Source organism: Myxocyprinus asiaticus, chromosome 24 (assembly GCF_019703515.2).
Source record: "Myxocyprinus asiaticus isolate MX2 ecotype Aquarium Trade chromosome 24, UBuf_Myxa_2, whole genome shotgun sequence".
NCBI lineage: Eukaryota > Metazoa > Chordata > Actinopteri > Cypriniformes > Catostomidae > Myxocyprinus > Myxocyprinus asiaticus.
In genome coordinates, this window is record NC_059367.1 from 37,551,125 (window position 1) to 37,623,213 (window position 72,089).

At 37.1% G+C, this 72,089-nt stretch overlaps 3 protein-coding genes across 7 annotated transcripts; 1 reads left to right on the plus strand and 2 right to left on the minus strand.

The window, feature by feature from the left end:
• The first annotated feature begins 3,179 nt into the window (after positions 1-3,179).
• On the plus strand, positions 3,180-26,171 carry LOC127415481 (mitoferrin-1). 5 transcript variants are annotated; one of them, XR_007892940.1, is made up of 5 exons: positions 3,180-3,483; positions 19,402-19,630; positions 20,473-20,529; positions 21,870-22,495; positions 24,536-26,171. XR_007892940.1 is itself a non-coding variant. In XM_051654259.1 (5 exons), exons 3-5 carry the CDS (start codon positions 19,408-19,410, stop codon positions 22,415-22,417), a joined length of 828 nt encoding a protein of 275 aa, XP_051510219.1. In that variant the 5' UTR covers positions 3,363-3,483; positions 19,181-19,296; positions 19,402-19,407; the 3' UTR covers positions 22,418-22,885. The 5 variants fall into 5 exon arrangements, 4 of the variants coding, with proteins under 4 accessions (XP_051510217.1, XP_051510219.1, XP_051510218.1 ...); XM_051654259.1 differs by lacking the exon at positions 24,536-26,171 and adding an exon at positions 19,181-19,296 and having other exon boundaries at positions 3,363-3,483; positions 21,870-22,885; XM_051654257.1 differs by lacking the exon at positions 24,536-26,171 and having other exon boundaries at positions 21,870-22,885.
• A 24,528-nt stretch (positions 26,172-50,699) lies between these two features.
• nkx3-1 (NK3 homeobox 1) lies at positions 50,700-51,783 on the minus strand. Its single transcript, XM_051654276.1, has 2 exons — positions 51,578-51,783; positions 50,700-51,263 (listed from the first exon to the last, which is right to left on the minus strand). Exons 1-2 carry the CDS (start codon positions 51,720-51,722, stop codon positions 50,830-50,832), a joined length of 579 nt encoding a protein of 192 aa, XP_051510236.1. The 5' UTR covers positions 51,723-51,783; the 3' UTR covers positions 50,700-50,829.
• Positions 51,784-64,595: 12,812 nt separating this feature from the next.
• Positions 64,596-66,979, minus strand: LOC127415496 (homeobox protein Nkx-2.5-like). Its single transcript, XM_051654288.1, has 2 exons — positions 66,576-66,979; positions 64,596-65,552 (listed from the first exon to the last, which is right to left on the minus strand). Exons 1-2 carry the CDS (start codon positions 66,883-66,885, stop codon positions 65,032-65,034), a joined length of 831 nt encoding a protein of 276 aa, XP_051510248.1. The 5' UTR covers positions 66,886-66,979; the 3' UTR covers positions 64,596-65,031.
• Positions 66,980-72,089: the final 5,110 nt, after the last annotated feature.

The following is a 72,089-nucleotide window of genomic DNA, read 5'->3' on the forward strand; positions in this document are numbered from 1 at the left end:
TCAAAATCACAAAAAAAAAAAAAACAACCTAGTCTTATATAATGAACGTTACTATAACTAAAATTTTGCAAACTGAGTTTTACGTGCCAATTTCTAAGTTTTGCTGCAGTTTCCTGGTAAAATGACCATTAGAGGCGCTTCAACAACTGTGCGTTTTATTCACTTTCACACAAATCACGAGTTCAATGGCTGATTAGGACTTTATAAACACTTATTTTCACTCTATTACTCACACACTGCTATGTTATGATATTGAAACACTTTTACCCTACACATCATTTGAAAAACTATATATTTAATGCTTGTATTACAGACCCACCTACATTTACACACTTATTCCAACATGATTAACTTCTGCGGTAGCTCACCTGATAGAGTGTTGGACTTTGGACTCAAAGACCCGGCCTCTAGCCTAGGACGCTCGGAGAGAAAGTGAAGCGAAAGTGGCATAGAAGCAACACGATTTGACATGATTGCCTCAGTAAATGTGCTTTTCATGTCGAATTTGCTTTTCAAACACTATCAGTTAGGTTTAGGCGTTGGGTAAGGGTAATTATGTTTTGTTCATCTCTCATTTATCTTTTAGGATGCTATTGGTTAGGTTTGGGCTAACATTTTAGGTTAGGGAGGTACATTTTACTCATTAAAACATCCATCTAATATTCACCTTAAAAACCTTGTCTGATTACAACATCTTTTCACTCAATTTTGACACCCCTGCTGGACATTTCACTGGGAAACTGCAGCCAAACATGCAATGAAGCATGTAATTTTGGTTTGCAAAAATGTTGCCATTGTCATGTAAATTTCAGTCTCAAATGTTATCACAAAACCAAAAGTGCATTCATTTACATTTTTGAAGCAGAGTACAAAATCAATTTGCAAAACTAACTTACCGTGCTAATGCATCGGTTCTGCATTTCTGTGTGGACTACATTGTGAATCCCAAATGACATGTATTTGGGCATTTTGATGAGTTTGATGGACAAAACCTTTCCAAAGACATAGTGACACATAATAATTAAAATGTGTCCATCAGGAGTTGGTTAGACATGCAATGTAAAGTTGAGAAAACACGCAAGCAAACCTACAAATGCTTATTTAGATTTGACACATAATTATTTGCTGTGAATAGGATATTAAGTTTTTGAAGGCAGAGTTTACATTGCACAGTGATGTTTTTGTTCTGTGTCTCTGTAAAACTTATTTTTTTAAATCCAGTGTTCAAACGCTGAGTGAGATCGCTCCATCTTCAGATTAATTGTAGCAACCTGGCAAGTGGCAAGTATCAGGTCTGTGTATGCAATTCCACAACCCTCCCTTCTCTTCTGAAAACACATTAGAAGATTTACTTATCATATCAGTGATAGGCTGATTTCTATTGAAAAAATTAAAACATTAAAAAAAGATTAAAAAAAGAAACATTAGATGGGGATCAATAAATTATGAACAATTTACTGCCATTTCCTGATTAATATGTAATCATGTAATCCATAAAAATTAACTGTAATCCAACACAGATTAGAGTATTTAAAAATGTAACTTAATCTAATTACAAGTAGCCTACTTGATCCAGATTACATGCAATCCAGATTATATTACCCAGCACTGGTGCTAAACTATGTGTTAAATTGACTAGTTTCACCTCTGGACTCATTCCCAAGTACTACAGAGCACAAAAGGGACTGCAGTTTTAGCATGTTTTGTGTTTGTGTGAGAGTGCATGCATGCAGGGTGGGGTTAAGGGGACATCTGGTGAAAACCATTCTCTGTGACACAGATGTTTACATAGTCAACAGATGTACCATGATAACAAGTGAACACTTTGGAGCTGGTCTTAAGATCCATTCTGAGAAAGACTACGCCTAAACTATCACACTCTCACATATAGTTAAGACTAGATATCATGAGGGATGACAATAGGCATCACAAGTCAACATCTGCCTTTGACAAATTCAAATGTACTGGTGCATAATAGAAAAACTTTTGCATTTTAAAGTTTGATATGTTTGTTTACAGAGACATTGAATAGTTAAAATGCAGAGTGGAGTAGAGTGAATCGTTCTTATGAGTCGAATCTTTTAAACGATTCGATTTTGGTCCAACTGTTTTTCAAAGCGCTTTAAATCAAGACTGTAAGTGAGACATTTGTTTATATTATCTTCGAACAGGCCTTAAAATGCTATTTATTGGAACAAACACAATCAGAAAATAAACTGGAAAATGTAGGCCTACATTTACATAAAATGCAACAAAAACACAACAATTTGAATAAATCAATCGAAAACTTTGTGATAAACAGCATTACTGAAAGGTGATGTAGCTTTTTCAGTTAAAATACTCTCTTCTATCCCAGCTTAATATGCAGAGACAACTACAATTAAGTAATTTATAGTTACATTTTCTCGAAAACTGGAAACACTGTGTCTCTGTGGCGCTATACAAATTCCTGTGTCTGTTCTGAGCGACCTGCTTAGACCCGCCCAAACAACATTACTCAACCAGTGGTGTGAGTTGGGGGCGGGAATATAAGACTGTTTGAACAGCAGACCAACGTGGGGCGCATTCAGAACGTTTTGAAAACATTGTTTATTTTTGCAATTCTGTTCGGTAGCGCTAGTGTCGCAGAAATATAATTCTTAAGCTCTAACTTTATATTTGACACATAACATGTTAAATGTAGCTTTCCGTAAACACATATGGGTAAAGACTAGAATGGATCAATGAATCGTTTTTCTTCAACCAGTTCTCTGAAACGAACCGTTAAAATGAATATAATCTCTCAAACGAATCGGACTTCCCAAAGATGAAGAGTCAGTGACTGATGAGAGTTGCAAATATTTTAGTTAATACTAGAGGAATAATAAATAAATAAATCAGAATAACTAATTGGTATGTACTTATTAATAAACTTAATGCAGGCCAATAACAAAAAGGAAGTATTTGAAAGTGTGGTGATGGACTGTACTCCTGAAAGTGCTAGTGAGACTGTAAATATCAGTGGTTGATGAAAATGTAGTTACATAAAAAGTTGACAAGCTTTCCATGGTTAGTATACTTTTTTTTATAAGGCACATGATTTTATTTTATTTTATTTTTTATTTTTATTCAGAGGGCACATCATTTTTGAGCCCCGCCTGGCGCGAAATCGCTGCGTCACGGTGATGTCACGACGTCGCTGAGATGACGACGGTGCTGATAGTAATGTGCGCGCTCGTGTTGCTGTTTCACATCAACGCCGCAAATCATCCGTGCGTTTAAATCTTGCTTTCCCAGTGCCGCCTTTCACGCATGGAGTTGCGCACCGACACGGTCCTGGCGAGTCTGGAGATGTCGGAGTTGAAAGGCGACGGCGGATCGTCGGAGGGCGACGTGGATTACGAGAGTTTGCCCGCACACGCGTCCCTGTACACGCACATGACAGCGGGCGCAGTGGCCGGAGTTCTGGAGCACACCGTCATGTACCCCGTGGATTCCGTCAAGGTAACTCAAAAGACAGTAGGGCACGAAAACATTCACTAATGTGTCTAATGTGCTGTTAGCTGCCTGGTCCAGCCTTTTTGCTACGTAGCCTTCCTGCTAACTTATAAAACTTAAACTTAGATTAACTAGCAAATCACTTGGTGAATCAAATCTTTTTTAATAACTTAAAAACAACACCCAAGTTACACAATTGAGCGTGCTTTTTGCTGTTAACACGTGGATTGTCACCCTGCCATGCAACATTCAGATTGAACTTCCTTTCCTGAGTCAGTACTTGTGTAGAAGCATGCTTGTTGAGTTGTTGAAAAAACATTACAATGTGACAGCTGACCTAAAGGAACTTCACTCTTAAATATTCCTTCTAGACTCAACCCATACAGAAATCTGATATATAGCAATAATTGCAAAGCATATGAAATATATGTTCATATATGGGTTATAAAAAAAGCTGCAAACTTGCACTTATATGCAACATATATTTCAAAATATATTTCCCCAAATACTAGTTGAATTTGAATGGACATATAAGGTAAAATATATACTATAATTTTTTACATTTTCAAATATAGCCATTTTTTTTTTTTTTTTCATTTGTTGAGGGCCATTATTATTATTATTATTATTATTATTCAATGGTTGACATAGCCTACATGATGTAATACAATTTAATGGGACCAAAATGAGAAGTAGCCTACATAAAATTGCTGAAACATTTTAAGCAATTTACTCATTGCACTTACAGTATTTTATAATAGTATGTGCATTATCAATTGCCAAGATTGTTATTTCCATCTGCAGAATGGCCAGATACCAGTTGATATACACTGCCCAAAAAAAAAAAAAAAAAGTTGCATACTCTAATATTTCGTTGGACCACCTTTAGGTTTGATTACGGCACGCATTCGTTGTGGTATTTTTTCGACAACCTTATGCAACGTCACAACATTTATTTCCATCCAGAGTTGCATTCATTTTTGGCCGAGATCTTGTATTGATGACGGGAGAGTCAAACCACTCCGTAAAGTCTTCTCCAGCACATCCCAAATACTTTCAATGGGGTTAAGGTCAGGACTCTGTGGTGGCCAATTCATGTGTGAAAATGATTCCTCATGCTCCCTGAACCACTCTTTCACAATTTAAGCCCGAGGAATCATTGTCATTGTTAACATTGTCATCCTGGAATATGCCCGTGAAAAAAATCCATTGATGGGATAACCTGGTCATTCAGTACATTCAGGTAGTCAGCTGACTTCATTTTATTGCTGCATAACGTTGCTGAGCCTAGACCTGACCAATTGAAGCAACCCCAGATCATAACACTGCCTCTAGAGGCTTGTACAGTGGGCACTGTGCATGACGGGTGCATTGCTTCATGTGCTTCTCTTCTTACCCTGATGCACCCATCGCTTTGGAATAGGGTAAATCTGAACTCATCAGACCACATGACCTTTTTCCATTGCTCCACAGTCCAATCTTTATGCTCCCTAGCAAATTGAAGTTGTTTTTTCCGATTAGCCTCACTAACAATTGGCTTTCTTGTGGTCACACAGCTGATTAGTCCCAATCCTGTAAGTTCTCGTCACATTGTGCATGTGGAAATGCTCTTACTGTCACTATTATACAGCCGTGAGTTCTACTGTCTATTTTTTACGATGTGACTTCAGCAAGCTTTTTAGTGATCTCTGATCACGATCATTCAAGATTTTTTTCTGACCACATTTCTTCCGTGAAGCTGCCGGTTCATCACTATCCTTCCAGGTTTTAATCATGTGTTGGACAGTTCTTAACCCAATTCCAGTGATTTCAGAAATCTCCTTAGTTGTTTTCTTTGCTTGATGCAGGCCAATAATTTGCCCCTTCTGAAACGTAGTCACATTTTTTCCACGACTACAGGATACGTCTTCCGACATGGTTGTTTGAGAAATGAGAAGCTACGCACTGCATCAGTTAGGGTTAAAAGAATTGTTGCCAGCTGAAACATATTAATCACTGCAATAATAATCCAATCACTGGCTCTTAAGTATCTGCTTATTTAAATCCAAACAGCAACTTTTTTTTTTTTTTGGCTAGGCAGTGTATCAGTCTACCACTAATTCTGCTGTCCACATTCTTGGTTGTTCAGTGACCTACCTTGTGAAATTGAATGTTAGCATGCTAAATACATGTTGGTTTGAAGCACTAAAGAGTGAAGTTTAGTAACTATGATATGGTTAGCACAGCATTTACTCAACAAAGCAAGCAATCAATTTCATGTGTGACATCTACCTGTCCTCATCATTAGCTGGAGCTCCACTCTTCACCATGATGGTCCCCCAAAACTCCAACATAACAGAAACTCTTAACAAAACATTAAACACTAACAAGTATTCCTCTTTATATTAATCCAGCAAAAAAACACATAAAATAACACTTAATTTTAACATATACTCTCCCTATCTTATCCCATGGGGCATGCTGGGAAATAGAAATCCATTGCCCAGTTTCATCAGTGCTACATTAACACCAGTATTCATGTAGTCCCAATTCAAATGGATTAAGTAAACCTCCATTTTACACATTTAAATGGATAAAACACAATAAAATCAAGTTGTGACAATGTTCTAGAATTGTGTTGCTTTAGTTCATTTTAACTAAGTACACTGAACAAGCAGCAAAGATCTTTTTTTTTCAGGTACACTTGAAACTCAGCATGACATTGCAAATAAATTAATATGCTTACAAATTCTGTTCTTATAAAGGAACAAGGGGTTATTTCTATTTTCTCCCCTGGTATGTTTGGTTTTTCCAAGGTGTAATGGCAGTCTCATGATGTTGAGTGCAAATGCCAGAGTGTTTTCGTGTTATGGCAGCACTAGTCTTTGGGCTAGCTTCAGTCTGGGCTTTAAAACAACAGTTCATTCAAACACAAGCTTGCCGGTTAGTTCACTGAACAGAACAGTCCTTTTGATCCAGTGCCTTATTGTTGAAATTCTAGGTCTGTCTCTGTCAGCCAGTACTCATAGTTTGTGATGGTGAGGCAAAAAAAGTTAAGGTTAGTGTCAGTGCTGAAAATTTGCTTGCTCAGTATCCTAACTTGGTCGTTTTGGGAAACCTGTGGCTGAAAGTGATCTGTCACTGTGCCAGATTGGTCTCTGCATGTATTCTGTGGGACTTGCGTAGTCTATTGTCACCATTTCCTTAGTGGCTGCCAGATTTAACTCATTCACTGGTCACCATAGCGCTACGTGTTTCAGATGCACATACTACGTCTCTGGAGAACACATAGCCACAAAGACTGCAATGACCGGCCAGAGTGCCCTGCTCTTCACCTGGAAGAAACTGGGTTATAATTAGTTTGTGATACTTGTTCTGAGATCAGAGAAGAGATCGGCTTTAATAGGAAAAGTGGCAGATTTGTTTTGTAATTATGTATTTAAAGAACACTGAGTTAAACTAAAATCACTGATTCTTGAGATAAGGGGCAAAACATGTTTTTATTTTTTAATACTAAATAAATCTGAAATGGATATATTTGTAGACAATGGTCTCACCTAACAAACGATGTAAGGGAACAGGTTTTTATAAAAACGCGTTTGTTTTTCGTTTTTTTCTGAAAATTGACATTTATTCACTTCATAACTTTCAGACACATAAAAAAGCATGCTATTTTAATTTGATTCATCCAACAAGTGTAAAGTCTTTAACTAATAATATTGTTCAGTAAAGGAGTTAAGTGATTAAGTACATTCAATATATATATATTTGAATTGATTTTTTTTTTTTCTGTTTTCATACTATTCTGACAAAATTTAATATTTTTCCATCTTAACCATGTGTTGTACACTGGAGCCATTTTTTTTCCCCCTCAGTTGAAGATGCCTCTATAAACTAAACTAAAATACAAAAATTGATCTCACAATTTTAACAGAAATTATAATGAGAATGACGGAGTTGACAAGTTGAAGCTGTGACTGCAGAGACTTTAAAAATATGAAAAATGTACAGAAACGTACCGTTGGTATCAAATGCACCAGACCACGTGTCCTACTGTTGCATCCACCATGAGCAGGAAGTGGGAAAGGGGTACTCGGAGTTAAAGCTGCTCAGGACATTTTCTGATTTATTCAGGATTTTAAAAAAATCTGACGGAATTGACGCAAAGTGAGGACACAACTTTGATTGGTGGTTTTTTATGGAAAATATAATTTAAAGTTTTCTTAATGTATTGTTTGATATCTTACAGATCCCTACCTTTCATTTGATATTTATATTTATGAATTTGTTGCATTTTTAAACACTTTGTTTAGCATTTTAACATTGTGACCTCTTGCTGAGGACAGGTTAAGTTACATGTGCTTCCAAGTATAGAGCATGCATTTTAAAAAATTCTAATGAAATTATTTAAAAATATAAGTAAAAAATGCCCTGAGTATACACATTTCCTTTAGATTTAACTTTTCTAGTATTTTTATTGTTATACATTTCTTGATTTTTAAAATAAAGATGACTTTTTTTTATGTAAGACATGTTTTGTCCCTTATCTCAAGAATCAGTGAAATAATAAATGACCCCATTTACCTACTTGATACAGATTTTACAATTCACAAGCTTTCCATTTCGATTCAATATCGATCCATATGAGTATATTTCAGTTATAATGCCACGTTTGTTTACATATGAAATAAATACTTTAGCAGAATTAAGTTGAGGTCATCACTTCCTTCTATAACACTCTAACAAAAGATACAGTTTAAGGCTTGGAATGATTCATCTGTCAGGCCTGTAAATCATTTGTCAGAAAACTAGAAAAAGATAAAATCTTTAAAAGTTTCTTCAAGAACAAGAGATACGTTTAAGGTTTATGTAGTAATGATGAATATGTTGATCAGTGACTGCTTAGATTCTATTAATTATTTTAAAGCACATCAGAATGTTTTGAGCTCTGTGTTGTTGTATTGTAATTGCAAATCTTTTGTAATGTTAAAAATGCTACTCAAACATGATGTTGCAGTTCAGTTGCTGGAAAACTTGTGCTATTGTAATAGCACAGACTGGAATTTCCAGTGTGTGGGAAACTGTGGAGGACTTGCCAACTGTGTGAGATTTATGTCACTTCCTGGAGTACCTTTATGGATTATTTCAGGAACCTTGGCCGATGCAGTCATGCTATTCCATATTTGACCTTATGTGAAGCATCACAATCACATTGCATCATCTGACTGTGAACATTTTTTAGTCCAATTTGTGAAAGGGGTCAGTTCACTTCATAATTTTTTTGAAACCCAGTCAACCTGAATATTATATTATTGCAATATTAATAATGTTAAGAAATTATTATAGAAATATATTATTATATAATAATAATTTATCATTATAACTATTCTAATTTATTATTATTTAATAGTAATTTATTTCTTTAATTCCTTAACTTACTATGCAGTCCCGGTAAACCCTCAAGCCTTTATTTCGGTGGAAGCTTTTATTTTGAAAACTGAAGGGACGGAAGTTTATGTTGTTTGAAGTTGAGTTTACAACAGCCTTTTAATGCAGTGAAATGCTCTCATCTGCCTTGCTGTCAACAAAAACTCGCTCTCGTGGGGTTATTTTAAATGTGTTTAGTAAATTGCAGCTGCCAAACACAGAGGCATGTGAAATTACACACATACAATTAAAGTAAACCTGGGGCGCTTTAAATAATGCGCTCAGTGCACGTTAGCACACCTAACTGAACTCTGAGCACATCTCGTCACTTAGGGCACCAGACAGGTAGAGTTTGTGTGTATGGAGCACAGAACCACTCTGAAACCACGTGTAATACAATGATCCTGTTTACATGCATTTAAGAAAGCACTACACATTACAGACAGAACAGCCGTGCACATAGATGCAGAACAGCAGGCAGCGTGTTGATATTTAATTTAATCACAGCTCTCACAGTTTGAGAATTGCACTGGGTCATATCGCGATTTCAGTTGTTCAGCCCTATACGAGAGGTATGAAAAACAGTCTAAATATATTTAAAAACTATAAAAACAATATATATACAATATTTTTCATGTCCATGGTACATTTTTTTAAGTTTGGTGATGTGTGGATTGAAAACTTCTAATATACATGTATGAGACTCTGTTTTCTCCTGTTTTACTTGTCAATGCTTTTTAGAATGTTTTTTTTTTCTCTAGTTCACAGAGGCATTTTGGTTTTCATATAGTTTTCGCAAAAGAGAATTCATCTGTAATGGATATCATGAACATGGGCTTGGGATAACTTTAGTAAACCTTTATTAGTCAACACCACTCGCTGCTGCATCCACAGATGCAAGTTAAGACTTTACTATGGAAAGCAGAAGCCATACATCAACACTGTCCAGAAGCACTGCCGACTTTTCTGGGCTCGGTCTCATCTTAGATGGAAAGTAGAACAGTGGAACCGTGTATTTTGGTCTGATGAGTCCACATTTCAAATGAAAAACACAGCCTCCGTTTTCTCCGGGCTGATTAGGAAAAGGACCATCCAAGCTGTTATCAAAAGCCAGTGTCTCTATGGGCCCACATGGCATGGGTAACTTGCACATCTGTGAGAACACCATTAATGCAGATAGATATGTAAAAACTTTTGAGCAGCATATACTGCCATCCAGCACCGTCTTTTCCAGGGACGTCCCGGAATTTCAAACCACTTCTGGCCGAATAAGCAGAGAGTGCGGGTGCTGGATTGGCCTGTCTGCAGTCCTGACCTGTCTCCAATTGAGAATGTGTGGTGCATTATGAAGCACACCATACAGCAACGAAGACCCTGTACATTTGTGCAGCTGAAGACCTATATAATGGATGAATGAGGGAAAATTTCACTTTCTAAACTTAACAAACTTGTGTTTTCAGTGCCCAAATGTTTAAAAAGTGTTATTAGAAGAAATGGTGATGTTTCACAGTAGTAAACACTCGACTGTCTCAACTTTTTTGGAGTGTGTTGCAATCATCTGATTTGAAATTACTGTACATAAAAAATAAATAAATAAATAAAAAACCACAATGATATTAACAAGGTAAAACATCATATAATGTTTAGTTGTTGTGCTTCCAATATAGCAAAGGGTGAAAATAATTTACATATCACTCCTTTTTGTTTTTATTAGCATTTTTCATACTTTCCCAACATTTCAAAATTGGGGTTGTACATTATATTAACATTATATCATGAAATTTTATATAAAATAATGATATGAGCTATCTCTGTTTGAAATAATGTGTACAATTTACAAGTAATAACACTGAGTTTACATTCATTTGTATAAAAAAAACACTAAAAAGGTAACTCACTATATGGCCCTGTTTCCACCTGGTATTAAGATGCATTTCGGGTCATCCGATCTAGGGCTGTCAAATTAAAATTAAAAGTTCTAATATTCATCAGTTTAAGAAAAAAAAATGCACATTCGAATGCTAAAACTGTGAATTTGAATTTTGGATTTGTTCCAAGCACTGGCGATGACTTCAGATCGATTGCATTCTTGCGCTAAAAAAGGCTAGACACAGCGCAACAGATACGTACAGTTGAACAGAAAGCAGGTGTCTCAATATGCTTTTTAAATGTCTTTTTAATTAGACACAGCATCTAAAAAACAGCGCTCCTGCACGAGACGGTGAATAAACAAAAACAAAGGGAAACAAAGACGTTCGTCTAGCACGCGTTTACATAGAAAAACAAATGGATGGTTGCAAAAGTGTTTGGTGTGAACAGCCCCTTACAGTAGGTGGAGGTCTTTGGCCATTGCGTCTTGCTGCCTTAAGCCTTTCTCAGATTAAGAAATGAGTTGTTTAAATGCTTTGCCAGGGAAGATGTTCAACTTGGAAATGTGTGTCTCGAGATTCTCATGTTTGGTTCCATTCTGTTGTGTTCTGTCTGTTTGAACAGCCCCTGGCCTGGGCTCATAGTCTGAGTTCAACCGAATACCACTGCTAACTGGGAATATTGCTACCCTACATACACTGTAATGAATAAAAAACAATGTGGTATTTCACTGTTATTATGAAGTTTGAGTCGGGGGTACTATACTGTGGCATCAGTAAGTCTAACACCATGTGAACTATCTGTTGAAGCGTCCCCCCCCATTTTTCTTTTGACTTAATATTTGAAAATATTAAAAAGATTTGAATATTATTTGAATTTTGAAAATATTTCAGGTAAAAATTCGAACTTAATTCTGCCCAGGTGACAGCCCTATTCCGATCACATGTGGTCAGGTGAGACACATGGCTGTTTACACCTGGTCGTTTAAATGCATCTCCTGTGACCACTTGTGATTGGATTTGGAGGGGAGGGTCCCTGTTTCTTGACACCATAAATGAATCACCATGTCACTGTGTTGCTGCATAATAATATGCGCAACAAAGTCATAGAAGAGAAAGAAACCGTGGAAAAAAACTGCACTTTGTTTCTCCCTGATGCGGTCAAGCACAAATGCAACATGTCAAGCAGAATTAGCTGTTATTTTAGTGTTTCCTTTATTTAAGGAGCTTCAAGTGTTCATGCTTGTCACCTGTGTTGATATCAGACACACTAAAGAAGATTCATGAAGCTCTCGTGATTGTGTATGTATCCACTTTTTTATTTTCTGATCAGATGGTTATTTTCTTTTAAAGGAATAGTTCAATCTTCATTTGTGTTCTGCTGAAGAAAGACAGTCATACACATCTGGAATAAGTGAGAGAATTAAAATTTTTGGGTGAACTATTCCTTTAAATCTGCTTGTAATCTGCAAAATGTATTTTTTCGAATTTCTTTTGCGCAGCGGTTGATTGACAGGTGAGGGGTCGTGCTTCTCTGCTGCCGAAACGCATACAGGACAAATTAGTGTTTACACCGCATGCGATCTGGTCACATGCGTTTTTGACCACATTCATATGTGGTTTTTGCGATCCGATCACAAAACGTTTTAGACCCCGTTTAGACCTGTATTTAGGGCTGACCACATGTGATCGGATCACCCAAAACACATCTTAATGCCAGGTGGAAACTGGACCTAAGAGTTCAATGAGTGGCTCACAGTGTTCCGGTTCAAGGAACATTAACGAGAATATCTTGGTTTCTTTAGCGCATCCATGCTGTGTGAGATTAAAATTGATATTTCTTTTTGCTTTTTTACCTGTAAAGAACAGTAAGGATAAGTGGAGGCGCCTGATTTTTGATGGACACACATTACACGGAGGAAGCAATCCACTTTAATCTCAAGGATTTTCATTAAAAAAAAATACGATTTTCCAGGTATTTCAGTTTTTAAATTTCTAAAAGCTAAATTCAAGCACTTTAAGGATCTTGTGTGAACCCTGTAAACAGTGCAGAAAAAAGTGCAGTAGTAGTAAAATCAAGTGATAGATTATGATGTATTATTGTAATTGGAAGCTAAGTCATGGACATTGCTTAAACGTGTAGTCATTGCAAAACAGTCAGGAAGAAATATTGTGCTTCCAGAAGACCTTTCCTGCTATTTCTACTATCTGTTAGGGTGCTTCTGTGGGTGTCATCGGAGCATGTGAAAGTTCCTCAAAGGATTACAAGGTTCTGTATGGCAGTGTTTGTTACTATTGTGATGCTTGTACTGTAAGAGGCAGGGGTGATTCATAGAGATGCAGCAATGAACCAGACTTGAGAAACTGCATGAATGATGGTTCTTTTCCCCTCCAGATGTAACCCAATATAAGCGCATTACAATAAAACAGTTCATTCACTTCATTGGTGAACTGCACACGCAACACAAACTTTGTGCTCTTTGTGCATAAAGTGAAGAATTCAATGGTTAATGGTAACATTGAGGTATGGATATGGCCATACTTGCATATGCTATAGCCATATGCATGTTTTGTTTAATAATAATAATAATAATAGTAATACTGTATATTTAATAATAATGTAATGATAATTAAACTAGTATATGATGACATTGTTTTAGCCATTTGTACCATATTATAAAAGCAACACCAAAGACATTTATCAAAAAGTGTCCCATTTTACCTGTATTTACCATACATATGATTTTGTATTCTTTTAAAGGTACTGAATGCACTGCATTTTCCAAGGAAAATTATGTATTTGGAGGCATATTGCAGACTATATTTGACTATAATTTCCATGACAGAGCCACTGTTGAGAAGCTGTATGCCAATGCTAAGACTGAAGGCTGTTGTTGGGATGATTAAAACAATTATCATTGTGTCAAATGTATGGGGTGGTGTGTCCTCATTGCTTTTGGGTGGAACGAGTTGGGGGTCTTAATCTCACACATCCAGAAGGGTGTGTATGTGCGAAGGAGTCTCTTACGCATGGGCTGGAACCTATTGAAGCTGATTAGCAGACTGTTTCATACACACAGATGCATACTTGCACTCACATTACTTTTGAGACTGTCACATCCCTGTTAGTTACTACAGCAGTTTGACATAATCCAGTTAAGTTCCTGTCATAATGTCACCTCACGACAGCTGCTTTAACCCATTACAGTATAAAGGGCTTAGTAGAAACTTTGGATCCTATCAGGATGATTCAAGAAAAACTTCGCTTTGACTAGCAGTAAATATGATATCAATTGGTGTCCAGTGCAGCATGTTCACTGTCTTAGAGCTTGTGTTTGTGGTTACTTTTCACGTCCTTGTTTCCCACAAGGGCTTTTCTATTCCTGGAGGTTCCTATGATCCAAACCCAGGGGAAAGACAGAGCCACTTTTTCCAACTCGCTGAACTGGTGCAGACACACGGCTACCTGCTCACGTGTTATTTTGACTCTGCATGTGATATAGTTTGTAGGGATTAGGTTACAAGTACACAGGGACCAACACTAACACTTGCCAAGCCATGCAAGTAAAAATTGGCTTTAGCAAGTAAATAAAATTTACACGCAGGGGTTGCGTTAACCAAAAATTCTCCATAATTTACACATTTTTGGAAACATTGCTGGATAATTTCAAATGATCTCCATCATTTTGAAAGATAAAAAAAAACATTTCACCTTGTTCATCAGTTTTGACTCCACTCTCTTGCACACACACACTCGTGTGTGTGTGTGTGTGTGTGTGTGTGTGTGTGTGTGTGTGTGCGCCCTGTTTATTGCCAGGTGTGAAGGTGTGTATAAACAGGTGCCATCGCCATGAACACCTGGTAATGTAAGTCTCTAATAACCATCTGTGTTCAGATTTCGAGGAGTGGGTCTCTGAATTAATGACTGCATACATCAGTCATTGCGTTAGTGTGTTAATGCATGATTAGTGTTTTATTATAATAAAGCGCAAAAAATATAGTAACAAAATGAACGTGAAAAAGCGGAGCATCGTTTCTGCCAGTTACTTGCATTTAATATAAGCGCAAACAGGATGTCTAGAGCAGATTTTTCAGTTATTTTAGAGCAGTACTTGCATTAGAGCTTCAGAAATGTTTGTTTTGTGATATCAAGCACATTGAAAAAGTTCTGTGAACTTGTACATGTATGTACAGTATGTGCATTGTCAAATATTCTGATCAGACGTTTATTTCCTTTAAAAGCCCCATGTAACCGGCAAAGTTTAAAATCTTGTCTTAGCGCAGCAGTTGATTGACAGGTAGAATTTCACCCAAGAACCCATTGGTTTCACCAGACTTGCTTGGGGAGGGGAAAAAAATTGCTATTATTTAACCCTATACACAGTCATGTATTGTATATGCCATTATAATGGACTACATTTTCCATTAATGTAGTACTTATAAAATTAAAACAAGTATGACGGATAAAAATAGACGATGGAAATTTTACAACTCAGTCCGTCAGAGTGACAGAAATATTTTTTTTTCTAGCGCAACCTCTGATTATACGACACTCTCGGGAATACTTGATTTTAATTGGTCAGTTGTGGTATTTTGCAGTCAAATATTTTTGTATAATGATTGACTGCTAAACTTTATGGTTGACCACTGTCACAGGCAAATTGTTGTTATTATTATTATTATTTTTATTTTATTTTATTTTTTAAGAGAAAAAAAACGTTTATTTAGAACCCTGGAAGTGCATATTTTTAAGGAAACTATAAGCTATATTTAAGGAAACTACATTTACTCAGTGATTTTGGGGGCATCTAAGCTGTTCTTCTGTTGTTCATTTGTTTCTATGATGGAGGCCAAAAGCCCTTCAGGAATGCTTTTCTTTGTGTTCAGCTAAGTGGCTCCACTTGTCAGGCCAACAAGTATTTGTTTAATAATGTGAATCTCTGTTAACCTATTATTTGAACTATTTTAAGTTTAATTTACAGAACCGTTATGATGAAGTTAAAATGTGGATCAGCGATTTAAACTATCACCACAACTTTCAACTCAACACCCCTGATGAATGTTATTGGGAAATCTTGATTAAGCCGACACACTCCCACTCTCCTAATTGTAGCTTCAGCTCTTTGTTGCAGGGATTTGGCAATGAGAGTTGTGGGAAAAAACATATCTGGTTGTCTGTCTTGGGTAAAGGAGAGCTCTTAATACCCTGTTGTTTAGCTGTAGATCTAGTTCCAAGTAAGCCCTAACTGGTCACACACACCCACACGGATGTGTGTCTTGTATTTAGATATAAAGTGGTAGAATTAGCAGGATAAGTAGAGAAATTAAAGAATGACTGAAAGATTAAGTGGTTTGGGTAATATACAGGCTCTAACATGCTTCACAAAGACTATATACTGTGGATGCTATCCATCTCAATTGTGTCTTGGAGGGCATTTACATTAAGGATGTGCAAAACTACATATCTTCGGTTGTTTGAAAGACTAGTCAGTGTTAAGGATAATAATGCACACTCACTGAGCACTTTATTAGGAACACTATGGTCGTAATAAAGTGCCCGACATGGTCTTCTGCTGCTGTAGCCCATCCACCTCAAGGTTTGACGTGTTGTGCAGTCTGAGATGCTATTCTGCTCGCTACAATTGCACAGAGTTGCCATAGACTTTCTGTCAGCTCGAAGCAGTCTGGCCATTCTCCATTGACCTCTCTCATCAACAAGGCATTTCTGTCCACAGAACTGCCGCTCATTGGATGTTTTTTGGATTCGGAGTAAATTCTAGAGACTGTTGTGTGTGAAAATCCCAGGAGATCAGCAGGTACAGAAATATTCAAACCAACACATAAGGCACCAACAATCATGCCAGGGTCCAAATCACTGATCACATTTCCCCCCATTCTGATGGTTGATGTGAACATTAACTGAAACTCCTGACCCATATCTGTGTGAATTTATGCATTGCACTGCTGCCACACAATTGACTGATTTGATAATTGCAAGAATAAGTAGGTGTACAGGTGTTCCTAATAAAGTGCTCAGTGAGTGTATTATTCGGCTCCATTATGTTCATGTGACCCCGATCAGACACCTTTTAGAGGGATATATGGAGGCTAAGCACAGCAAAACCACATATGCACGTCCTGAATGCAGATTGACTCGATTCGATGTAACTGGTGAGCGCATTAGGGCGAGCCTCGCTGTGCATTCAAAAGCGCAAAACTGCAAGATAATATTGTGGGTAAACATCTAGTTCATGACAAAAAGTAGTTTAATCCTTTTTTACTGCAATTATTTAAGCAGTGTCCGACAGAATATAAAAAAGTGTTTAATCTTTTAACAGCACCTCACAAATGCGGAAATATTACTTAACATGTGAACAGTCATCATCTTGAAATTTAATTTTGATGCTGTGCATTGCTGTAAGAACAGTGCATTAAAAAAGACCAAACTTAAAGTATTAAAAACTAAAGACTAAACATCTTACTATGCTGACTATTATTTACCGTTAAGCACAGCAAACTATCACACAGAAATGCTCTCTAAGAAGTTGTTTCTCAGTTAATTTGAGAATTGCTAACTATAATTGAATTAATGTTAGTTGTCGATCCCACTAACCGACAAGTCAGTCGTTAGACATCTAGTCAATTAGTCGACCACCCTGGCACATCCCTCATTACAATATCCAATCAGTAAAAACACATGAAGTGACCACGTGCAAAGAAACAACTTTATTTTCATAGTCTGTCTCTGTGAAACTAGGGCCTGTGCTCTTTAGTCACATATTTGTTATGATGGTTCTTGCCAAATCATTCATATTAAACGAAGTATGTTTTTTTTTTTTTATTGAGCCGAAATGTTGGGCAAGCAGAAAGATGGACTGCTCTATCTCTCTCTACATATTGATCGTTGTTCCTTCCCTTTTTTTGTTAACAGTAAAATTGTATTTGTGTTTCTTTCAGAAAGCAGCTGTCTATTTATAGAGGTCTTTGTTAAATTATAAATTTGGTAAAACAAATGGTTTTAGAAGTGTGTATCAAACGAAAGCTGCTTTGTTTTCCAGAATATAAGAAAAGAGAATTCTCTGAAATTTAAATTTTCCTTAAAGCTGTTTTCATGTATTCTTTGTCCTCTTATTTACTGGTGTTTACTTAGGCAAGCATCACTATAACTATTGCTCATGTCTGAGGTTGAAAGTTTTTAAAACCTCTAGTCCTAAGTATTAAACTTCAGTGCGTAACTTATCTCCCACTGTGCTGCAAACATAAATAATACCTCAAATCATGTTGCTAATTGATTAGAGGTATGCTATTACTTTAATTTCTAAGCAATCATATTTACGATTTTTGCCTGGTGGACAATAAAACAGAAAAAAATAAATTATATTGACTTGTATTGAAGGAGCGTTCCAGGTCTTGTCCCCTTAATCTCTGGTGCATTTTTGGCTGTCGCCTTCAATTTTTCACTCCCAAAATTAAAAGCTCACCTTACACACATACTGTGGACTAATTGGAAAAAATTGAATAAGTCTTTTTTTGTAGAACCCATCCACCCAAAGATTCCATAAATTCCGTATACTATATATGTTTACAATCTTATGATAAACACAATAATGAAAAAATTATTCTTTATCATCTTACATCACAATATACAGATCAGAATAGTTGGTGGCGCTCTAATGCAGAAAAGTACTCAGAACATAGATATCCAGTCAATTTTGGATGGCAAGCATGTTCCCCCACTGTTTCGTCGAATATCTCGGCCTCTGAGTGGACTATAAGCTCTTTAGGTTCATTGGAAAGCTAAGATCCTCAGCTTTGCGACGATGTATAACATTTCATCATCAATAGTTGACAACATATTTTGCAGATGATTTATCACTTTTTCTGCTGGACTACTAATTTTATTCTGGACACCTGAGATATAACATTAGATTATTTAACCAAGCAAGCTCACAGACAAGTATACATTGGCTCATTTTAAAGAAAACAGTCTAAGGTAAGAGTTGATGTAGAGTTTGTGTCTATTTGGGACTTACAGAAGCAGTAATAAGGGCAGACAGGAGATGTTTGTCTTTTTTGTCTTCCAGAGATCACATTTCATGTTGTGATTCTTTTGATAATCATTCGAACTGTGTTGTTAGGGCAACAAAATACGGTCACGTTCCTGAGAATGAGAGCTTTCACTTGATATATGACTTGCTGTGTGAAAAAACTTTATATTAATATTTGTACATCACCTCTAGGTGGCGCTAATTTGCGATGCTATGTTTTTTATATTTTTATTTTGTTATTTTATTTAACATAAACAGCAAAGGTGAGGATATTCTATGAAAAGTTCATATTCTAAGCTTTCAAATGGTAAGTGACTTGTGCATCCGAGGGCTTTTACAATTTAAGCGAAACTTATTGCACACTTCTGGCTCCGCCCACAGGATTTTCATGGAGTTTAAGGGGTTATCTAGGGACCAGACTTTCATAGATTTTGGGGTGGGCTCTTTTGACTTGGCCCAGAGTAAGCAACTACCTAAAACACCCTAGTGTTGTGGCGGTGAGTTTTGCAAAGGCAAGCACCACTTACATTTTCTTCAGAGAATTTTGGTTTATCTCCATATTCTCTCTCCTTATTTTCTCCATTTCTCATTCTTTTCCATAGACGCGTATGCAGAGTTTACAGCCGGACCCAAAGGCTCAGTACCGCAGCGTGTATGGCGCACTAAAGAGGATTGTGCGGACGGAGGGCCTCCTTCGGCCCTTGAGGGGCCTCAATATCACTATGCTGGGGGCTGGCCCCGCCCACGCACTCTATTTTGCCTGCTACGAGCGAATCAAACGCAACCTTAGCGATGTCATACAGAACGGAGGCAACAGTCACATCGCAAATGGTAGGAGTGAATCTGTTGTTACCTGATGAGTGTCCATTGCTAGATTTCTATTCAGTTTCTTTTGTGTTGTTCCTACATTGAAGCAGATTTTCATATTGTCACACTATAATGGGAAAGTTGTCACAATGAACTTGCCACTAAACCGGTGGCATTGGTTTCATGTGAACATTGAGGAGTGTTCCAGCAAAATTGAATAAGTAAAACAATAATAAGGCACAAAGCGATTCATGACACAACAAACATGAAAAAGGTAACGTACAAAAATATATTTACTATTAATACATATTACTATTACTTACTATTTAAATACTATGAACGCATTTAAACTGTTTGGTAAAAATCTGCCTTTATAATGTAATTGACCCTTGCTTTTGATGTATACCAGTGCGGTTTGATAATGTTCGCTTGTTTACCCAAAAGCTATTAAAAAGTATAATGATTGTGAAAATGTACTTACTAATTGAAGATGGTTTTGAACAAGGTGTTTGAAACCAACATACAAAGCCTCTGCTAAGGAAAAAACGCATTTGCGCAATTTGACTTTTGGCTCCAAATCATATTGTTACTAAATTAAAGCCATTGTGACTACTTTCCCATGTGGCAACTAGCCCCATTCTCCCTGTATTCAATCAATAAGCCATGAGAGTCTGCGTGCTACAGTGATTTTATCACAGTTAAGGGGTGTTGTTAGGCAGAACATGAAGTGAACATGGCATATAAATTTGTGTTGCATACTGGCAATTGGGGTTTTCATTGGCTAGTGAGAAAATAGTAAATGAGTTTCTGTTCCTCTCTTTATTTCACATGTTCTGATGTAAAGTTTCATTCTGTTTTCCCCTCAGGAGTGGCAGGAAGTGTTGCCACTGTCCTCCATGATGCAGTCATGAACCCAGCAGAAGGTATTGCTCTCATTCTGCCTTGTTAATGCTATCTGTACTGTGAATATTGGATCATACAATTTTATACTGTTATGAGGAACCTCTTAATGTGTTTGTAAGATAACTGTTGTGAACAATAGCTGAGCAATTCCACATTTTATTATAATCAAATGAAATCTAAAATTATTATTATCAAGCATTAATGCATTGGTTACTTCAAAAAAACAAAACAATAAGGCAATATAATTTTTTTTAATTAAATGTATAATTTATGTTAAACAGATTTGGTATAATTTGTAGAATTGATGATTTAACTACAAATGTAAATGAGGTTAAATCAAATAAAAAATCTGATAAATTTCATTACTTTTATTAACCTCTACAACTGCAATTCTGGGCCTCTGCCAGCAATATTTCACACTCAAATTTAAAAGATTACCGTTTACACATACTGTGGACTAACTGCCAAAAATTGGTGTAATTTTTTTTCAGAAACATAAATGCAGAAGTGATGTTATCTATGAAAAGTTCAGATTCTAAGCTTTCAAACTATAGCACATATGCCTGACTTCTGTATACGGGGACTTAAGCATTTGAAGCATAAACATTTATTTGCGATGGACCTTCGGCGGGGCCACAGAGTTGAACAGGTTATGATTTGGCAAATTTACATTTGGTTAAATCAATTAAAATATAATTTTTTTTATTTAGCATTAATGCAGATGTATTTAATTCTGTGAAGATTAGGCAATATAAAACAATAAATTAATATAATGTTTGCAATGTTAACAGATAATGAAAACAACTTGACAGCAGTCATATGTTTGCAGCAAATTGATCATTTCCCCATAAATTTAAATTTCATTAAAGAAATTGTCAATTTTGTATGTTGACATCTATGCTGTTGTTGTCTTTTAGTGGTTGACCAATATGGTTGATGCCGATCTCTAGAGAGCAGGGTAATCGAAATATATGATAGAATTTAATTCTAGCAAATACGAAGTTCACAAAATTGCTGAATTTAAATGAATACATATTTACACACTACTGTCTATGGTGGTACTACCCGTCACAACAGCAGCACAGAACTGTCTTGAAACTGTCATAACACATGCATTGTGTATTTTTCATCATTTAAAGATCATAAAGGGCATAGAAGCTATTTAAGTATATGGAAAAATAATGGAAAATGCTGCCAAATCTCTAAATCTCAAAGATGTTTTTTAATATCTTGGCTGGTGTGAAATCATTCGAATGCATTCTTTCAGAATGAGAAGTGCTATGCAGATGTTTTTTTTAGTTGTAACAGTTATATAGTGTTTTTACAATCGTTTCCCTCTCATGTTCTGTCCTTCTCTTAGTGGTGAAGCAGAGGATGCAGATGTATAACTCTCCATATCGCAGCCTATATGACTGCGTTCTGACTATCAGTCGTAGGGAAGGCCTAGCCGCCTTCTACCGCAGCTACAGCACTCAACTCACCATGAACATCCCATTCCAGGCTGTTCACTTCATCACCTATGAGTTCATGCAGGAACATTTCAACCCTCAGCGCCAGTACCGACCCGAAACACACATCCTGTCTGGAGCAGCTGCTGGAGCCGTGTCAGCTGCCGTGACAACGCCTTTAGACGTGTGTAAGACTCTGTTAAACACACAGGAGAATGTAGCGCTTAGCTCTGCACATGTTAGCGGACATCTCTCGGGTATGGTCAATGCGCTCAGGACAGTTTACCGCCTTGGAGGCGTGCCGGCATTCTTTAAAGGCATCAGAGCGCGAGTGATTTATCAGATGCCGTCTACAGCCATCGCCTGGTCTGTGTATGAGTTTTTTAAGTACTTTCTTACTCGACATGAACCACACATCCAGGAACCAGGAAGAGACACGGAGAAGGTTGGACCCACATGAGGGTGACACTCTTTGGCCTGTTAGCACTGAATCCAAAAGGCCCGGGTGATCCATAGAGGGGAATGTTGAAGATTGTGGGTAAATCAATGTGTATGCCCATTGATATGAATCAAGTTAAAGAGGCTTTTGGCTCAATGGGAAATGTAGTCATTTCTTATGCAGTATACACTCCAGCACCACACTTTTGTTGTTGTTGCAAACACATTAATTTATTGGAAGAGTTTGTTGTTGTTACAAGAACAGGGGATATATGGACATTGCACACTATGGAACATAACTGCTCTTCGGATAATTTTAGTCATGATTAAACCCTCCTAACATATATTTATGACTGCAAATTATCTAACATACATGCTTGTATATACTGCATATTATATAATATGCATATACAGTATATACACATGCACGTATATACACTGATCAGCCACAACATTAAAACCACCTGCCTAATATTGTGTAGGTCCCCCTCGTGCCACCAAAACAGCACCAACCCGCATCTCAGAATAGTATTCAGAGATGCTATTCTTCTCACCACAATTGTAAAGAGCAGTTATCTGAGTTACCGTAGACTTTGTCAGTTTGAACCAGTCTGGCCATTCTCTGTTGACCTCTCTCATCAACAAGGCATTTCCATCCACAGAACTGCCACTCACTGGATGTTTTTTGTTTTTGTCATCATTCTGAGTAAATTCTAGAGACTGTTGTGTGTGTGAAAATCCCAGGAGATCAGCAGTTACAGAAATACTCAAACCAGCCCGTCTGGCACCAACAATCATCCATGCGATTATGTAATCAGCCAATCGTGTGGCTGCAGTGCAGTGCATAAAATCGGGCAGATACGGGTCAGGAGCTTCAGTTAATGTTCAAATCAACCATCAGAATGGGGAAAAAATGTGATCTCAGTGATTTGGACCGTGGCATGATTGTCGGTGCCAGACGGGCTGGTTTGAGTATTTCTGTACCTGCTGATCTCCTGGGATTTTCACACACAACAGTCTCTAGAATTTTCTCAGAATGGTGCAAGAAATAAAAAACATCCAGTGAGCATCAGTTCTGTGGATGGAAATTGTTGATGAGAGAGGTCAACAGGGAATAGCCAGACTGGTTCGAACTGACAAAGTCTACGGTAACTCAGATAACCGCTCTGTACAATTGTGGTGAGAAGAATATCATCTCAGAATGCTATTCTGAGATGCGGGTTGGTGCTGTTTTGGTGGCACAAGGGGGACCTACACAATATTAGGCAGGTGGTTTTAATGTTGTGGCTGATCGGTGTATAAATATATTTAAATGACACGCCATCTTAATGACAAACAAAAGGTATGTTTCACTTCACTCATTTATTTTATTGGCTTTTCTGGGCTTATGGTTCAAATGAGTCACATCTGTTTGCCTTTATTTAGATGTGTATTTTTAAATGACTGTTTAATTTAAGACATTCCTGAGTTCTGTTTCGGAATAAACCGACCAAATGTTTTATTTTAATGCCTAATCACAGGTGAAAGATGTCTGGGTTTTAAAGGATTTAAACCTCAATGTGTCCATTTTCATACATTCATTGGTCCCAAAGGTGATTTTAAACACGTTCAGTTATTAAAACTGGTGATATTTGAAATGTATTTCCAAAGACTGAATTGGATCACAGTTAAATCAAATTGTCTGATTTAACTGCTGTAGGTAAACTAAAGCACTTATCAGTTGTGTATGGTTTCCTCTTATTTATTGGAAATGATGATATTCAATTTAATAATGAGAGGTAGTTCAGGCAGTTGAAAGCTGTGATCAAATAGCTGAAATCAGTAATTTGTTTTTGTTTGTTTTTTGTGTGGCAACTATAGATATTTTTGGTTTTAGGACATAATTGTCACATGGTATATTACCAATTAAGACTAGCATGTGTATGACATAATTATGAAACATGATCTATGCAGTGATTTTTGTAACTTTAGAAGTTCTCTATTTGTAAGACTCCTAAAACTTAAGTGTGCACTTAAAGGAATAGTTCACCCAAAAATGAAAATTCTCTCATCATTTACTCACCCTTACGCCATCCCAGATGTTTATGACTTTCTGCTGCTAAAAACATGAACATTTTAGAATAATATTTCTGCTCTGTAGGTCCAAACAATGCAAGTGAATGGTGACCAGACCTTTGAAGCTCCAAAAAGCACATAAAGGCAGCACAACAGTAGACTCCAGTAAGACTCCAGTGTTTAAATTCATGTCTTCAGAAGCCATGCAATCACTTTGGGTGAGAAACAGATGAATATTTAAGTCCTTTTTTACTATCAATCTCCACTTTCACATTCTCAAAGTGAAAGTGGAGATTTATGGTAAAAAAGACATAAATATTGATCCTGTTCCTTTGGACTCTTGTCTCTGGCCCTCTGTTGTTGTTTTATTTTTGGGGGGGGTTCAGCTCAGAAAGTGCTCATGCTGCCCTCCGCAATCCACGCACAACTTGCCACGCGCCCCATTGAGAGCGAGAACCCCTAATCATGACCACGAGGAGGTTACCCCATGTGACTCTACCCTCCCTAGCAACCGGGCCAATTTGGTTGCTAAAGAGACCTGGCTGGAGTCACTCAGCACACCCTGGATTCGAACTCGTGACTCCAGTTGTGACAAATGACTTTTTGTTAAATGTTTTGCTTGAAAAGTGTGCTTATGCTATCTTAAACATAAATGCCATTTGGTTTGATATTTTGTCATCTAATGTAATGACATTCATGCATTTTTAATAGTGCCTTAAAGGAATAGTTCACCCAAAAATTATAATTCTCTTATTTACTCACCCATATGCCATCTCAAACACATATGACTATCTTCTGAGGAACACAAATGAGGATATTTTGATGGCGATATGATGCAAATATGTCCATTTAATGCCAGTCAAGGGGGTCCAACACTTCCAAGCTCCATAAAGGTAATCCATACGACTCCGATGGTTTAATCCATGTCTTCTGAAGCGATACGATCAGTTTTGGGTGAGAACAGACCAAAATATCTCTCTTTTATCCACTATAAATCTTGCCATCTTCAGTCTTCCTCGCGCTTGATGCATACAGGGAGCGCATGTACAGCATACATAAGGGTGAGTAAATGATGAGAGAGAGTTATCATTTTTGGGTGAACTATCCCTTTGAGTGTCCAAACAGTTTTTGGGGCCACTGTATTTAAGGCCAATACAAAGCAGATTCCCTGTTTAAGCTTTTGTTGACTGACAACACATATTCATTACTATTTGGCTTCATGTTGTTCTATGATGGAAACCCCATGGGTTTGCTTTTTATGGGTCCAGCATTTTTAAATGCTTAGTATTTGTAATTGCTTTGCAAAACCAGGCATTTTTAAAATACACATTGTATTTTAATCTATTTAACATGATATGTCAGTTTTACTATGAAAATATTTGCTTATAGGCCAATATTGACAACATTCCCTTTGGTTTTGCCTTAAATTCATTAGTTACCATGCTTTGAGAAAACGGGAGCCAGATTTACCAGTGTGTAGCAGTTGTGCTCCTCTTAAAGCTACAATACACCATGAACAACTTCAGTAATGTCAGCCGCTTCGTACACACACTAAAGAAAGGGGAGGTTTTTGAAAGAGTGCCGTCTAGAGTACTAAATGTTTTTTTTAATAGCAGAGAAAATAAAAAACAATGTAGACACATTAAGTTTATTGATGGAGATGCTTGTACAGTTTGTAACACTGGAGCTGAAATAAAATGCACAATGATTATTAAAAATTACATTGTTCTTATTAACTGATTTCACACCAATTTCCATAAATTAAGTTCTGACATTTTATGTGCATGCATTACTGTAAATGCATATTTTGAAGTGAATGTGAAGCTCATTTTATGGCCAGATTTTAAAGAAATTAGAATAATTATTACATTCAGAAGTATTAAAATAATTTGACTATGCATTGTTCTTGATATACAGTAGATGAGACCTGGGCTAGTTTTCACATTTTGCTCCAGTATTTATTTCTTAGTGTGGGGCTATTTTTGAAAGTCTGTTTCACAGACACGCATACAGTATATATATATATATATATATATATATACACACACACACACTGGTGGCCAAAAGTTTGGAATAATGTACAGATTTTGCTGTTTCGGAAGGAAATTGGTACTTTAATTCACCAAAGTGGCATTCAGCTGATCACAGAGTATAGTCAGGGCATTACTGATGTAAAAAACAGCACCATCACTATTTGAAAATGTGATGAATTTTTGATCAAATCTAGACAGGCCCCATTTCCAGCAGCCATCACTCCAACACCTTATCCTTGAGTAATCATGCTAAATTGCTAATTTGGTTCTAGAAAATCACTTTTCATTATATCAAACACAGTTGAAAGCTATTTGGTTCATTTAATGAAGCTTAACATTTGTCTTTGTGTTTGTTTTTGAGTTACCACAGTATGCAATAGACTGGCATGTCTTAAGGTCAGTATTAGTTCAAAAATGGCAAAAAAGAAACAGCTTTCTCTAGAAACTCGTCAGTCAATCATTGTTTTGAGGAATGAAGGCTATACAGTGCTTGAAATTGGCAAACAAAAGATTTCATACAAAGTTGTACACTACAGTCTTCAAAGACAAAGGACAACTGGCTCTAACAAGGACAGATGTGGAAGGCCAGATGTACAACTAAACAAGAGGATAAGTACATCAGAGTCTCTAGTTTGAGAAATAGATGCCTCACATGTCCTCAGCTGACAGCTTCATTGAATTCTACCCGCTCAACACCAGTTTCATGTGCAACAGTAAAGAGAAGACTCAGGGGTGCAGGCCTTATGGGAAGAATTGCAAAGAAAAAGCCACTTATGAAACAGAAAAACAAAAAGAAAAGGTTAGAGTGGGCAAAGAAACACAGACATTGGACAACAGATAATTGGAAAAGAGTGTTATGGATCTTAACCCCATTGAGCTTTTGTGGGATCAGCTAGACTGTAAGGTGTGTGAGAAGTGCCCGACAAGACAGCCACATCTATGGCAAGTGCTACAGGAAGCGTGGGGTGAAATGACACCTGAGTATCTGGACAAATTGACAGATAGAATGCCAAGGATCTGCAAAGCTATCATTGCTGCATGTGGAGGATGTTTTGATGAGAAATCTTTGAAGTAGTTTAAGAAGTTCTGAACATTTTTTTCAAATTGTAATAGTAATTTTTCACATTATTAATGTCCTGACTATACATTGTGATCAGTTGAATGCCACTTTGGTGAATAAAAGTACCAATTTCTTTCCATAAGAGCAAAATCTGTTCATTATTCCAAACATTTGGCCACCAGTGTGTGTGTGTGTGTGTGTGTGTGTGTGTGTGTGTGTGTGTGTGATATATATATATATATATATATATATATATATATATATATATATATATATATATATATACATTGCTGTTCAAAAGTTTGGGGTCACCTGACTGCAATGTTTCTCATGATCTTTTGATCTGAAGGTGTATTCTTAAATGTTTCAAATGAGTTTTGTAGACAAAAATATAATTGTGCCAACATATTAATTTATTACATTACAAAACTAAAATTGTATTTAAAAAAAAAATAATAAAATAAAAGTTTTTTGAAATGGTTGATTTTGACCGAATAATAAAGAAAAGCAGCCAATAAGTGCCCAACATAGATGGGAACTCCTTCAATACTGTTTAAAAAGCATCCCAGGGTGATACCTCAAGAAGTTGGTTGAGAAAATGTCAAGAGTACATGTCTGCAAATTCTAGGCAAAGGGTGACTACTTTGAAGATGCTAAAATATAACACAGTTTACTTATTTTGGATTCATTTTAGTCACAACATAATTCCCATAGTTCCATTTATGTTATTCCATAGTTTTAATGACTTTACTATTATTCTAAAATGTGAAAAAAAAAATAATAATAATAATAATAAAGAATAAGTGACCCAAAACTTCTGACCGGTAGTGTATATACACTGATCAGCATAACATAAAAACCACTGACACTGTCAGAGTACCCATGCTGACCCCTGTCCATCACCGAAAGTGCATATAATGGGCACCTGAGCGTCAGAACAGGACCATGGAGCAATGGAATAAGGTGGCCTGGTCTGATGAACCATGTTTTCTTTTAGATCATGTGGACAGCCGGGTGCGTGTGCATCATTTACCTGAGGAAGAGATGACAGCAGGATGCACTATGGGAAGAAGGCAGGCTCAGGCAGATGCAGTGTGATGCTCTGGACAATGTTCTGCAGGGAAACCTTGGGTCCTGGCATTCATGTGGATGTTACTTTGACACGTACCTCCTACCTAAAGATTGGCGGCTTGAGGGGGACCTACATGATATTAGGCAGGTGGTGTTAATGTTGTGGCTGATCAGTGTATATATAAAGCTCTAGTAACATTTCCTGTATGACAAATTTGAGTTCACTGAGGAATCTGTCTTGAGGGTATATTGCCTGAAGAGGGCACTGTAGTCTACTAGAGTTACTGTATATTTACCAAGTATTCTAGTACAACACCTTATATTGTACCCCTTCCATTAAAAACTACATAATAGAAGGGACTGGTTTCTGACTATTGTGAGAATGCATGGGAGTGGTACTGGAATTATCAAACACAATATACTAAAAACAATGGTTGTCAAATATCTTTTTAATGCATTATTAAAACGTCTATCATTTGAACATGTCATCAGTGCTTTTTTTTAATCTAGGTCTTAAGTCAATCATACTACTTTTGTAGTGTGTTATTCAGCTCTCTAGCCAATAAGTTACCATACTGTACATTATAATGATCATTTTTAGGTTAAACGTGAATTCATCTTGCTACAGGGGTTTCTAGGTTGTTCTTGGTAGTTGCTATGGTTGCAAACTAACAAAAGAGCTCACCCCCATGTCTCTATGATATTCTGTTCCCTAGATATGGCTTGGGTCACATCTATGCTTTATCGTCCACCTGGTAAAAATCATAAATCTGTATGCTTAGAAAAGTAATGGGACAATTTTTCTCTAGTCACACAATTTGAGGTTTTCATGTCTGTAGCACAAACAATGCAGGACAAGAAGCATGTTCAGATCCCTAAACCTAAGCATGAGCAAAGGAAATATTGCAAGCACCGCTAGCTAATCTGCCATTAAGGTGTACTTTCATTTGAGTTGTTGGTGCTTCACAGGAAGATGCTATCAGCTGAGGTCTTTATAAGTTAAATGAGAGACATCCCCTTACAAGAGTGTGACGCAAACTTCATGAACTCCAAACCATGACTACTATATACTGTTAAAAATATCTCTTCCTAGCCATATTCTTTTTGTTTGCTAAGAGAGCTTGTGTACATGGACGCATAAGAGAGCAACCACGCATTAGTTAAAATGCGCATTAAGGTGATGGAAACAGTTTATTCGCAAAACGATAACGTGTTTTGACCACATGTGCGTGTGATCACCAGCTTCCTGACAGGTAGGCAGCAGCTAGTGAGACTGGGGAAACTCACATCCGGAACCCTCACAATTAGCACTGGTGCTCCTCGGATGTGTTCTCTCTCCACAAGTTTGCAGACGACACCACGGTCATTGGCCTCATCCGCGGTGGTGACGAGTCTGCATACAGATGGGAGGTTGAACATCTGTCTGTCTGGTGTGGTCACAACAACCTTGAGCTGCACACACTCAAAACAGTGGAGATGATAGTGGACTTCAGGAGAAATCCACCCCCATGAACAGCACTGTGGCAGCAGTGGAGTCATTCAGGTTCCTGGGCACTACTATCTCTAAGGACCTGAAGTGGGAGACCCACATAGACTCCATTGTGAAGAAGGCTCAGCAGAAGTTGTACTTCCTTCGCCAGCTGAGGAAGTTCAACCTGCCACAAGAGCTGCTGACACCGTTCTACTTGGCCGTCATTGAGTCTCTCCTGTGTACATCTATAACTGTCTGTTTTGGTTCAGCCAGCAAATCAGACAGAAGGAAACTACAACGGAGAGTCAGGACTGCTGAGAGGATTATTGGTGCTCCCCTGCCCACCCTCCAAGACCTGTACTTCTCCAGAGTAAGGAAATGTGCAGGTAGAATCACTCTGGACCCCACACACCCTGCCCACTCCCTCTTTGAACTGTTGCCCTCTGGCTGGCGCTACAGAGCACTCAGCGCCAGGACATCCAGGCACAAGAACAGTTTTTACCCTCAGGCCATTTACCACATGAACAATTAAACTGCCTTCAGGACTCCCCCATAGTGCAACAATGTAAATAAATATCTCATGTACATATGTAAATTCACATATTTAATTCAATAACTGTACATACCCCTACCTTGGACATATATTACCACTTGCACATGTACATTTTATATTCTGTGTCTCACTGTAATGTTCTGTGTGCACTCCTATCACAAAAAAAAAAAAAAAACATTCCTTGTGTTCGTGAGAACACTTGGCAATTAAGCTCATTCTTAATTCATAAGCCCGCAAATCACATTCTTTCAAAAATTATTTGAGTTTTGCTATTGTTTGAAACGTCTGACTGCCTTTTATTCAGTTTGTATTTTTTTCTGATGTATTTCATTTAGTGTGTAATATAATTTCGTTATTTTAGTGTGTGGTTATTTTTCCCAAATGTATTTTAACATAAAAATACACACATCACCTTTCATTTAGAAATGATGTAACAGAGAATTCATATTGAAATGCTGGTAATGTTAGGGTACGCAGTGTGTGTACTCTGCGAACAGGCAGGGGCGCCACTGCTGAGGAGCAAGCACATGTTTTTAGCTTTAGACAGAATGGATGGGAGGAATTCCAGCTCTGCTACTGCTTAATACTGATAAAAGATAGTTTACTGCCTGCCCATGTTAAACATGGCAGACACATGAATGATTTTAGGTTTAAATGTCTGATGAGACTATGTGTGTGATTACTTGCGCACCGATTGACTCTCTAAGTGAGGAGTGTTCACAGGATCGCAGCAACCCTGACCTTTGACCCATCAAGAATGACCAATCATGTCTGACCAGGCAGGGTCAGATAGCAGGGGGATCGCAGACATGGATCTATGACTGTCGGCATTATCATGACGGATTCACGTATTGCTCTTACAGGCCATTTAGCACCTTAAAACAGACATGGGCAGAGCCAGCCCATGGGTTTGTGGAGCCCTAGGCGAAATCATGAAAATGGACCCCACCGGTGTGAATATTGCCATGACTTTAATATATCCATAGAACCACTGCAAACGTGATGAGTGGATTTTTATTTTTAAAGAGAAAGCACTAAAAAATAAGCACTCTGAAGCTCAGTAGATGAAAAATAACTTTATTAACTTATTATCCAATAACTTTTTTCCCCAACGTGAAGACGTTAGGTTAAAATGTACAGTAAATAAATATAATTTGAAACAGAATGTATAAAGCATTTTTTTTCAGCATTCTTTCACTATTTCAAATTTTTCACCATTTTAATTAACTTACAACTTTTTTTCTAGAAGTATAAATAAACTAGTGTCTCAATTAATGGTCACACTTTAAATTAGGTGTCTTTAACTACTATGTACTTACGTTAAAGAACATACAATACATTTATCATGCAACTACATTTGGTGCTGCAAAATTCTAACAAGATTCACATTTGCAGCTACTGAGGTTGAGGTACGGGTAGGTTTAGGGTTAGGGTTTAGGGGTTAAGGTTAACATTGTAACTACAGATGTAATTAAATGCAGGTATACTTTAAGTAAGTATTATGCAAAAACATGTATGTACATAAGTACATTGTATCAAATGTAAGTACATAGTCGTTAAAGACACCTAATATAAAGTGGGTCCCAATTAATATTCGGTCATGGAAATCGGTACAGGTTTACAATAAGATTCTGTTTGTTATTAGGTATCATGAACTAACAATGAACAATATACTTTTACTGCATTTATTCATTTTAGATCATGTTAATTTATAAAAATACAATTATTCATTGTTTGTTCATGTTATGTCTTACTGCATGAATAATGTCAACATATACAACTTTTAATGTTAAAAACGCATTAGTATATGTAGATATTAATATTAACCAAGATTAATAAGTGCTGTAAACGTATTAGTAATTTTTAGTTCATGTTAACTAATGTAGTTACCTAATGTTAACAAATACAACCTTATTGGAAAGTGTTACCCATTACAGTACAAAATAAGAAAATGTTGTTTAAAATAGTTTTATATGAAGAACGTATGTTACACCGTAGGACACTGCTGACAATGCTTGAAATTTCATGTCAACTACCCACATAACTATGCATAATTGTTTATTTAGTGCAACAAAATCAATGAAAAAAAAAACAAAAATAAAGTGGTCAGAATATGTGCAAAAGTGAATACAACTTGAAACACTGTAAAAAATAAAATGCTGAGTAAACTCAAAAAGAAAAATAAGGCAACCAGCTGCAAAGCATTTTTTTTAATTTACTCAACTTCAGGCAAATTAGTTTTACCAACTTAACAATTCAAGTTGGATCATAAGTTCCATGAGCTTAATACAATAAGTTCAGCAAACTTAAAAATATCAATGATTATTAAGTTCAATAAACTTGCATGTTTAAGTATAGCTGACCATCATTGTCAATATTCTTGAAAATTATATAAAAGTCTTCTTTTCAAGCAGATCCATATTTTGACATAAGATCATGTATCAACCCTACCAAGAGACCAAATAGTTGTCCAACTTAAAAGATGGTGTAGGTTACACTAAATTCAAACTTTCAGAAATTGAGTCAACTTTATAAATAACTTTTTCAAAGCAAACACTAATCACCCTGATGGTGACTAAACAAAACACAACTTTTTACAGCAAAACAAAATTAAAAACACATAAAGAGCTAAAACATCTATTTATTTAAAAAAGATTATTTACAAATTATTTACATGTCCTCATAAGTCGGCATGCTTCACAGCGCAGGGGATTGTGGGCAGTGTCTTCAGCCAAAATGCTTCTCCAGTGGGTATGCTCAGTAGCAGATGCAACAATGTGAAGTTCATAGTACTTAGCCTTACAAGTCTCCCATTAATTTTCAAGACCTTTCAGTGACTTTAACAAATAAATAACATCCTTAGATATGAATCTAAATCAAATATTTTCCATAGTAGAGCCTGGCTTTATAGACTTAAATAAAGTGTGTCAGTGATCAAGCTGAGCATGCTCAAAAGCCTGTATGTTCTACAACCAGTGAGCGGCAGATCTGTGGATGGAAACGCCTTGTTGATGAGAGAGGTCAACAGAGAATGGCCAGATTGGTTTGAACTGACAAAGTCTACAGTAACTCAGATAAACGCTCTGTACAATTGTGATGAGAAGAATAGCATCTCAGAATGCTATTCTGAGATGTGGGTTGGCGCTGTTTTGGTGGCTCGAGGGGGACCTTCACAATATTAGGCAAGTCGTTTTAATGTTGTGGCTGATCAGTGTATTTTCATGATACCTTCATTGACTATGCACTTTCTCTCGGGCCCCTTAGGCACGTAGGTGGCCTAGGCAGGTCTTTATCTCCTGTATGCCCCTATACATGGGTATTAATCGAATGCATAGAGACTCTCTATAGGAACTTGAAGAAGAAGAGATATAAAAAATAGAAAGGATCCCAGTAGGGTTTGTGATTAAAATCATTTTAAAAGGTGGAAATGGGTGCCACCAAATGAATGCAAGTGATGACGTTAAGCTGAATGTTTCACCACCATCCTCTGACTTAATTATGCTATATTCCGGGCCTGGGTAGCTCAGCGAGTGTTGACACTGACTACCACCCCTGGAGTCGCGAGTTTGAATCCAGGGCGTGCTGAGTGACACAAGCCAGGTCTCCTAAGCAACCAAACTGGCCCTGTTGCTAGGGAGGGTAGAGTCACATGGGGTAACCTCCTCGTGGTCGCTATAATGTGTGGTTCTCGCTCTCGGAAGGGTGCATGGTGAGTTGTGCATGGATGCTGGGAGAATAGCGTGAGCTTCCACACACGCTACGTCTCCGCGGTAACGCGCTCAACAAGCCACGTGATAAGATGCGCGGATTGACGGTTTCAGATGCGGAGACAACTGAGATTTGTACTCCGCCACCCGGATTGAGGCGAGTCGCTATGCCACCACAAGGACTTAGAGCGCTTCGGGAACTGGGCATTCCAAATTGGGGAGAAAAAATAAAATAAAATAAAAATAATGCTATATTCCGCAGAACAGGGATCCCACAGTTTTTGACAAATGTTTTTCATTTCCATAAAAATATTTGTATTTTAAAAATATTTTTTTTATCAGTATATATGGTTCCATGAAGAACATTTAACATCCATTGAATCTTACCATTGCACAAAAATGTCTTTGTAGTGAAAAAAGGTTATTTAGACTATAAAAAGGTTCTTCAAAATGGGTTCTTTTCAGAACATTTCACTGAAAAAAAAAATTTTATTTGATGGCATCACTGCGAAAACCCCTTTTTGGAACCTACAGTATATTTTTGTTTTTTATATTTTGAAATGCCAATTAATCTTTCAGACTAATATTTAAACTGGTTTGACCAATTTGTTGAAAAGAGGATTTGCAAACTCAAAAGAAGGATTTGCTCCAGGCCTGGCTCCAGCTCAAAGATGTAAGGTGGGCCGAACAGTTGGAGGGGCGGGTGTAAGTATAGTTCTCAAGGTGGGCCAAGTTCATGATTGGGTGGGCCAGGCCCACCCAGGCCCCCCTGTAGAGCCGGGCCTGATTTGTTCACAAGTTGGACATCACAAGTGTTACTCTGCACAAAATCAACGTCTAGCCCAGGGGTCGGCAACCTTTTTTGGCATGGAGTGCCATTTTTATTTTCCTGGTCAATGGCTGTGCCATGTATGTGATTTTCTGAAGTTTGAGTCCACTTGTGAAAATGTTTCTACTAGTTTATTTTTCATTACAAATTATATTATCAGCATAACAGTTTGAGTGAAAAAATTGTGCAAAACCCGATGATTATAATATAATCATGATCTTGCATGTGAATTTTCACAGAACATCTTGTGAAAGTGCTTTAATGAAAGAAAAACGGCCCTTTTTACAAAATGAATTAACAAAGTTAATGTCACAAATGTGCTTATTTGTTTACTGATCACAATATTGTGTGGAATCTTAAATATTTCTTATATAATGTCATACATTTTTAAAAATCACGCAGAGCGGTAATCACTAGCACGTAAGCAACAGCGAGAGAGAAGCAAGCCATTTTATTTACAGAATATTAAATTTTTCACACCTGCATTGCAATCTACATCTTGATATAATCCTTCCTCATGATCACACAGCATGTTTTCATCGGCTGAATGGGAGTGTGACGCAGTGGCGTAGCCAAATTAGACCTAGGCCCACCCAGAGTATTACAGATTATTCTTTGACTTCAAATATATATTTGAATATATATAAAATGTTTAAAAAATGCATAAATTCTAATTTCTGAAAGTGTGGAAGAACTGTTTTAATGTGCCGCTTCTCTGCTGTTAAGAAGCGTTCTCTGTTGCCAAAATTGTTGGCCGAAAACTTGGCCCATCCATTTTTGTTGAGGCCCACCCAAAAGTAATTTCCTGGCTACGCCCTTGGTGTGACAAGACTCGTGCTGCGCGTGCAAGCCATTCAAGCATCACAAGCTAATAAACTATTTAGCCCTTTTCGGAGAATTGCACCTGCAAAATCCTAAAACTTTATTTCCAGGTTTACTTCATATTTTGAATAGACTCAGATTTTTGAATCCCACCATGTGGGTTTATGTTTTCTCTTTTAATCGTTTAATGTAATTTTGAGTGTGACCATGGTTTAAGGAGGGTGAACCTGTATGCTGGGTTGGAAATCTCAAGGATTAATAGTTGTGTTTTCCTTATTACATGACGTGTTGTTCTGAAAGCAAAAAGAAACAAATGAAACATGGAATGTACGCTGTCATCTGCGCAGACCGACCGAAGCAAAGCGGGAGTGTTTACTCACGTGATTAACTGAAAGTGAAGCGCTGCCGGCTCATGATATGCTATTGGCTTGCACGCTCTGCACGAGTCTGTTGGGTATACTGCAGTCTCGCCACATTTTAACTTTTTGTTTAGCCTCCCATTCAGCTCATGAAAACACGCTTTGTGATCATGAGGAAGGATTACATCAAGATGTAGTTTAGAATGCATGCAGAATTTATATAAATAAAATAGTCTACTCTTCTCTCGCCGTTGCTGGCGTGCCAGTGATTACCCCTCTGCATGCCAATGCTGGCACGTGTGCCATAGGTTGCCGACCCTTGGTCTGGCCGATTAAATATTTTAAAGCTGACCACAACTAAACATGAACATGTTCACAAGTCTCTTACGTGGAGTCCAAGTCAAGCCTCATGTGGAGTCCATATCTCAAGTCATTCAAGGACTTCTTTCAAGTCTCTCTTTTATCACAAAAACCTTTTGGCAATGTTTTTTATACAATACAGATTAGTCTTATAAACCTCATCAAAGAGCAATCAATATCAAATATTTTGTTGGTTACAAGTCTCTAATTTGGAGCCCAAGTCTCAATGGTTTACAATTCTAAGTCGAGCTGAAACTTATTTGCAACTTTAGAGCGACTCGAGTTCCTATCTCTGATATTCACTACAGAAATGTCTATATCTGTCAGATTTTAATAACTTTCATTACTTTTCAAGGCCTGGAAAACACAATTTTAAAATTCCCTGATCTTTCCATGGAAAATCTGACAAGAAGTAGAGTTTCTTTGTTTACCTTTATAGCATAAATATTTTTATAGTTTATAAAAGGGTTATTCTTCAACAATAGTGTACAACATCAGTTTTGTGGAAGAAAGATTATTTAATTATTCTCTCAGGTATTTTCCATGTGGAGGATTGCTGTCATCAGATACGACTGTAAGCTGTTGGTGTAACCCCAAGTCATCATTGTAATTACTTATCAAACTTTCTGGCACCTGTTGTTCAGATAAGAACTTGATGATGTAATGCTTTTAAAATAAATAAGCACTCAAACAATCAACTCCCTGAATATCTCTCACTCCACCCTTTTCTGAGTACATCAACGCAAGTCTAAATGCTTTATTAGTGAGCAAAGTGCAATATCAACAATGTTCTTGCCAAACCAATAAACAAACATCAAATAATAATAGGGAGGCCCGGGTTACATGTGATCGCTCATTGTCTTATAAACTGACTGTAGGAGCGTCGTCCTCAAATATGTCACCAAACTGGCTCTTCGAAATATGGAATGTCAGATCGGTGAATTATTACAGGGTATTCAGAAGTGGATAGAAGTGAATGAAGCTCAAACAACACAGAAGACTGCAAAGATAGTCTGAACGCTATAAAATATACTATGCAAACTAATTCATTTCCAATAACAAAAATGATTTCCATTCCAATGTCGAAATAGAGCACAACCGTGCCCACTTATTCAGCCATCTGGGTTCCGGAAGTATTTTTCCCATTAATTTGTACCATAGACTTTTCATTAAATCCATCATAAAAGAGTTGTAAGCCATGAACAAAACTAACCAGCTCTGAGGTAAATCACAACATCACAAACTTTGTTTTGAGGCAAAAAAAATCTGACAAAAAGATGAAGATACTAGACTATGTACTTACCGTCTTTCATGAGGCTATAAACTACAATCCCATGAAGCATTGCGAATGACATAATCGAATAAAAAGCTATGGAAATATATATTAAACTATTGATTTTAGGTTGTTGATTATAAGTATTTAAACAATATATTTTACGTTTAATGTTAAATATTCCAATATGTACAAATATAAAAGTAGTTTAAGGGTGAAGAGACACTGACTCGATTATGTCATTCACAGTGCGTCAATGGAGAGGGCAGACACTCCGAGGCACGTTTCACGGGCTTGGTTGGTGGCGGTTCTCTGATTGGTGAAGCTTTCTCCGCTGGACCATGGATAATGTAGTTGTCGAACCATGAATTCCACTATCAAACTTGATTTTTACAAAATGAAGTTGAAATAAAGCAGACGGATGGCTTCAATGGAAGCATACAGTATGCAATCGTTGAGCATCCTCGTAGCTCAGGGTAGGTCTTTCTTTAAAGGTTTATAAGTTATCATTGGAAACTGTTGCACTCTATTATAAAATTCACTCATTGTATTTGCATACAATAGCATTTTTTGCTATCAATTTTCTTTTCAGTTTTTCTTCAAAGCTCTTTTTTTATTTATTTATTTATTTTTTATAAATTTGAATCTACAGTGATTTTATTCTTTGAGAACCAGGGACTAAATTTTATCGCTTTTTTACGCACAGTGTGGTCACAAGACCATTATGGCATCCACTGAGGCTTGGCAAAACAAACAGAACCTCCTCCTCTGCAAAGACGGGCATGTCCAGCTCCTCCACAATGAGCAGCATTGTGAGAGCTCCAAAATGCCATGACTGGGTAACAAATTTGCCCATGCCGATAAGACAACGCTCAACAGCACATCCTCACAACGATTTGCAAAGTAAGTCAACCACTGATAGTGAGAAATCAAATCACAGTGTAGCAATGACAAGCCAGGACTAAAACCTCAGATTTGGATGCAACAGTAGGGGACTGTACTCAGGAGTTTTCCTAAATTGCGGTGCAAAGGCAAAACGCAGTAAATACATTTAGTCAAAGTTGTGTCATGACCAAAAGCAGGTCTCTTAGGCTATAAACTGTCCTGTGACAGACTGGTTTGGCTTAACTATGCTCAGATTAAGAGATAACAGAGTGTAAAAATCCACACTAAACAAAGTACATTTTTATTATATTTTTTATTTTTCTCAGATTTTAGTAGGCATGCATAAAATTGTCATTGTCATACTGCTATGTTGCTTGGAACCGCACCCAAGACTTTCATCCACTGTTGCACTTGTGTATATGGTTGAGTGACAATAAAGGGATTTGATTTGATTTGATAAAATTTCAATATATCAGTTATTGATCAGCACGTTATTTTATCGATATATTTTTGAAGCATTGATATATTAACAATTAACATTAGCCGAAATTTAAATTGGACGCTTAATTTTCAATTCAACTCAGTTGGACTTGTGTTTAATATCTGGCGTAATAGTGTTGGGAGACCACAAGAGAGTGATATAACATTTACTGAAGCAGGTCATAAGGCACACTTATCACAACATTCTGTAGGACAGCTATATTAGAGCTCCTTGCACAGAACGCATACACACAAAAGTATAGAACATTTTTGTACATCGTCAAGAATGAAAGTGATGTGGATGAGTTTGCAGATTAGTGTATGAAACTGCGCAAACTGAACGATTTGACATTATTATGCAATTTCTCTGTATGTATCTTTGAAGAGGTTTCATTCAAGCGGTCAAACTAAAAAAACATACTTGTAAACGATAATACATTGTGTAGTCTCTATGAAAGATGCATATATACAATATAACATCCACTGATGGCTAGAGTAAATAACCTTTGTCCTATGATAAAGATTTGGGTTGATTTTAATGGAAAACTATGTTACGCTCCTTGGCGCTGCAGATTTTTGAGCAGCCTCCAGAGACAGCGAGCCCGGGCTGTGTATGTACCTTCTTTGAAAATAATTTTCTGCTCACACTTTACCAAAGTTGTGTTAAGAAATATGTTTGAAAAGACAAAGACTACTGTGCAGCGTGTAACCCTGTTTAGTATATCTGAAAAAATCCCGATCTACAGTACATCAATAATCAACGGGAAAATCATCCAATTATCGGTACGTGAAAAAAGGCATCGATCCCAAGCCTAGTTTTTAGTGTTGCCACTTTTCTGCCTTTCTAGTTCAGAAAAGGTCTTTGGAAAGATGAGTATGTCTTTGTCTGTTCTGAACCATACAGATAAAAATATGGTATGATGGTTTTGAGAATCATATTTCCGCTAAATGTATTTGTTTTGTGTGGGAATCTATAGGGAATGTACATACACTTAAGACCTGGGTGCTTGGCCAACCTTATCTGCCATACAGGGACACAAAGTAGAGACAATTGTGTGCAGATAAAGTGATTGGGGAGGGACGTTATGAGGAGATTTCAAGCCAGGATGATGGGGGGCTATCTTTTTATACCTTCCAGATAAACACTCATCTCATCATACAAGAGAAAACAAAAACAACAAACAAAAGAGAGAGCGGTGTGTGGGGAGTGTGTACGTGTCCTCAGGCATGTCAGGTCATAATGGCAGAACAGGGGATGTTGTTTTATGATAGGCCCTACAGGACTGGTCAAACAATCCACTGAACAGATACATATACTATAATTGGCTTAAAATTTCATTCTCTCATGATCACACGGAGGGTGACCTCTTGAGGTTTTCATTGGTATGCCTCACAATAATTGATTCACTGGCCATGTTTACATTTTGGAGTTTATGATGCCTTTGCAAAACTGAAAAAATTTACAAGACAACAATAAAATAACAAGGCAGCTTTAATAAAGTTGCAAATATCACATTTTGGGCACTGGGTATAATTTAAGTATGTATGGCACAAGTAATCTAAAGAGACCAGCCTGACATTAATCTAATTTGTTGATTTTCTGACTACCCAAGTTTGCTCAAATTAGGGTGGTAATGATACCCACCAAGTTTCGTTTCAATGGCCCTTAGTCAAAGATGACGCCATATTTAATTTGACACAAAGCTACTGTAAGGGATAAATGCACAGTCTATACAGTGGGTCATACTGTTGGGAAGTGTACCCCTCAAAATCACATTTCATTCATGTTAAATTAAAAATGGCACACTAATAGATAGGGTTGCCGGCTTTTCACTGCGTGAATTATTTTCAGAGCTTCGGTATGGGGCATACCATCCAACAGGGGGTGGGGGAAGGGTTGTGTTCCCTCTCAAGCTTTTCACAGCTAAAATACAGGACATCTTCATTTCAGCCAAAATACAGGACGTTCAGGCTAATATGGGACATTTGGCAACCCTAATGTCGGGACCATTGACATTGCACTGTTATTGTGAAAATTCCCCTAAAGATGAAAAATTAATTCAAATACTTTTATCTTGCTTGTCCTGTAGATCATCTACAACCAACTGTGACAAAGATTGGATGAAAAAAATGAGTTTTTGATTATTTTTATCAAAATACATGATGGCGGCCAAACTAGTGTGCAGAAATTACTTCACTGAACTCAGAATGAATTATGTTTTTATGTGTTGAATTATGTGCCTTACGATTTATAAATTGAAGAAAACAGCAACATTTCAGTAGTTGGTGGTGCTAGACTTTGACTTGGAGACTCAAATGTGTGCCAAATTTCACAACTTTTTACCATTTTTACAATTCATGTGGTTTTATGGGATGCCTTAGACACCCTACAAATCCACAACACTGCAGTGTGCCAGCACCACTCACGATTTCATCAGAAAATTTTAAAATGTAGTTGTGCCTGGTGCTCAAGTAACAAGAAGTTATCAGCCAGTGTTTTCTTAAAGCGAATATGCCCTTGACTTTCTAACAAACACATTCCAAGGGAAAGGATTTTCCCAACAACTTTGAGCAGAAGTTTAGGACAGGTGATAATGGACATGTATGCAATGTTGACAGTCAGGTCAGGTGTGGTTATGTGGAATGATATCTTATAATCAACATTGGAAAGAATGTACCTCACCCAATCACTCAATAGAGTTCTATGGGAAGTGAAGATGCCCTGCTACCAGCAAATCTGGTGGAGTGTTTTCATAGAGGGTGTGTGTGTGTGTGCTAAAAGTGGCGTAAAACAACAATGTGGCTGATCAATTTATGGTGGTCATATAGAAAGAATATCGCATAACAAGTAACAAAATGCTGAATATCAGGTTACGTAAATGTGAAAATACGTCAACTGTCTAAGAAGATTCTGCCTTTTTTGAAGAAATAAATGACATCACTATGGTTTGTTCATGGAATGCTGGTCAAACACACATTCTAAACCTGTATTTACCATTCTGTCTCTCCATAACCAGACCCAACACCTAACACTGCTGACCCACCAGTCTTATCAGTTTGTTTACAGGTTTCTGTCTTCATCTGTCAGGCTCGACATGCAGGCTGTCTCGTTTGCATTCACTGCAATTGTCTACCCACACAAAAATCATATGAATCATTCCTGCGCAATAGTTTTTGTTTGCCGATTACTTATACCATGATACCAGGCTTAATATTATGACAGGTTTAAAAACATTCAAACTGAGTTACTCTCAGTATTTCCCCTTACACAAAAGTACTCTGGCAGTATGATGGAACAGTGATGGTATCAGATGGTACTTACAGTACCATGGTACTTACTGTCGATATATATACCATGTACTGAATATTATCATATACAATGGCATTGCATTTTACCTCAAGGTATTTCAAAGAATATAATGGTATTACTGTGGAACACCATAGTAATATAAACTCACTGAGCACTTTATTAGGAACACCTGTAAATCTGCATAAAATCAGGCAGATATGGGTAAGGAGCTTCAGTTAATGTTCACATCAACCATCGGAATGGGAAAAAAATTATTTCAGTGATTTGGACTGTGGCATGATTGTTGGTGCCAGACAGGCTGGTTTGAGTATTTCTGTAACTGCTGATCTCCTGTGATTTTCACACACAACAGTCTCTACAGTTTACTCAGAATGGTGCCAAATGCCAAAAACATCCAGTTTGCGGCGGTTCTGCAGTTGGAAATGCCTTGTTGATGAGAGAGGTCAACGGAGAATGGCCACACTGGTTTGAGCTGACAGAAAAGCTACGGTAACTCAAATGCCACTGGAGCTGCTGACTCAGTTCTACTTGGCCTTCACTGAGTCTGTTCTGTGTACATCTATAACTGTCTGTTTTGGTTCAGCCACCAAATCAGACAGAAGAAAACTACAACGGACAGTCAGGACTGCTGAGAGGATTATTGGTGCGCCCCTGCCCACCCTCCAAGACCTGTATGTCTCCAGAGTGAGGAAACGTGCAGGTAGATTCACTCTGGACCCCACACACCCTGTCCACTCCCTTTTTGAACAGTTGCCCTTTGGCCGGCACTACAGAGCACTGAGCGCCAGGACATCCAGGCCCAAGAACAGTTTTTACCCTCAGGCCATTTGCCACATGAACAATTAAACTGCTTTCAGGACTCCCCCATAGTGCAATAATGTATAAATATGTCATGTACATACATAATGTAAATTCACTTATATTTAATTCAATAACTGTACATACCCCTACCTTGCACATATATTACCACTTGCACATGTATATACACCATTCTATGTTATATGTCCTATTTTTTTTTTTTTTGTATTACCTATTACCTTGTTTTTTATTCTGTCTCACTGTAATGTTCTGTGTGCACTTGCTTGCTTGTTTCTCCTATCACCAATAAAACATAAAAAATCGTGTACGTGAGCACACTTGGCAATAAAGCTCATTCTGATTCTGATTCCATAGTGTTCCAATTAAAATGCTCAGTGAGTGTACTTGTACATTTCCAAAAGAAAAAAAGTGGTATGTAATCAACATTAATAAACGTGGCTATAATCATGAGAGATTTTGCTTATGAAATTAACCACTCCTCAACAAGCCACATAATTTGAAGCATCAAACGCAGTCTCATGACAACTTGTAATAATTTGTACATGATGGCGAAATCGTAAGATATCATACGTCTTGGATTGTACGAACAATTTACAACTTTTATTCCCACAGAGACCAACTGAACAACAAACAGAATTTCAAATGGATACAATACAGACATCAGATTTGAGCTAGTTTTCTATCCAACACTTTTTTATAAAGGTAAACATCAGTGAACAAATTGGATAACTCATTCCATGTTTACAGTATGCCAATAACCTGTAGTACGCTTCCCTCGTCTCGTTCCAAACCCAAATGTTCCAAATGTTTATCTTTCTTCAATGTTCAAAGAAAATTTTTCCATATTGTTCTGTTTTTAGGACTTCTTGTGAGACCGGTTTGAAAGTAATATTCAATTACGTAGCACAAACAGTGCAGGACAAGTTACACGCCAAAGTTTAATATTTAAGGTTAAGGGTCAAATATCTAACCCAAAATATGAGCAATAGTTATAGTGATGCTTACCTTAGAACAGGTTCAATCACCAAATGTTCTCAAACCTTTGAAATGACAGTTTTCTTAAATATGAACTTGGCCATCCATATTTTAGGCACATGATCTTCAAAGCTGACATTATTACAAACCCTGCCATTTCGCCACAGAGATTTTATCTTTGTCTGTAATTGTATTGCAAATAGTCATTACTCAGAGCATGAATCCGCAGATGTTACGGATGTGAATAACGGAAACAACAACATTGCTTAATCCCCACTCAGAACAGGCCACACTCCCCTAGAGAACCACTGTCACTCTCCTGATAATAGCTGTGTATAAACCTGGACTAGACAGTGAGGGAGGTGAACCTTCTTTATCAGGGGTTCCAACTCGTTTAATCCTTTAATGATGCAGCCAAAATGGCTGAGACGCTGGATCAGTTGGACCCAAAGGTTTTAATCCTGTTTACCCCTAAACTTAGACTACAGCATCTTTCTCCAAAAGGGATTGCTAAGAGAAGCACCACACAGAAGAGATCCAGTGAAAGGATCTAATGCTTTGGACATCTGAAATGTGAAATGCTTAGAAGGCCAGTCATAAATTGGTTGTAAGAATGTATCATCTGTGTGTGTTCACAAATGTCCTGAGAAATGATTTCAGTATAATAATATGTAGTTCTGGTGGACAATAATAAAATAGCACCCGTTGCCAGAGGAAAATGTTAAATGTTTCTCTTTCATAGCTCTGGAGACTTAATGGAGTTCTTAGTTATGTTTCATTTAAGTGTATACAACTAAGTTATATCTCTAGAAACTATAGAGGAAAAGGAAAAAGTCTGCATGTGCCATTACGCCACAAGGCTGTTTAACCTGTTCGTATAATGGCATATGCATTGCCGTTTATCTTCTTTAATATAATATGTTTCATCTTACAATTTGCTCCACCCGTACCTGCGTGAGAGAGGAGTCTTGTTTGATTGACAGGTGTTACTTGAGGTTTAGTCACTATGAAGAGCTTTGTTTATTCTCCGTCACACACCTGGGGGGGTCACCTGCTCCACCCACTTTGACCTCCAGCTGTAGACTGTCAGAAAGAATTCAAATCAACTCACCTGACTTACCTGGACCCCAATCAACCAACATTACACAACCCACTTTTCCATTTCCAAATCCATTTCTTTGTAATGGAAATATTTCTCCAAGTATTTTTTTTAGTTTCCTTTTCCTCAAATTACCATGCTATTGCTTTGGACTATTCACATTATTTAGTAATACCAGGTACTCAACATGCAGAGGATAAAAGAAAATATATTAAATAGGCAAGTGGTTTGGTAATTACACAGAAAGAACATTTAACATAATGCACTATGACAAACAGAATCAGTAATAATTCAGGTGTGGCTTGACAACAAGTTAATTTGAGACAAACAGATATCTTTGTTACGGGTGCCACAAGCCTGGACAAGTGCTGTGATCCTGTCTATTGTCTTATATTAAAGGAAAAGTTCACCCAAAATGAAAATGCTGTTAATATTTTCCACCCCCATATAATTCCAATATGTATGCTGTTATTTTTTTTTATAGTGGAACAGGGGATTTTTGATCTTAATGCAGCTCTCTTCCATTCCACAGTTAATAGTGACCGCATCTGTCAAGCTCCAAAAATTACAAAAACACAATGAAAGTAGTCCGTATTACTCATGTGATTTGTGCAGGGATGGGCTTCATAAGGAATATAATGAATCCGGTTCCAATTCTTATTCCTTAACATTTGATGAAGAACTATTTGGAAATAAGAAATGCAATTCTTATTGCATTTACTGCCCATAGCAGCCTGTCGCCAAATGTGAAGATCATTTCAGATTTCAACAGAGCACATATACAAAATTCTGAAATAAATATAATACAATTCTGTAATACAAACAAAAGCATGTTTACGACTTTTTTGAGACACAAATGCAATCCAACTATCTCAGAAACCATCAAGGTATGGTACCCTTAAAAAAATAAAAAATAAATTAAACAAATCTAATAAGTATTTCATTTTGGGTACACAATTGTACTCTAATCATCTATTGTGTACATTTATAAGCTTTGTTCCTCTGGGAACAAATCAAAACATACCTTTTTGTTTCCTACAAATATGTGATGGCTTTGCACCTTAAACAGTACCTTTTTTAATTGAAGTGGCCCGTCTCTGCTAAATACTCTCTTCTATTAGCTTAGCATAGTTTCTTCTCCTCTTCATTTTCATCACGTTTTCCCTCACTGTCGCCACCTAGTGATACGGCAGAATGATTGTATTCTATAGAACTTTTAAGATGCATTATATTTAATAATTTTACAAACAGTTTAGTTTTAATCTTTGTGGTTAGGATTAGGTATAATGTAGGGGTAGGGTTATGGTTAGATTTAGAGGTAAGGATAGGTATAGTTGTAGGGTTGCTGCGTGACTTCAAATAAACGCAACAAACGCAGTGTATGAATATGACATGCAAATGTTGCAAAACCTCAACATTTCACCTGTTATTTGATAGGGGTGTAACTTGTATTGGGCGTGCCTTGAAGTAGTCTTGCAGGATGCAGACAGACGGTTCTCGAATAATTGGTCCTTACAACTGTATAAACTAAATAATAATGAAAAAAAAATGCTAACATTTCATTTATTCATTTATTTATGTTTTTTTTTTTTTTTTTTTTTTTTTTTTTACTGATTACAACATAAGTCGATACAGCTGAAAGCAGCAATTATTGTCCAAGCAGTTTTTGAAAGAACAGATCTGTCAGGGGCAAAGTAATTTCATTACTAAGTGCTCTAGATACTTTGCAGGTATTCAAACTGCCATTTTGAGTTTTCCGGGGAAAATTTTTTTTTTTTTCAAACTCCTCCTAGAAAGTTGGTCCAAAAGCCATTTGTTCGAACCACGCTAGTCACACCAGTGTGTGTTTTATGCTATAGAATAAATGGAACTGGCTCATAAAACTCATTTGTTTTACTTTTACATTTACATTTAATCATTTAGCAGATGCTTTTATCCAAAGCGACAAATTAGGAATATAGCAAGCAATTTGTCATACAAACTTCAACAACATTTGCACTGCTGTACAATCAAGCTCTCAATGTGGCTGGAGTAGTATAGGCAATAGCACAGAACAAAGAGACAGAGAAAGTTTTTTATTTTTTTTATTTTGTTTTTTGGGTACAGTAAGTGCAAGTTCAATAGTAAGTGCAATTAGCGTGGACTGGTAAGGTGCTCACGAAATAGATGTGTTTTCAGCTGGTTCTTGAATGTTGAGATGGTTTTTGTTCACAATGCAGATTGTGTGAAGGTTGGAAGCTCATTCCACTACAGAGGAGCAGAGAAAGTGAATGACTTTGAGCCTCTTTGTGATGGGACCACCAAGCGCAGTTGGAGTATAGACCTGTAGAAGTGAACTGAAGTAAGTGGGTGCAGTTCCATTGGCTGTCCTGATTCAAAGCCAGAGTCAAAGCCTTGAATTTAATGCGGGCAGCTACAGGTAGCCAGTGAAATCAAGAGTGGAGTGACATAGGCCCTTTTTGGCTGATTAAAGACCAGACTCGCTGCTGCATTCTGGACCATCAGCAGTGGCTTAATTGTGTTAGCTGGGAGGCCAGCCAACAAAGCATTACAGTAGTCCAGTCTTGAAATGACCAGAGCTTGGACCAGGAGCTATGCAGCATAATCAGGCAGAAAAGGTCTAATTTCCCTGATGTTGTAAAGCACGATTCTGCAAGACTGGACGGTTGATGAGATGTGGGCGGTAAAATGAAGCTGTTCATTTACCACCACTCCCAGGTTCCGAGCTGTTCTGGTTGGTGTTAGTGTAGTTGAACCAAGATGAATAGTGAGGATGTGGTCAACAGATGGGTTGGCTGGGATAACGAGAAGTTCTGTCTTGGCAAGTTTTTGCTGAAGAATTTTGGAATTTGGAATGAGTTTTGGAATTGGATCACACTGGACATGCTGTGTTTCATGCTATAGATTAAGTAGAGGAGCAGCACTGCCGGCGGAAAAATGCACATTGGAGAATGTTCATAGCTCATAGCAGCTAAGTGCTTGTCATAATACATTTTACGACTGTTTGTAAGACTAAAGAGTTTTACCTGGTTCTCTGTACACAGGATAATAACAGGCCACATTTCATTCTCTGTCAGTCAATTGACTAATCGCCTTTGACATATTTAAGAGAATGGCATTGCAGCCAATCCCATACACGTTTTCATATGGCATCACAAGAAATTCTCCAGTGCATATGCATACAATAAGAACAGTACAGTTTAATGGCAGTTTTGGGGTGTAACCTAGAATTTTTTTTTTTTCGCTTTCTGCAAAGAAAGGACAAAATTGATATGAACAGACTGAGTTTGAGAGAAATGGATAGACACCAAATTCCAGAGTTACTCTGGAGCCAGGCCAAGTGGGTGGCTTTCTAGTTGAACCCATACTCTGTACAGAAAACCCCTATATCACAGCCTGCTCTTATCTCACAAACCAAAACAATGTCACCACACAGATTACTATTATTAAGTGGCATGACATTGTTGTGGAGATAGAAATATGCAGGGTGGATATACCCTGGTTGGGTGGATCTGTAAGAGCTCACTTCAGCTGAAAGAAAGGGGCTAAATCTATAACAAGTTTGATGTCAAAGTCAGACTTCACCAGACAGGTTTGAGTTTTAGGTAAGATAAAACCGGTTTTAATTATTTGAAATAGAAAGGGGTAGATTTCTGACTGATGCATGTATCGCAATTATTTTCCCATCAATCAAAAAATGAATGTGAATAAACATGCAGTAAATCAGTGCTGGAAATGTACATGATACAACAAGTGGACTACATAAGAGCTCAGATTTTTGTCTTTTTTCCTTTCATGGAAGTTTTTTTGTGGTGATGAAGTTGATGTGGATATTTAAAAACTGTTCCTAACACTTTACATAAATGTGTGCCAATTGTTTAAAAGGGAATACTTGAAAGATTTAAACCTTCTATAAAAAGTAGAATGAGATCTTCTTCATAGCTCCAGTCCAGTCAAATAAAGTCCAGACACCAAATATTCATTAATACCTCACCTTAACACCTCTGTAACAAACATTTCCTGCTGCTATTCAAGTAAGCCATATACTTACTGAGACACTTCTTTGTAGAAATAGCTAAAGAGGTCTGGTTATGCCTGAGAGCTCTTTAAAGAAAGGTGATTGATGATCTACATGATAGCTGCTTCCTCGAAAACAAACATGTTTTTGAGACTAAATCCCAAATATATTATACACAAAATATTTTGATTTTGTTGTGTGTAAACTATGAAATGAACCAGTTATTGGCTTTTTATATATGCAACTTAATTCAGCTTTTTGTTTATTATTGCATTATGCAGATCCTGCGATTATACTTCGACCCTCTTTTAAAACGGTGTTCTCATGTCTCACTGATTGTACAATCTCTTTACAGGGTAAATCATGTCATCGTTCATGGAGAAGTCTACCTGTATCTCTCAGACAACAGACCGGTCTAGGCAGTTATAAAGCTATTGCTCTATTGAATTCAACTTTGCCGAACTAGACAAGGATAGGGGCGATTACTATCTCTTGTAGCAATGTTAAACTTCTATGTTTAGCAGGCCCGCATGTTTGACAAAAGAATCCTTCTGATTTATCAGCCGGTATGGCTTGTGAACATGGCAAGTGTTCAAGATAAAGAATAGTTGCAGTTATTGCTTGAAGACAAAATTATTTACACATGCTTTTTTGGAATAAAAGAGTGTTCTGATTTCATGTCTGATGGGTTTCAAAGAAAAATGATGCCTGTGGGAAACCTAAATGCTGGAACATGGGTTTGGTGTACCAAGTCTTGCCCCTGAAAGACCAACTCTGGAGCCACAGAATAACAATGAAATGTTTTAAGTCAGAGAACACATTAAAATGTTCAAATTAACCTCATAGAAGTCAGTTTAGAATGAAAGTGTTGGAACTGATAAATGTATTATAATAAATGATAGGTTGGACTGATTTCCTTAAGAAATCATATAATGTTTCTCTTATTCTTAAATAAGAGAGGCAATAGAAACATGTGTTGTGTTTATACTGCATCTAGAATCATATCACATAACCTTAACAGTGTTTTCAGAAAAGCAGACTAACCCCAACCACCAAAATGATCCAACTTTTCACTTGTAAAAGCATAGGTAGTAGATGGGGCTATAACCACACTACTTGTGCACCTTTCAAAAATATACTTTTATTACACAATACAAAGCTATACAAGATCAATTCAAAAATGACAACAAATAAGAATACATGTATGCACAATAATCTGAGAACATTCACAAAGTCCAGGTTAATGTCCCTGTCATCAGAGTGCTGGTCTCCATACACTCAGACCGTGTAAGTCATATACATAGGGCCGGTATGGATATGATTTATAAACTGTCGCTAAAAGTGACGCTCTGAGAAAGGCTTCCTCCGTAGCAAACAAAGGGGTTCCGTCTGATTTATGAAAGTAGTCCTTGTCGTGCTCTGTCGTTAATTGCCTCCGTTTTGTTTTATACCTCCGGTTCTGGAACCAGATTTTGACCTGAGTCTCTGTGAGGTGCAGCGCGCTCGCGAGGTGCGCGCGCTCCGGCGCACTCAGGTACCGCTGACGGCTGAACTTCTTCTCGAGCTCCAACACCTGCAGGTGCGTGAAGGCAGCGCGCGAGCGCTTCTTTTTCCCGCCGCTGCCTGTCATCTCCGTCAACGACGCCGCTTTATCCTCAGCGCTCCGACAAACCGTGACGTCAGCTGAATCTGTGAACAGAAGAACATGGTATGAGGTTGAGATGAGAATTTATGATTTTCATTACATATTTTAACTAATCTTTTCTCAGGAAAACTACTCACAAAATGCCGAAACTTGATAGGAATTTGTTTGGAGATCACGCGAGCCCTCAAGCATACTAACTAACTAACTAACTAACTACTGGTTTCACACGAAGGTGGAAACTATATTAATGTAAAATATTTAGGCAAATTTCGTCTCATTCATTTTACACGGAGGTGAAAACAATACTTGTCTGTTTTTTAAGGCAAAGGTAGGTAGGTTGTCTTCAAAAGGACAGTACCTGGTCGTCTGTCAGGGCTGTCGCTTTCTCCTCTGCTGCTCTCAGATTTGCATGAACTGCCACAGGAGTCTTCTCTTTTATCGTCGTTTAAGGATAGAATGTCCTCTATGAAAAACGACGTTAACTGCTTGTTTGAAGCCGCCATCTATGCTGCTAAAATCCCGAAAATGGTACGGATACAGCTCGTACCTCAAGGTGAGTGTTTAGGTCCGGGTAAGTGATTGGCACAAATCTCCTGCTTCACTTTAAATAGCGCGTGAGTGTTGTTGTCTCATCTCCTATTGGAGGAGCGCTTTGTGTTGCGTCATTGGTTCACGCTCACTGATGGCTAAAACAGACACGTCTTCATGGACTTTCATCCTGTCAAAATCCACAATCCCAGAGACAGCTACTGTGTGTCCTGAAGTTTTAGTTTATAGCTAACACAGTGGCATAGACATTTTTATAGAGGAAGTTATACAGAAGACTGACATTATGGATGAGTTTGTGGACATTTTTATGCATGTGTTTTTAAAAAGATGTGATTATGTGATTTGAGATTATTTCTATATGTTTTGTAATCATTTTGTTTGGTATTAGTTTATACTATATATTACTTATAGTACTTCTTATTTTTTGAACATTTGAATTTCAATAGTTTCTTTTAATGTTGCCATCTCATCATTTAAATGACTGTTCTGAGTTCAATACAAGTTAAGCTCAATCGACAACATTTTACCACAAAAATAAATTTTGACATCCTGGCCTCGTGTATAAAAGAAGAAGCCAAAATTGTGGTTACAGCGAGGTGAGTGAGTAAAGACGCTGACTACCACCCCTGGAGTTGCGAGTTCGAATCCAGGGCGTGCTGAGTGACTCCAGCCAGGACCAAATCTAGCCTAAGCAACCAAACTGGCCCAGTTTCTAGGGAGGGTAGAGTCACATGGGTTAACCTCCTTGTGGTCTCTATAATGTGGTTCTCGCTCTCAGTGGGGCACGTGGCGAGTTGCGCGTGGATGCTGTAGAGAATAGCGTGAAGCCTCCACCTGCGCTATGTCTCCACGGTAACATGCTCAACAAGCCACGTGATAAGAAGCACGGACTGACGGTCTCAGACGAAGAGGTAACTGAGATTCGTCCTCCACCACCCGGACTGAGGTGTCACTACGCCACCACGACGACTTAGAGCGCGCTGGGAATCGGGCATTCCAAATTGGGGAGAAAAAGGGAGGGAAAAAAAAATATATATACAAACTGTTTCAAAAGTATAGCCACAAGATGTAACATTATAAGTGTTAACCTGATTTTAGTATGAATAAAATTGCTTACTAGCCTTATATCTGTGAAGTTATGTCTAATATTACAACTACGTTGCCATGATGACGTAACGACAGTAAATCGTGCAAGCACACGATTTGATCACACTAAAATCATGTATATTGTTTACGTCTTGTGGCTATACTTTTGAAACAGTGTATCTTAACGTTTATGGACTGGCCCCATTCACTTCCATTGTAAGTGCCTCACTGTAACTGCGATTTATGCTTCTTCCTTTAATAAGTGAGGGACAAGTCAAAATTATTTATTATGGTAATCAAAATATTGCTACAAATGCTATTGATTGAGCTTAACTTGTAGTGAACCTGGAATATTCCTTTAATTCCATTGATTTTTAAATTCAATTTTTCTTATTGTAAAATATATTTTATATTTGAATTTTTCCTCTCAAACATATTGTAGGATACCCCTGCTAAATAAAAGCCAAAGAAATATATACAACAAATGCCTAGTGCAGTAGTTTGCGCAGAACTTTGTCACATCTTGCACATCCTGCCCCTCATCCTCAGTCATTTGGGAATCTGGTGAGATTTATAGTGTAACAAGATATCTGTATTAGTCTCCTATCATCCCTGAATGTCAAGCTGGGGGTAAGCCCTAAGGTCCAGGGCACTGGGGTATGTGTTCATAAGCAGGAGGAGGTTCCATGGCCAGGCAGGGTCAGGGTGGGTGGCCCCCTCCCCATGGAGTTAATGAGTTCAACATATTTGGTTTCGGCTCCTACTCTTGACCCACACGTTGTTGTATGGCTGTATGTTTGTTGTGCTCCTGTGCTTCTGTGCGACCCCCACAGTGTTGGGCGGTGGTGAGAGAGGGAGAAACCTGGACATAGATGAGATGGAGGTAAGGGGGAGGCAAGCTGATGTAGAGAATGAGACAGGGAAATAGGACGCACTGGCCCCAGGAAGGTATAGGGAGTTTGCTTGGAACAACACAAAGCCTGAGAGTGACAAACGGGACTATTGTCCACCGGCATGACCTCCCACCGTAAGCCCTCAAATACTCATGTCTGTAGATATCTTACTTAACAAGTCAGTCCATGTCTACTATTGGCAGAATGGTTCCACTGCTCTTACGTTTTTATAAAAAAATTGTGTAAATTGTACACAATGTGTTTTCATAAGCACTTAAAAACATAAATTGTATACATACACTCACTGGGCACTTTGTTAGAAACACCTGTACACCTGCGATAATCTAATCAGTCAATCTTGTAGCAGCAGTGCAATGCATAAAATCATGCAGATACAGGACAGGAGCTTCAGTTAATGTTCACATCAGCCATCAGAATGGGGAAACAAATTTGATCTCAGTGATTTGGAGCGTGGCATGATTGTTGATGCCAGATGGGCTGGTTTGAGTATTTCTGTAACTGCTGATCTCCTGGGATTTTCACAAACAACAGTCTCTAGAGTTTACTCAGAATGGTGCCAAAAACAAAAAACATCCAGTGAGCAGCAGTTCTGTGGAAAGAAATGCCTTGTTGATGAGAGAGGTCAACAGAGAATGGCCAGACTGGTTCGAGCTGACAGAAAGGCTACGGTAACTCTGATAACCACTCTGTACAATTGTAGTGAGCAGAATAGCATCTCAGACTGCACAACACATAAAAGGCGGATGGGCTCCAACAGTAGAAGACCACAGTGTTCCTAATAAAGTGCTCAGTGAGTTTTTATTTTATGATACAGAATGGTAATGTAATATTTAATGCACCATCATGACCAAACCTATTGGCATTTAAAAAAAATTATAGTTAATATATTTGAGCCTATATGTACATATACAAATTCAGTATTATTTGGGAATGGGTATTTTTGTAGTATATTAAACAATTTATGTACAAGTATGCAACTTTTTATATCAGTGAAAACTATATATGAACATATTTCACAGAAATATTTGCAGCTATGACTGTAAGACATAAAAGGTTTTTGTAGTGTACATGAATGATGACATGATATTGTTTGCAATATAAAACTGTATTTGTTGTGACGTAGAATTACTGATTATAAATATATAACTGCATTTCTTTATAGATTTGTTTAGATGAAACATTGAGATGGTTTGCTTTTGTGTTCGTGTTCGAAAGTTTATCAGCTGATCTTGCAATACACAAAGAGAGGAAAGCTTAGGGATTTTTTTTATTTTTTTATGTTTACCCCATTTTAGCTGTTATCATGTAAACTTTGTATTTTAGATGCTTTTCGTGATAGACAGCAAGATTATTCAAGGTGAGCACTGTCTCCTCTCTTTCTCACACACACACACACACAAGCACACACACGCGCGCATACACACGCGCACATTGAGTAGACCACCTGCATTGCTCATCTTTATCCTCTAGGTCTTTGATCAAGTATTTTTCCTGTTTTGTGTATCTTTCGATGCCTATCTTAATTGCACAAACACATATACAGTTCCTTCTTTACACTGTGAAATTCAGTGGCTGAGTCATGCTTTGGCCATGCAAAACAACAGTAATAAGATGAGCATTTCTTGTGGCTTGTGTAATGCATCTCTTGGTTTCTCCCCTGACCCCTTGTCCCTACACAATCACATTGTGGAAGAGATGCGTAGCACTGTTTGCTTGTTTTGGGCCAGATGTGGGCTTGTTAGAATCTGACCCTGTCAACAGGAAGGCATATGTCATACTTGCTATGTTATCTGGACATCTTGCTGTCCTTTGTTGGGTGGTATCAGAGTTTTAGGCTACATTTTTGTAGTATTGTATTGATATATTAGATCATATTTAATGGAGTGAAAGTTCTCACAAGGTAAGTCAAAGAGAGTGATTACATCATGGTCTTTCATGACCACTAGTTTTAAGCACACCCTTATTTTTATTTTGGATGATTCACATAATGTATATACAGTATATATGTTTGTTTACATTTGTTGTTGTTGTTGTTGTTTCATGAATTGTTTTGTGCCTTATAATTATTTTTCTTTTTAAATTTTGCTGATAGGCCTATAATAGACTTTTTAATGCAGATGTAGATTTAAAGAGAGGCATAGATTGTACCTATTCTATTATTATGTGGTAGGTATGGTTATAATGATTAACAACCATATTTTATCATTTTACACTGCTGTTATTTATACAATATTACAACATATTTGTAGTGATTATGCAATTTATTTTAATTTAACCATCAATGTTGTTTAGTGGAATAGATTTTAGGAAGCTTAAGTGATGATCTCATCTACTCGTTAAACTCCTTGTGTTAAGTAATAGTTCACCCAAAAATGAAAATTCTCTCATCATTTACTCACCCTCATGCTATCCCAGATGTGGATGACTTTCTTTCTTCTGCTGAACACAAATAAGATTTTTATAAAAATATTTCAGCTAAAAGGCAGCATAAAAGTAATCCATAAGACTCAGTGGTAAAATCTATATTATTAGAAGCGATATGATAGGTGTGGATGAGACCTTTTAAGTCCTTTTTTTACTGTAAAACTTTCACTTTTGATTCACATTCATCATGCATATCGCCTCCTACTGAGCAGGGAGGAGAATTTATATTAAAAAGGGACATAAATATTTATCTGTTTCTCATCCACACCTATCATATCACTTCTGAAGATATGGATTTAACCACTGGAGTCTTATGGATTAATTTATACTGTCTTTATGTGCTTTTGGATCTTCAAAATTTTGTTACCGATTCACTTGCATTGTATGGACCTACAGAGATGAAATATTATTCTAAAAATCATTGTTTGTGTTCAGCAGAAGAAATAAAGTCATACACTCTGGGATGGCATGAGGGTGAGTAAATGAGAGAATTTTCATTTTTGGGTGAACTATCCCTTTAAAGCTTCAGCATGAGTACTGAACTTATTATAATTGTGTACATACTGTAACTTGCAGCATTGCCATGTTATTTATTTTTTTTATAATTTTTCAATTTTGTTATTTTTGGACCATTGAGTGTCAAGGAGGATTATAGAAATAGTTTTTGGATAAGGTGAGGCAGACATTAGAGAGTGGTGCCCTCTTGTGGACTCCTCTTTCCTCTTCATTCTACACTCAAAACAGCACTCATTTCAGTAGCTACTGCAAATACATTGAAGTTTTACTATTATCCACACAGAGTATTGAAATATATTTCCTTAAGCAATGCTTTTCATTTTGATTTTAAAATAATTGAGATTACAATTGAGGATATCTTTTTCTGGAGTACTATTTGGTAAATGGTCTGCACTTATATAGCACCTTTTAACCTTAGCGGTTCTACAAAGTGCTTTATACTGTGTCTCACTCACCCATTCACACACACACACACTCACACACAAGGTGCTAGCAACTTGAGGTTCAGTGTCTTGCCCAAGGACACTTTGGCATGTGGAGTCATGTGGGCCAGGAATTGAACCACTAACCCTGTGATTAGTAGACAACTCGCTCTACCACCTGAGCCACAGTTGCCCAAAGCATGGCTATGTTTTATGAGTAGCCTAGTAGCCTAGTGCCAAGTAGAGATTTCAGTGATATTATTCCCATTAATATATTCACATCCTTAATCCTCATCTTAAGTGATATAGGTATTGATTGTTTCACTAGAGTGCCCTTTAATCTTTGTTTTGAAAGTGTATCATGGTAACTGCAGGAGACAAACATAAAAAATGACCTCATCTGTAGTTGAAATAAACATGTCTTCACTGATACTTGCCAATGGGTTAGATTACAGTTTTGACTGGGGTCTAGTTTGTGTTGGCAACAATAAAGCAAAATGTTTGCACTTGCAGGACTTAAGGTCTAGTGTAGATCAGTGAACATAATTTTAAATGAACAAGCAACATCAGCTCTTTTGCCTTATTTTTGTTTAACAATTTGTAATATATGGCAGCCAAAAGTTTGGAATAATGTACAGATTTGGCTGCTTCAGAAGGAAATTGGTACTTTAATTTGCCAAAGTGGCATTCAGCTGATCACAAAGTAAAGTCAGGACATTACTGATGTAAAAAACGGTACCATAACTATTTGAAAAAAGTCATTTTTTTTTTTATAAAATCTAGACAGGCCCCAGTTCCAGCAGCCATCACTCCAACACCTTATCCTTGAGTAATCATGTTAATTGCTAATTTGGTACTAGAAAATCACTCGCCATTATATCAAACACAGTTGAAAGCTATTTGGTTCATTTAATGAAGCTTAACATTGTCTTTGTGTTTGTTTTTGAGTTACTACAGTATGCAATAGACTGGCATGTCTTAAGGTCAATATTAGGTCAAAAATGGCAAAAAAGAAACAGCTTTTTCTAGAAACTCTTCAGTCAATCGTTGTTTTGAGGAATGAAGGCTATACAATGCTTGAAATTGCCAAAAAACTGAAGATTTCATACAAATGTGTACACTACAGTCTTCAAAGACAAAGGACAACTGGTTCTAACATGGACAGAAAGAGATGTGGAAGGCCAGATGTACAACTAACAAGAGGATAAGTACATCAGAGTCTCTAGTTTGAGAAATAGACGCCTCACATGTCCTCAGCTGACAGCTTCATTGAATTCTACCCGCTCAACACCAGTTTCATGTGCAACAGTAAAGAGAAGACTCAGGGGTGCAGGCCTTATGGGAAGAATTGCAAAGAAAAAGCCACTTTTGAAACAGAAAAACAAAAAGAAAATGTTAGAGTGGGCAAAGAAACACAGACATTGGACAACAGATAGTTGGAAAAGAGTGTTATGGATCTTAACCCCATTGAGCTTTTGTGGGATCAGCAAGACTGTAAGGTGTGTGAGAAGTGCCTGACAAGACAGCCACATCTATGGCAAGTGCTACAGGAAGCGTGGGGTGAAATCTCACTGGAGTATCCGGACAAACTGACAGATAGAATGTCAAGGATCTGCAAAGCTGTCATTTGATTTTTTGATGAGAACTCTTTGAAGTAGTTTAAGAAGTTCTGAACATTTTTCAAATTGTAACTAATTTATGTTATTAATGTCCTGACTATACATTGTGATCAGTTGAATGCCACTTTGGTGAATAAAAGTACCAATTTCTTTCCATAAGAGCAAAATCTGAACATTATTCTAAACTTTTGGCTGCCAGTGTGTGTGTATGAAGTTTTCACTCCCATCACATGAGAATACCTTGATGTGCAATTCTGTTACTTTGTCTTTCAAACAGCAGAGGGAGCTACACGGCAGCATTTAAAATAACAACAGACAACAATGTAAGTGTGTGTGTGTGTGTGTGTGTGTGTGTGTGACTCACTAAAAATGTTTTTAGCGAGTCCCTCAACACATGTATCGTAGCAACATTAGATATATCTTGTGGAGCATTACTTGTCTGATGTTTTTGCAAGTGACATGACTGGTTGGGGCAGAAAAGCTGGCAATCGAGACACAGATAAAGCACAAAGACTGACAGCAGTGTGAAAGCTTGAGTGACAGAACGTCCTCATTCCTTCTGGGGTTATCCCTGAACAAACAACCAGCACTCAACCAGTGCTTAGCTTCAGGCAAGTGCCTGTTCTACAGTTGTGTTTGCCAGTGTAGATTGACATTAAACAAAACATATATTGATATGTTAATGTTATGATAAATGTATAGAATGTTGGGTCATTAGACTATCTGAATTTAAGAAATGTTTTGAATTCTTCACACATTACCCAAGAGAGATCCTCTGGGCTATAGCCCTGCCAGTCCTTGGGTAAATGCATCCTAATGCAAGACCTGGAATAGGTAAGCCAGACTGCCCTCAATGTCCAGAGATGGAAGTGGTGTTATTGGTTTAATAAAGTATGAAAGCAACCTGTCTGTGTGGCAGTCAGCATCACTCAGGGAGAAGGTATTGACTTGGACCCAGATGTAAGATACCCCTTAAGTTAAGAAAACCCTAATGTATTGTCACTATGAGTTCTCTTAACTTAAGGTGTTACTTGAACATGAATGTTGGTCTCATTGGCAACAAAGTCTTTCTAGCAAGCCATATTTGGAACGTTCCCAGGAAACAATTTCCAGTCATGACAATGCAGCTCCAATCTACTTGAATGGGGAAAAACCAAAATCTCCAAAACGGTTGGTCAAGATTATGATCAAATGACATATTTAAAATCAGCAGGAAAATCTGACAACATTGGAATCATAAAATGCTCTCCTTCACCTCAGATTACACTAAAAAACACAATTTTCCAGGCTTGTATAGCTAATACGCATGCATGTTCTTGAGTTGATTGACAGGCGATGTCTGTATCTAAAAGGTGACTGGCTCTTTTTACCTGTAAGGCTGGACTCCCTTTCTACATCCATTGACCGTTCCAATTTGTCCCATTCATTTTAATAGAAGTGGCCCGTCTCTGCTAAATAGTCTCTGTCGACAATCAGAGCGGATGAGGTGGAGACACCTGTTCCTCATTAGAGGAAATCAAGGTAGAAAACTAAAGGAGGTCCTGCCAGAATGGAGAACACTTCTCTCTTGCAAAGGATTAATGACTTTTCACTTTCTCTTAGGAAGTGTTTGAGGTTGTGTACCATCTGCACATCTTGCCCTGTGCTTATCCACCAAAACATCCTCACTGACCCACTGGACAACATCCATCTCCTTTCACCCATCTCCCATCTAAACTCTAGACTCCTTCAGTTCCCTACACCTTTGCGCACAATAAAAGCCCAGCTGGGACTATTTTCACAGGAAATAGAAGGTGGTTGGCGAATCTGTATTCTGGAGATGACTGCAAATGGTACGATGCAGGTTTGAGATATTTTAAGACATTTAAAATATCCTATATACCTGATTATGAGTGTTCTGGATTGCAGTTTATGCCAGCTGCCATTTACCAACTTGAAACAACTAATAATAAAAATAACGGTAGGGAATGGAACACCTATTGACTGTTGTTGCTAATGATTTTGGCAAGACCACTTCAAAATGGAAGAGGGGGGATCAACTGAAAAATTGCTTGTGACGTTTTTCTACGATTTCCTGTCAAGGAATTGCTGAAACGTTTCTATCAGACCACATAAGCAGCCTCCCAATTTGGATAACACTCTTGCGTCCATTAGTCAACTATCTGGCTCCTTTATTTTGAAGGGCAGAGAGCTAATAGAATCTGAAAAATGATTTTCAAAATATTCCTTAACGCATGATAATGCTAGCCAATTTGATAAATTAAAGGCAAACTGTGCATTGGTGTAGTATTGGCGTACTGTGAAGGGAGTGATTTTGTCCACCCCAAACATGCATCTTTCCTTGTTATATACACTACCGGTCAAAAGTTTTGAAACTTTTTCGAATCTCACATTTTAGAATAATAATAAAGTCATCAAAACTATGGAATAACATAAATGGAACTATGGGAATTATGTTGTGACTAAACAGAATCCAAAATAAATAAAAACTGTTATATTTTAGCATATTCAAAGTAGTCACCCTTTGCCTAGAATTTGCAGACATGTACTCTTGACATTTTCTCAACCAACTTCTTGAGGTATCACCCTGGGATACTTTTTAAACAGTATTGAAGGAGTTCCCATCTATGTTGGACACTTATTGGCTGCTTTTCTTTATTATTTGGTCCAAGTCATCAATTAAAAAAAAAATAAATAAATAAAAAAATGTAAATAAAATGTTTTATAATGAAATTAATATGTTGGCACAATTATATTTTTGTCTACAAAACTAATTTCAAACATTTAAGCATACGCCTTCAGATCAAAAGATTTTTAAGATCATGAGAAACATTTCAGACAAGTGACCCCAAACTTTTGAACGGTAGTGTGTATATATATATATATATATATATTTATCAATGCTGAAAATAATTTTGTATGAGTTACCTTGCAATTTCGTGACTGAGTCTGTCATAATATTTTAAATGTGGACCGATGTGTGGCGTAAGCATTGTTGGGGAGAATTAGAGTCTTTCTAGCGATGTCTAGTCTTCATGCAGACAAAATGTCCAAAACATATCCTCCGATGTAATGAAAGCTCAGCCATTGCCCTCATGGTCCCCTTTCTCTTAGTCATGCTGATGATATTCTGCAGTGCTGTGGAAAATCTTTCCATGGTTAGTTTGTTTAAATGCCACCACTGTCCCTGTCCTGTTTTTTTCTTTTTCTTTTTTTTTTTAATTTGTGAATTCATTTTTTCTTCTGCAAGTCATGAAAATGTCCACCAAAGTGTCATTTCCAGAACATCTCAAATTCTGCATTGAGGTGGTAATCAAGATGCTAGAAATTAAATTTTTGAAGTTTTTAAATAAAATGGAAGACTCTTTTGCTTTAAGGTTAATTTCATAGGTCAAATCAGGGTGTGATTTTTCACATTATATTTACCTTGATTTTTCGTTGTTTTCTTCAGACATCAGTTGTATCATTTCATCTCAAGCATGCTCTTCACTGACACTTGTGGACTTTAACGAGTACACTAACTCAAACTTTTTATTAGAGGCAAAATTGTTTGGCGTAATGGAAGTGACACCACAAATGTAGGAGCGATGTAATTTATGAAAAATGTATAGAAATAATTTTCACACTAAATCTATTGAAATGGTTTGTTTTTAATCATGAAATTTGTATTTTAATAACGGATTTTCATAGTTTAATAGTGAAAGACTGTGACAAGGCTAAAACATTCAAATCTATACATAAAAGGCATTTGAAAAGTACCAAAGAAATAAAGGCCTGATAAAAAGTTTCCAATTCAGTTTTAGTGTGATCTTTCTATAACAAAAAGAGTTTAAATCTGTTCGTTTAAATAAAACAAAAAAGTTGAAGAAACACTCAATGACATTCTCATTTATTAGGTCGAGTGTACTGGTTCCATATTTTTCATTAGAACTGCTTTCCCTTTATTCAGTGTTGGGGTTTTACCTTTTCATAAATAATTAGATGGAAAGAAGTCAGCTTAACCTTTTGCCCCATGGCCAGTTCCCACTTCCTTAAGAACAGTGGAACATTTTGGCAGGGGATTAAGTTTTCTTGTATCTTTTAGAATGATGAGAGAAGTGAAGATCCGGGCCTCCTCCTGTCTTACCCCTGTCTGTCACTGGCAGACTGAGTTGGTCTCTGATCAGATCTCTTCCTGATCAGAGCTTTTTCTTTGTGCCACACAGTGGACAGTACTTCTGACACGCTCACACTCACACACACCCTTAGAAATGCACACATGCAGTATATGTATACATTCCTCATGCATTTGCATGTATCTGCATGCTTGTGCACACATTCTCAAATGTTCAGCACAAAGCAAGTAAGGATAACCAATTGCAAACTGACTTGAGCACACTCACTCGAGAACACTCACTCAAGTACATTCATATACACACTGAGACTCTGACCAGTGTGTGTGTGTGTGTGTGTGTGTGTGTGTGTTTGTGTGCACACTCTCTCTCTCACATACTTATCTGATCTCTTGAAGTGGCCAAGTCTCCACTCTGTCTGCCTGCTGCTAAATACTGCTCTTAGCTACTTGTATCAATCTGCTAAATACTGCTCCAAGCTCTTTCTTTATCTGAACTCAGTGCTGATGAGACTCTAGAGAGTGTTTTCTGTCTCTGCCTTGGTTACACACCATAGTCTTAAACAGGAAATAAATTGTCCATGAAGATAGCACTGAAAGAGAAACTTCTATAGGCCTAGATGTTAATTACTTAAGATTCGATTCATTAGAGCGCTCTACTAAAGGGTTCAAAAGTTAACAATCATTGTTACCCCATAAACGTGAATTTTTACAGACTCCCTCACATTTATTAAAGCATAATTACTCCTGTTTGGATTTAGTTGTTATAGGATTAAATCGTGTCTTGTTTAATGTGATATAACAGAGCTCTTGAGATGCACCTTCAAAACATTTTTTAAATGAACTGCATATCATGCGTTTCCTAACTGCGATGCCACGAAATTGCCAATTTTGTAAGCATTCTCCCATAGGGCTAGTTTATCAGATCCCATCATGGCTTGCACGCTGTCAGATTTGATTTGAATCGTTTTCTTGACAGATCGAGAGACAAGGGTGAAAGAGTGCCGGCTTGTCTGCGGTTCTGTTTACTCTCAGCCCTCCATCCAGGATAGAGACTCTCTGACTTATCAGGCCGCTTCTATTGTGTTATCTATTTGGCTAATGTGAATGTAATGACAAGCCCATTGGAAAGCGTTACGATTGGGAGATAATTCAATTTTAGTTTATTACAGCGCATTGATTTCAACAGCAGACTTGCTTATTAGTGTGTCTCATTAGTGTCAGTTTGTTAAATCACTTCTGACTAACATCAGTTCACAAGGTAAAATGGTAAAATGTAACAATTTTTACGAGCACAAAAAAATGAAGAGCCACAGTATATCGCGCGTGAATATTGCAGAACTTAAAACAGAACCGTCGTTCATCTCTGAATTTGTTAATTGCGGTGAAACTTTTTTTTTTTTTTTTTTTTTTTTTTTTTTGTCATTTTTACAGTGCATGCTCCGGTTACCGAGTCGTTTGCGAATTTAACGAATTCAGCAACCTGGCGTTCTATTATATTTGAGTTCTTGCTTCATAATTGTTCTAAAGTATCAAATTATACGAATCTGTCAACATAATTTGCACTAAAGCTTTAATATATTGGGCCTTGTGTTTCAGAAATCTGCGTGTGTGTGATGTATGGAAAAACAAAATCAACTCATTTCAACTTGAACCCAAGTTTAATTGCTGCCTTTTAAAATTAAGTAGAATCAAATCCGAGTAGAAATTAAGGAAATTCTGATGGACCAAATGGATAGCAAAAATACATTGTAACAACATAAAAATGAATTGTTTATATGCATTTAATTTTTAAATATTAATTTGAGTTAAAACAATCTTGTCAGTTGTCACGTTCCAACTCACAGACACCATTTTCCCCATTTTAATGTGTTAAATCGCTCTAGGATAGCCGGACAACAATCAACTCGACAAATAACTCACGATCTAGACATATTTTGGGCAATGTAGGTTTCCTGAAAATGGTTCTTCATAAAAGCATAGAAAAAGGTTAATCGAGCTTCTGTTTAATGTTCTTTATTTGGTGTTTTTGTTAAACGCACGAATATCAAAATACACATATATAAAATCAGTCAACTTTTTTTTTTAATAAGCTATGACCGTGCTTTTCCAACGTATTTTCAGCATTGTCATTAAATGGTCTTAATCTCTTTTGGGTTTGCCGCCATGTCTCACCAAGCTCTGATCCCATCAACAGTTCCCGTCTTGAAATTCATATCCACAGAAAATTGGTTGGGTATTTGGCTTGTGTTGGCAAACGAAGGAACAGAGGTGAAGTTACAGTGGTATGGGTTATTCCCATAACTGTTGTAGTAGTTATTGTAGGGATAGGATCCAATAGTGACATTGTACGGAGCTCCATGGCACGGTTTGCCATCTCGCACTAGCACGGGCACTGCCACCCTCCGCGGGCCGGCCAGCTCTAGAGTTTTATCCTGTCGTTGTCTCTTACATTTGTACCTCCGGTTCTGGAACCATATTTTCACCTGTGTGGAAGTGAGCTTCAGGACATGAGCCAGGTGGTCTCGCTCTGGCGCTGACAGGTATCTCTGCTGCTTGAAGTGTCTTTCCAGCTCATACACTTGAGTTTGAGAGAAGAGAACTCGGGGTTTCCTGCGCAGCCTCTGCTTTGGTTTCTCCCTTGGTGGATCGTTTTTACTATTACAGCTGGAATCGTCAAATAGACACATGCCTGTTTGGGGGGGGGGGGGGGGGAGAGAAAGAAAAGAAACTTTAATAAAATGCACACTTTCATTAGATGCTGTTTACAATATGTGCAATTTAATGTACAATGGGACCAATAAATTGTCTGTCTGTGACCATATGCTCATTCACCGACTTACATTGTAGAATGAATTGTAGAAAGAACATTTCTGAATTTAATGAAATGAGTAGTATGGCTTTGGTAATACTTTGTTTTAGAAATGGACAATTCATGTTCAACGAGATGAATGAAAGTGGTCCAAGTGTCATTCAATGTGGTTTCGCACGATGTGGATCATTAGGTGGCTCAGCAGATGGAAATTCATTAAATTGATAATCGAGATTACAATTACAGCTCCCGTGTCAGTTATCGCATTTCATTGAGGTCTACACCTGTTGTGCAAAAAGTCATTTTTATTTTAGTTATTTATTTATTTTTGCAGCAGAAGCATTAACCAATCACAGATGTCAGTTGCTCGATTTATCTGTATGTATAATATTTTTGGTTGTCATCCTGCAAGAGGACCAATGTTAAATTGACCGTTTAGCCACCGTCTTGATTTACTGATGTATAAAATAGCAATGAAGTAATTCAGAAACAGTTCTCAATTTGTATTTGGATGTGTAGCATGAAGAATATGACATGCAGATCCCCCCCCCCCCCAATGAATAGCTATTACAATATCATGGGGAAATAATCGACGATTGTTAGTTTTGTAAAAATCGTTCAGGATGCACTGAATGACGAGCATACCTTCATCTCTAATAAAACTGATTGACCCGACAGATGCTCTCATTGATTTACGAAAGTTTTACGTGGTGTTTAGATCACTAACGTTGGGAAACAAGATGAACAGCCTACTACTTTTACTGCTTAGGTGGTATTAACGTCCTTTTACTCTTTCGGGGAACCCATCCAAATAGATCCAATCAGATCCAATCAGATAATCTACTACCCTTATCAAAACGTATCCTTCATCGTGCGATGATTTAGCCGTAACATTCTACTCGCCTGTTTCTTCGCTTGGATCCATCTCCTCCTCCTTTGGAGAGCCACATGAATCTCTGACGATGTCAAAGTCATCTGAATTCAAGGCACATTTCACCTGTTCCCCAGCAATCACGTTGTGTTTCTCAGGACTGTAGAGGAGATCTAGGCTCCGGCTTAATGTGCTCTGCATACACTGAAGCTGAAGCGACTGCAGCGGTACAGTGTCCTGCTCTGCACTTATGAAACCATTCGGGTTAAGAGTATGTTGCTGTTCTAGTTTGAGGATGTCCTTTACCGAAAATGGAGTTGAGGTTGCAGGACTCGGAAGCATCACTGCGGATTGTTGAAGAAACGTGGAAGAAATGTTCTTCGTTTCACCCTTTTCAAATTCAAACCAACACTAGTCGAGTTTTTGACGTCCACTGTTAAGGAGAAGAGTATCGCCCACGATGGTATATTTTTCTACTCGTAAAGTATCTTATATTCTCGAAGTAGCACTAGATTAGACAGCAGCCTATATCCTCCCTCTTCTGCTGCTTATAGACGCTGGATTGTAGGTGCGGAGAGAAGCGCGGTCTTATCTTATGACCCCTCCCATTCTGTGCATCCCATCATCACCTATCCTGATTCACAACAAGCATTTCAGAACAACTTTAGATTTGTTTTACAGTCCTCTAAACACGATCGTTATATATTCTCATTTTAAATGACATTTTAAAATGCAGTTTGAGGTTGATTTGGTCATTTGAATTGACTCAGTGTTCCATGAAGTAGCCTAGAGAAAAAGACGAATAGATAAAATGATGATAATAATAATGTTATAATTATTCTATTATATATCAATGAGCTGGTGGAGCCGATGCGGCATTGCGCAGGTAGGCTACATTAAGTATTGAGTTGGCGTTTTAGACTTATAACATCCGATCCACATGTAATTCGTATTATCTCCAAAACGACTTCCTTTTTGAGTAGTTTTTACGTGTTAATATGCTACTAATGAATAATATAGCCTGACTATTATGGCCCTCATTTAAGGACCGAAGGCAATGAACTGCTGAGAAATGCAGTTAGAGGGTAACAAACACTGAATCTTTAGAAAGTCGGTGTTTCCAAACCCTAACATTTTAAAGAGGTTAGACTTTTTAACTTCGGAATTGTTTATTTGTTAGTGAACCCTATCATTTAGTGTTGTGCAATAGGCTGTTGTATTATTTAAGAGAGTGATACTGTTAAGCTAACTCATATAAAAATGTAGCTAAAACTGAAACTTTAATGACAGATCAGCAGGCAATATTTGGCAGTATATAATTAATATTTAGCAGTATAAGGAATATTCCTTAATATTCCGTTTAGGCCTACAACTTCCTCTTCATCCTCATGAAACCATTGTGGTAAAATGGTGTGTGCTTCGGTGAAGCAAAGTGGATGTCCAAAAAGGTGATTCCGACACTGACATCCAACAGGCCTATTAGTGTACACGGGCCACAACAAACAGTAACCCTACACCTGATGTAGTCTCTGGCGCCAGCCTGCAATGCTTGACTGAGGTTCAGACGCACAGGAAGAGTCTCGCGACCACCGGATTACACTTCATCTGTCTGTCCATTACTTGCATTAATGAGAGAGACTTTTGCATTGGCTGACGTTTATTCATGTCATTAGTCGTATACCCCAATTAAATACCTAATATTGTATAACAAACAAAACATTTGTTATTATTCCTTTATGCAATTAATATAATAATGCCACGGTAGCTGAATAGACAATTCAAATACGACAAGATTTTTTAAACTCAGACTACAACTGTAATGCATTAGCATATTACAGACCTACTACATGCGTTGCCTATACGTCAGACCAATACTTACGATGTGGTTTTCGTTATTTTTTCATATTAAGCCATTAAGTTATGTAATTTGCAGATTTCTGTTTTTATTTTAAACGATTTTTTTTTCTTTTTTTTTTTTTTTGCAGCACAAGGCTAGGTGTTTAATCGCCTGAAACGCCTTTTGAATTCAAGTCTAAATTTTCCATTTTTATCTAGTTTTTAACTCTTAAGTCTACTTCGTTTATGGTATCTTTTAGAAACCTGTCTGTCTCCCATTAATGCGATTTACACACCGCTTGAATTTATATGCAAACGGTAACAAACTGCCACACCAAATATTCTTAGCTTACATTTATACCTCAAATCAACCTAAGAGATCAATAATATAAAGGCGGATATTAGCACAATTATTTCTTTTTTTGTTGTAAAATTCAAATTAATTAAAAAAATAATTTTAATTTGAGGTACTATTTTTTCCCCCAAACATAAAAATAAATAAATAATAATAATAAAATAGGATGTAAAATTGCGTTTTTATTTTATTATCTTGCGCCAGATTTAACTTGAACTATTTTGTTTTATTAAAGTCGTAATAAAACAATTTCAATTTATGTGGGATTTTATTTATTGTAGCCTATGTGATTTTGTGGTGGTCTGTTTTTGCTCTTTGTGGGATACACGCTTAGGTTAAAATAAAAGAATAGAATAGAATAGTCTTTCCTTTGATGTCATACACTATTCTAACAGATCCGTAAAAGGGAAAATAAATTAATAGGAAAGTGTGTGTGTGTGTATGTGTGTGTAAATAATTTTACATACACCTACACAGGGTTGGGAGGGTTACTTTTGAAATGTATTCCACTACAGATTACAGAATACATGCTGTAAAATGTCATTTGTAACGTATTCCGTTAGATTACTCACGGTCAGTAACGTATTCTAAATACTTTGGATTACTTCTTCAGCACTGGTAGATTTTTTCACTTGTTTTGACTATAAAAACTCTGCCAGTACAGTAAGACAAAATACACATGTTAAAAATACATTCTCTGAAAAACCTAAATATCTTATGCAGTGTTGTTTCTAAAACAAGATAAATCAAATTGATCTTGTTTTAAGGATTTTTAGATATTTTTACAGGAAAACAATACAAAAATTATCAAGAATATGATTTTTTGCCCTAATTTCAAAGGTCTTACTAGAAAAAAGAAATTATGATCCAACATGAATTTGTTTGATAAAAAAAAAAATATGATCGTGCCTGGTAACATGTGCATGTAAAATGGCTAGAAATAGCATTTTAGCTTAGTGTAAAGCTGACAATTGACACAAGGTTTATTTCTGTTTCTTCTGCTCCAAACTTACTTCAAACTTACTTCTGTCTGTTCGTATGAATGTAACAAATGCATATAAATGATCGCATCATTTATATGTATAAATGTTTTCCATCTGAAAGGACTAAATATTAAATGAAACAAATGACAATAAAATGTAATCTCTTCAGTAATCAAAATACTTTTTGAATGTAACTGTATTCTAATTACCAATGATTTAAATTGTAACTGTAGTGGAATACAATTACTTATATTTTGTATTTTAAATACGTAATCCCGTTACATGTAGTCCGTTACTCCCCAAACATATATATATATATATATAATGGAAATGAATATCGGGTAAATATAGTTCACTTACAATAATAAACTAACTACAGTGTAACAAACTGAATAATCTAGTTGCCAATGCCGCTTAATCACATAACGCAGGTTTACAGTTTCATGCACATCTTTTAGTGAGATTAGATTATTGGCTTGATGTTTTAAAGGTTTTGTAGTGTCAAAAATATGGGTTGACCGACTGGTCACACCAACGAGCTTTGATCCCGACAGTCACTGATGAGTTAATGACTATAATTGCGCATCTCCAACTTTTGTCCTTGGCCGTGTGTTCTGTAAATTTGGGGCCCCAGCGTTCGTAAACCTAAACAAATCCCCCTGGCCTTTGAGCACAGCTGATGGGCTCGATCCCATCGCTGCAAATAACGGCGACGTAACATTACACGGTAGTTAAGTAATAGCCGTAATTAATCATACTGTAAAATAGAGCGCTGATGGCTGCTGAAAGGAGACACTGGCCTTCGAGCCGTCTTCTTTAAACAGTTGGTCACCGGAGAACTTCATCAAAACGTTACTCGAGATTCTCTTGGAAGCATTCAGTTGGTGTGCTATTCTGAAACCTGTAATTTCATACAGCGGTGGACTCCTCGAGAATTTTTGATTGACAGCTCTCGTGTGAGTTTGGGAAGAACACAGTCAAGTTTGAAGAGTGTTTACACCAACACTGAAGGTCAGTAATTGTTTGTTTCAACAGTGCAGTCAGCACTTAAACATCTTACAGTAGGCTATATTTTATGAAATTGTGGATTCATTCTATGTGACGTTTTACATGCTGTTTACATGCTTGAATGGGCCCGTCGGGGGCCCGCTAGAAAAAAATGTCAGAATATTAATGACTAGTCTTGGCCAACACAAAATAGGTGCCGTTTTAAAGTTTAGAAGCTGTACTTTACAATACATGTAGACATTATGATCAAAACTGAACAATTGCTTTGAAATTTTCAGACAAATCAGAAATGTTCCGTTTTTAATAAAAAAAATAATAATAAATATTTCTATTGACTGTTAGTCTTGACAAAGGGCCCCTCCAGTGTAAATTGTCAATTTTAAAACATATTAAACCACTGTAAATGTGGTGTGGATTATTTTTATTTTTTTTCTTGAAGACCTTTTTGGACAATAGGATTATATATATATATAATATATATATATATATATACACACACTACCAGTCAAAAGTTTTGAAACACTTGTCTGAAATGTTTCTCATGATCTTAATCTTTTGATCTGAAGGCGTATGCTTAAATGTTTGAAATTAGTTTTGTAGACAAAAATATAATTGTGCCACCATATTAATATATTTCATTATAAAACTAAAATTTTATTGGACAAAAAAAAAGTTTTTGAAATTGATGACTTGGACCAAATAATAAAGAAAAGCAGCCAATAAGTGCCCAACATAGATGGGAACTCCTTCAATACTGTTTAAAAAGCATCCCAGGGTGATACCTCAAGAAGTTGGTTGCGAAAATGGATGGCCACCTTAAAGATGCTAAAATATGAGTTTTGATTTATTTTGGATTTTGTTTAGTCACATCATAATTTCCATTTATGTTATTCCATAGTTGTGACGACTTTACTATTATTCTAAAATGTGAAAAATAATAATAAAGAATAAGTGACCCTAAACTTTTGAGTGTGTGTGTGTGTGTGTGTGTATATATATATATATATATATATATATATATATATATATATATATATATATATATATATATATATATATATATATATAGAGCATTAATATATATAACTTGAATGCTTTTTTTGTATCAACACAAAATTTTTGTTACAGGTGACTTGATTGGGAACAAAACAAAAGCAGTTTGGAGCCATCTTATTTACACTCAGTCATCATAAAAACTGTCAAATCAGAAAAACAAGTAAAAAAAAAAATTTTTTTTTGGCTCAAGTTTTTGTGTGTGACTTCAGCAGTTTCTCAGGCTGAGAGACTCAGAATTTATAAATGTAGATCATTAAAATTCTTTACAATGATAACACCCCCCCCCAAAAAAAATAATAATAATAAAA

Excerpts from the sequence above, each read along its gene's own strand:
- LOC127415496 (XM_051654288.1), bottom strand. The coding sequence starts at position 66,885 with ATGCTTCCGAGTCCTGCAACCTCAACTCCATTTTCGGTAAAGGACATC. Across the intron at positions 65,553-66,575 it reads GGATCCAAGCGAAGAAACAG|GCATGTGTCTATTTGACGAT; the intron begins GCGAGTAGAATG and ends CCCCCCAAACAG.
- LOC127415481 (XM_051654257.1), top strand. The coding sequence starts at position 3,292 with ATGGAGTTGCGCACCGACACGGTCCTGGCGAGTCTGGAGATGTCGGAG. Across the intron at positions 3,484-19,401 it reads ACCCCGTGGATTCCGTCAAG|ACGCGTATGCAGAGTTTACA; the intron begins GTAACTCAAAAG and ends TCTTTTCCATAG. Across the intron at positions 19,631-20,472 it reads CAACAGTCACATCGCAAATG|GAGTGGCAGGAAGTGTTGCC; the intron begins GTAGGAGTGAAT and ends TTTTCCCCTCAG.
- nkx3-1 (XM_051654276.1), bottom strand. The coding sequence starts at position 51,722 with ATGGCGGCTTCAAACAAGCAGTTAACGTCGTTTTTCATAGAGGACATT. Across the intron at positions 51,264-51,577 it reads CAGCCCTGACAGACGACCAG|ATTCAGCTGACGTCACGGTT; the intron begins GTACTGTCCTTT and ends TTCTGTTCACAG.